At 32.8% G+C, this 70,479-nt stretch overlaps 9 protein-coding genes, 1 long non-coding RNA gene and 2 pseudogenes across 12 annotated transcripts; 7 read left to right on the plus strand and 5 right to left on the minus strand.

Moving 5' to 3' along the window:
* Positions 1-1,169: 1,169 nt before the first annotated feature.
* LOC104701237 (uncharacterized) lies at positions 1,170-4,387 on the plus strand (annotated as a pseudogene). The gene is made up of 5 exons (XR_015560774.1): positions 1,170-1,696; positions 1,867-3,538; positions 3,628-3,675; positions 3,805-3,889; positions 3,985-4,387. The product of XR_015560774.1 is annotated as an uncharacterized LOC104701237 (transcript).
* A 3,965-nt stretch (positions 4,388-8,352) lies between these two features.
* On the plus strand, positions 8,353-10,333 carry LOC104701239 (uncharacterized). 2 transcript variants are annotated; one of them, XR_015562866.1, is made up of 4 exons: positions 8,353-8,594; positions 8,671-8,737; positions 8,850-10,033; positions 10,112-10,333. It is a non-coding gene; the product is annotated as an uncharacterized LOC104701239 (long non-coding RNA). The 2 variants fall into 2 exon arrangements; XR_015562867.1 differs by lacking the exon at positions 8,850-10,033.
* A 261-nt stretch (positions 10,334-10,594) lies between these two features.
* LOC104701240 (putative serine/threonine-protein kinase PBL7) lies at positions 10,595-13,230 on the minus strand. Its single transcript, XM_010416887.3, has 6 exons — positions 12,390-13,230; positions 12,050-12,307; positions 11,766-11,944; positions 11,604-11,683; positions 11,367-11,514; positions 10,595-11,091 (listed from the first exon to the last, which is right to left on the minus strand). The coding sequence occupies exons 1-6, from the start codon at positions 12,871-12,873 to the stop codon at positions 10,747-10,749; spliced, it is 1,494 nt and encodes a 497-aa protein (XP_010415189.1). The 5' UTR covers positions 12,874-13,230; the 3' UTR covers positions 10,595-10,746.
* A 6,329-nt stretch (positions 13,231-19,559) lies between these two features.
* Positions 19,560-21,126, plus strand: LOC104701241 (transcription factor RHD6-like). The gene is made up of 5 exons (XM_010416888.3): positions 19,560-20,186; positions 20,285-20,389; positions 20,477-20,542; positions 20,628-20,693; positions 20,836-21,126. Exons 1-5 carry the CDS (start codon positions 19,665-19,667, stop codon positions 20,965-20,967), a joined length of 891 nt encoding a protein of 296 aa, XP_010415190.1. The 5' UTR covers positions 19,560-19,664; the 3' UTR covers positions 20,968-21,126.
* Positions 21,127-34,426: 13,300 nt separating this feature from the next.
* Positions 34,427-36,326, minus strand: LOC104701242 (uncharacterized protein At1g66480-like). Its single transcript, XM_019227080.2, has 2 exons — positions 35,603-36,326; positions 34,427-34,685 (listed from the first exon to the last, which is right to left on the minus strand). Exons 1-2 carry the CDS (start codon positions 36,185-36,187, stop codon positions 34,617-34,619), a joined length of 654 nt encoding a protein of 217 aa, XP_019082625.2. The 5' UTR covers positions 36,188-36,326; the 3' UTR covers positions 34,427-34,616.
* Positions 36,327-44,210: 7,884 nt separating this feature from the next.
* On the minus strand, positions 44,211-45,782 carry LOC104701243 (polyadenylation and cleavage factor homolog 1). The gene has a single exon (XM_010416890.2). The coding sequence runs from the start codon at positions 45,631-45,633 to the stop codon at positions 44,335-44,337; it is 1,299 nt and encodes a 432-aa protein (XP_010415192.1). The 5' UTR covers positions 45,634-45,782; the 3' UTR covers positions 44,211-44,334.
* A 153-nt stretch (positions 45,783-45,935) lies between these two features.
* LOC104701245 (uncharacterized) lies at positions 45,936-48,828 on the plus strand. Its single transcript, XM_087458819.1, has 11 exons — positions 45,936-46,057; positions 46,336-46,395; positions 46,610-46,739; positions 46,843-47,069; positions 47,176-47,268; positions 47,407-47,478; positions 47,725-47,757; positions 47,982-48,113; positions 48,232-48,288; positions 48,374-48,469; positions 48,566-48,828. Exons 1-11 carry the CDS (start codon positions 45,986-45,988, stop codon positions 48,620-48,622), a joined length of 1,029 nt encoding a protein of 342 aa, XP_087314945.1. The 5' UTR covers positions 45,936-45,985; the 3' UTR covers positions 48,623-48,828.
* LOC104701244 (uncharacterized) lies at positions 48,808-51,431 on the minus strand. Its single transcript, XM_010416891.3, has 11 exons — positions 51,106-51,431; positions 50,956-51,018; positions 50,598-50,732; positions 50,389-50,491; positions 50,232-50,302; positions 50,015-50,119; positions 49,898-49,931; positions 49,707-49,807; positions 49,524-49,583; positions 49,246-49,449; positions 48,808-49,096 (listed from the first exon to the last, which is right to left on the minus strand). The coding sequence occupies exons 1-11, from the start codon at positions 51,205-51,207 to the stop codon at positions 49,007-49,009; spliced, it is 1,068 nt and encodes a 355-aa protein (XP_010415193.2). The 5' UTR covers positions 51,208-51,431; the 3' UTR covers positions 48,808-49,006.
* Positions 51,432-52,334: 903 nt separating this feature from the next.
* Positions 52,335-56,255, minus strand: LOC104701246 (arginine--tRNA ligase, cytoplasmic). Its single transcript, XM_010416894.3, has 18 exons — positions 56,146-56,255; positions 55,852-55,907; positions 55,624-55,754; positions 55,468-55,543; positions 55,267-55,368; positions 54,963-55,178; positions 54,793-54,873; positions 54,594-54,677; positions 54,361-54,465; positions 54,086-54,264; positions 53,890-53,974; positions 53,602-53,788; positions 53,429-53,498; positions 53,251-53,320; positions 53,067-53,156; positions 52,909-52,977; positions 52,719-52,817; positions 52,335-52,619 (listed from the first exon to the last, which is right to left on the minus strand). The coding sequence occupies exons 2-18, from the start codon at positions 55,867-55,869 to the stop codon at positions 52,509-52,511; spliced, it is 1,773 nt and encodes a 590-aa protein (XP_010415196.2). The 5' UTR covers positions 55,870-55,907; positions 56,146-56,255; the 3' UTR covers positions 52,335-52,508.
* Positions 56,256-57,781: 1,526 nt separating this feature from the next.
* Positions 57,782-59,089, plus strand: LOC147941398 (uncharacterized; annotated as a pseudogene).
* Positions 59,090-65,212: 6,123 nt separating this feature from the next.
* Positions 65,213-67,435, plus strand: LOC104701247 (cytochrome P450 81D11). The gene is made up of 3 exons (XM_010416895.3): positions 65,213-65,996; positions 66,201-66,587; positions 66,677-67,435. Exons 1-3 carry the CDS (start codon positions 65,481-65,483, stop codon positions 67,289-67,291), a joined length of 1,518 nt encoding a protein of 505 aa, XP_010415197.1. The 5' UTR covers positions 65,213-65,480; the 3' UTR covers positions 67,292-67,435.
* Positions 67,436-68,735: 1,300 nt separating this feature from the next.
* Positions 68,736-69,282, plus strand: LOC109125623 (defensin-like protein 44). The gene is made up of 2 exons (XM_019227606.2): positions 68,736-68,869; positions 69,015-69,282. The coding sequence occupies exons 1-2, from the start codon at positions 68,785-68,787 to the stop codon at positions 69,170-69,172; spliced, it is 243 nt and encodes an 80-aa protein (XP_019083151.1). The 5' UTR covers positions 68,736-68,784; the 3' UTR covers positions 69,173-69,282.
* Positions 69,283-70,479: the final 1,197 nt, after the last annotated feature.

Genomic DNA, 70,479 nt, shown 5'->3' on the forward strand with positions numbered 1-70,479 from the left:
TTCAATTCGAAATTTGAATTTGTTTGCTCTGTTCAAGTGCCTCACATAACAGTTCCACATAACAGTTGGGAGCTACCAGAAAACGATGACAGCGAATCAAGTGCCTCACATAACAGTTCAAGCACGCACGAAGAAAAGTGGCTAGAGAAAATCGTTGGGTTAGTGTCGGAACTGGGAAGTAGTTTACTTGTTTTGTTGTTCCGATTTATGTTTTGTCTGAATTCTGTGGTCAAATCTTTTTATAGGCTCAAAAAAATCCCATAACACTTGTTTTTCGGGATTACACAAGCTTTGGGTCCGGCTTCTCATTGCCCCGCTTCCCTTCATCTTCAATTCGAATTTCGAATCTGTTGCTCTGTTCTCTCTAAGCTCCAATCCAAGCTACTCCCACTGATCTCGATTTGCTCTTACTCTGAAAATTTTGGGAATTCTCTCAATTCCATAGCATCTGAATTGGGCGTGAATTAAAAAATTGTGGGTTTTTTTCTGCTCTCATTCGGCTTCCTTTTACCCTCTCGTGAAGTTTACCTTCTGATGGATTGGACGATTAGAGAGAGAAGGAAGAAGAAGAGAGAGAAAGAAGTAGATAACCAGTTAATTTCGGTTTGATATGGTTAGTAGAAAACCGAAAGATTTTACATTAAAAATTAAAAATTAATTAGATAACCAAGGTAATTGGAATTTTGATTTTGTTGGAAAATCGTAGGTATGCAACAATTATTATTTTGGATTTTAAATGACACGTTTATATTATTTGGTGTATTTTTATTCCAATCCAAAACAATTGGGTATTAAACGTCCAAATAAAAATAATTATGGGTTTTTTTGTAGCATTTTTTCCTATTTAAAACCACGTCATCATCATTATTTATTACCTTCTCATTTTTACATCAGAATCAGACAAAGAAGCAGTAGGATTCTCGAAAACTGCTTGTGTTATTCTTCGTTGCTGTTTTAATTGTAATGCCAAAACCAATTTTTGATTATCAATTACTTAGTCTAGAGGTAGGTAATAGCTCAGCAAATTCCAAAAAATGGTGGAACCGACATGATAGTTAGGTTTGTGGGTCATATTTATATAAAACTTTATTTCCAGTCAAGAGAGTCAACTCTCTATAGATATGCATGGTCTTTTTGTTGATCCTACTCCCACATAGCTCTCTAAATAGATCTGTGATCTTGAAGCTTTCCTCTCCATCCTAGTAATGGCTTCTTCTTCATCTTTACCTCTTTCGATTGCTTCACCTTGTTTGTCTTGAAACTGGGAACACTCTGTCTTTCCAAGCTTCCACGGGCCAGATGTACGAACAACTTTTCTCAGTCACGTGTTGAGAGAGTTCAAGGAAAAAGGAATCAGCCCGTTCATCGATAATAATATCAAGAGAGGAGAATCAATCGGTCCTGAACTCATACGGGCGATCAGAGGATCTAAGATTTTGATCGTCTTTCTCTCCAGGAGATATGCTTCTTCGTCGTGGTGTCTTGACGAATTAGTGGAGATCATGAACAAAACATTGGGTCAAACGGTGATGACAATTTTCTATAATCTAAATCCAACTGATGTAAAGAAACAGACGGGATATTTTGGGAAGGTTTTCGAAAAAACCTGTGAAGGAAAAACAGAGGAAAAGATTCAGACATGGAAAGAAGTTTTGGAGGGTGTGGCCACAATCGCCGGTTACCATTTCAGAAAGGGGTTCGTCCTCTTGATTTTCACTTGCTTTTAATATTTACAACACATCAAACGATATTATATCTTTGTTGCACTTGATATATATGCTAGGCAAGACAGAGTCATCACTTTTAAATTTGCATACAAGTTCTTAGAGGTTATTTATTAATATGATGTATATCTCTATTGGAAAGGTAACTAATCTCCAAAAGTTAGATCTTACGGAATGCTCACGTCTGGTAAAGTTGTCTATCTCTATTGGAAATGCAACTAATCTCCAAATATTATGTCTCAACGGTTGTTCAAGTCTAGTGGAGTTGTCTTTCTCTATTGGAAATGCAACTAATCTCCAAGAATTAGATCTGAGGCAATGCTCAAGTCTGGTGAAGCTACCTTCTTCTATTAGAAATGCAACTAATCTCCAAAAAATGTATGTCAAGGGTTGTTCTAGTCTGGTGGAGATGCCTTTCTCTATTGGAAATGTCATACTGATTTCTTCTAATTTCCTGACATTAGATCGAGAGGTTTGTTCAAGTCTAGTGGAGATGCCTTTCTCTATTGGGAATGTCATAGTAAATTGTTGTCTAGACAGTTGGGTGGATTTCCCGACGCGTGCTAGAGGTTATTTGGACTTCAAAGGATACTCAAGTTTGTTGCAAATCCCTTCTTTTATTTGGAATGCCATTGAGCTCGAGGGTTTAGATTTTAGTGGATGCTCAAGTTTTGTGGAAGTCTCGGCCTCTATTGGAAACCTTCACAAATTAGATTTCTTGGTTTTCAAAGGATGCTCCAAACTAGAGGTTTTCCCCGTCAACATCAATTTGAAATCTCTCAATAGACTTGATCTTAGTGGTTGTTCGTCGTTAAAAACTTTTCCTGAGATCTCCACAAATATAAGCTATCTCGATCTCAGTGGAACTGCAATAGACGAAGTGCCTTCATCAATCAGGACTTGGTATCGCCTTGAGGAACTCATACTCGAGGAATGCAAAAATCTCTTTTCTCCCACAGCTTCCACAATCCTTATGGTTACTAAATGCGGTAAACTGTGAGTCATTAGAGAGGCTAGATTGCTTCTGTAGAGTTTCATATTTTTCTAACTGCTTCAAACTAAATAAAGATGCGAGAGATCTCATCATCCAGTCATCCACGTCTTACAGCGTCGTCTTACCCGGTAAAGAAATCCCTACATACTTCACTCATCGAGCTAACGGAGGTACTTGCCTAGTATTGAAGTTGAACGAGAGGCCTTTCCCTTCTAAATTGAAATTTAAGGCTTGCATTTTGCTGGTTAGTAAGAATGACATTAAAGAGAGTGATGAGGGAAATGAGGTTGAAGTTGGTGAAGGGGAGGAGAATGACGGTGAAGATGGTGGTGATAGGGAGGATGATGTTGAAGATGCTGATGATGAGGAGAATGACGTCGAAGATGGTGATGATGAGGAGAATGACGTCGAAGATGGTGATGAGGACAATGTCATGGAATATGGTGATGAGGAGAATGACATTGAGGATAGTGATGAGGATAATGGCGTTGAAGATAGTGATGAGGAGGAGCATGACGTTGAAGATAGTGATGCGGACAATGACAGTGAATATAGTGAGGATGACGGGGTGTCTGAAACTGTTCAAATTGTGGACAAACATAATAGAAGCATTGGTATATGCAATTCACCATACCACTATCTACATAACTCTTTCGCTGAGCATTTGTACATCTTCGAATTTGACGCATATGTACATGTGATTTCACACGAGCTTTTCATTAAATTCTCGATCGACGGAGACGAATTGGTTGTAAAAGAATGTGGGGTTAATTATGAAGACTGTGAAGCTGACAGTTTAAATACAGAGAAGAGAAGAATGGTGAGGCAGTTCCTTCTTGAACACTATTCCTACTTGCACTGTATGTCTATGAAATTTATGAATAAATGTGATTCAATAATTTGTTACAGGATGACAATGGAGATTCTTCGGCGATTACTGATATCTCCAAGTACACAGTTGAGTTTCTATTAATACTGTATCTTGATATTTAATGTTGTTTGCAGCTTTCACTTGCTTAATTTTGGATCATATCTTTTAGACATATATTTCTCATCACTCCTCTTTTTTTTTTTTTCTTTGTATAGAATAATTCTGAAACTGGTTGTTCCAAGTCCAAGGTTACTGAGATGAGTTTGGAGAAAAACGTTATCAAAGCCACACATGAACATGGTATTACGAATCTCTCTCTATCTAAGTATGAAGTAAAACGTTGTAACATTTGACTTTCTGAAATTTTGTTTTTGCTTTTTATATATTACTCTCAGGAGAAGAAAATACGGTACATATAGCGAATGCACTCATCTCTTCTGAGATAAGTGTTTTCCCTTCAGTGGTTGGGATCAGTGGAGTCTGTGAAGCTGAAGAAAACGTAAATGGAAATAGTAGTGTAGAGAAAAAGAAGAGAAAAAAACAAATTCCCACCATTGACACGGAAAGAACTTCAGAGGTCGGGAACAATGGAGACTGTGAAGCCAATAAAGAAGTATGTGAAAATGACAGTGCAAAGATAAAGAGGAGAAGAGTATCTTTTTTATTATAGATATTGTTGCTTTGTAATTGGTTTGACAATATCAAACTAAATCATAATCATTGAACAATGGTGGCATCAAAAGAATTTGTTACATTACCAATAACTTTTAGTTAAATTATGGATATGGAGTAGATAAATCTATCTATATATAATTAGATTAGTACCCGCTCCATCCGCAGGTTTTAAAATTGTCTACTAAAATAAAATTTTAAAAGAATATATTTTTTTTTGTAAATAAAATATATTTTCTAGAAATTCATATATAAATATTCTTAGTTAGAGATAAGCTTTTACTTTAATACACTAATTTTTATTTTTATATTTTAAAGTTATTGCGATTATTACAATAATCTAACCACCAAAACTTTTTTCAAATATTAATTATTACGAATAGTATTACGGGAGGTCAAACCCACGACCAAGCAGAGGAGTAGCTAGTCAATCAAGGACCAATATTGTCAAATTCAAAAACGTTCCGCAACTTATTCATGTTTTACATGGAGTTAATCCAACAAAACGTCATCTTATTAGAATCCACATACATTTTTATAATATGTTTTACCACTAAAAATATGTTCTTACATCCAAAAATATTTTATTGTTAAAGTTTGCTCTTTGTCACCACTTATAAATGACGTCGTGAAACAAATTAAACCAATTTTTGTTCATTTACTTTCAATTTGACGTACTTCCTTTTAACCACTTGTTTGTGACAGTTTTTTATAACCATTAAAATATTTCTTTAAAATTGTTTACTCAAAAAATATTGTGGATAAAAATCAAAAAAAATATCTACGCGATTGCATTGAGTTTATGACCAACCCAATAAGATTTGAAAAATTGAAAGATAGTTAATTTGACATAATAAAAATAAAAATTGAAAATTATAAGCACGATGATATAAAAGTCTTATATAATTTAGAGATATAAAATAGAAACTAAAAAAAAATTTAAAAATACTACAACATTAATTTAAATATCCTTAAAAAATCTTATATATCCTTAACTGAAGAAAAAAATTCAAAATAATATAAATAGATATTTTAAAATCATTACGAATTTCTAATAAGAAATCAAATTTAAATAGATAATATAACTAAAAACTAAAAATACTACAACATATTAAATTATAATATTAAAGAAAGAATAAACAAATATTAATAGTGTGTAGATTTACTTTTTACAATAGGTTTAGAACTTTTACTTTTTACTTTTTAGTTTTTTTGTAATGTTTTAGTAAATTTAGAATTGACTCATGTCAACATTTTATCGATAAAAGTAACACGTGTCACAATCTTGTTAATGAGTAACTTTGACATCAAGCTTTATATAATAAGATATCAAACCGACTTTTAAGGGTCAATTCAAATCTAACAGATGAGATTGTTTTTGTTATCTTATCTAACGGTTTAGATTTGTTAATGTCCTCAAAAGTTGCAATGTATTGATCCAACAATTGTATTTCTTCGTCATACCCCTATATTTGATTATTCACACATCTTAATTTTACACACTTTTTTGTTTCGCATCTCTTATTTTTTTGCACATTTTTGTTTCACACCTCTTTGTTTTTATATATAGAGATTTTTATGGACTTTGAAAAAAAAATTTATTTCTCTCAGTATTGTTTCACACCTCCGAATTTCTAAAAATCTAAGTATTGCTTTTTTCAATTTATTAATCGATGTTGATTCACTCATCTTTCTTAAAATCTGAACTGTTTTATTTCTTGATTCAATTATCCAATCTTTCTTTGGTGTCATTTTCCATCTTATACCCACATGGATCATCTCTGCGAAACATTAATCTAGGTAATTTTGTAACTTCTAATTTTTCATAGATCTATCTTTTAAGCTAATGTGGTTGGTTGTAAGTTGTAACTATGAGATCTCTCACCCTGCTTCTCTTATTATTTTTTTGTAAATTTTGACAGAATAATGATTTGAATTTTTCTTTACGTGAATATCTTCCAAAATTGATAATCTGACTAAGATTCGGCAAACCTAAATTGTTAGCATTTTTCTCTTATTATCATTGAATCGATTTTTGTATTTACAACAAAATTATTATTTAATTAATTTGATTTTCTTGGGTTTGAGGATATTGTTGATTCATGTTAGACATTGTTTCTGAATTTCATACTATACAATTAAAGGATTACAATAAAAATTTCACTCGAAACAAGAATTAACAATGTTCATGATTTAAAGTTTGTCGACATCCTAGTATATATAATTGAAGATGGCGATGGTAAACAAAAGTTTTTAAAAATCAATTACTAAAAATTGAAAAGATAATGTATATGAATAAAGTAAAATCTTTGTTCATTGGGTGAACGAATGAGTATTTAGAAAAATACATGACATTATATATGAATGTTTACACTATAGTGTTTATAAACTCGGTAAACTTGCATTCTATATGAAATGGTGTTATGTTCGTATCAACATATAATCATAAAAGATATCAATAATTAGGTCAACCTTGAAATTAACTTCAAAGATTTTAAGAAAATGTTTTCAATATATATGAATAAGAAAGAAGGCCCCTTTATCCTATAAGATACATGCCACCGTCACCATTGTGACAGACATCCAGAAAGACTATCTCCTCCGGTTCCTTAACGTTTCTCGTAAGAGTTAGCAAAAGTTACGAAGACAAATTAATAAGTATCAAATCCCCAAAACATCAAAATAAAAGGATCATATATATTTTTTGTATACTTTTATGTTCTATCTATTATCAAGAAACTTTTTTTTGTGCAAATGTATGTGTTTGAATAATTATTTACAGTTTGATTTGTGGATCTTGGAGTGTGAAAAACTTGTTTTTGTCGGACAAGCTTCATTCTAATACCAATTATATATGTCAAGTTGTGGTTATAAGGTGATACTGACCATTTGACAAATTTTGTTGCGTCTTTTGTTTTAGGGTATGTTGGCATTATAGTACATTTTGGAAACTTAATTAGTGTTTTAGTACATATACTATTTATAATTGGGAAAATATGTGAGAGAATGTTTGTGTATGAGTGTGTGTGTGAGATAGGAGAATTATATAGGACTCCTTTGTGAAATTGAAAAATTGTGATAATTATTTAAATAATTGTTAATATAATCTTTTTTTAGAAAAAATTTCAGATACAAAAAAATCTATATTTTTTTCTTTATAATTTGATATGCATTTTGTTTAATAAGTTTTAAATATATTCTATACATTTTTTTACCCGTACATTTAATAAAGTGTACGGATGTTTGTACACATTATTAAGTGTCTGTACACATTATTAAGTGTACGGATGTTTGTACACCTTATTAAATGTACAAATATCTGCACATCTTGTTAAATGTACTCATGTCTCTACACATTATTAAGTGTATAGATGTAATGTGTACACTTAGTAATGTGTAGAGACATTTGTACACTTAATAAAGTGTGCAGATATTTATACATTTAATAAGGTGTACAGATATATCCGTACACTTAATTATGTGTACGAATACAAAATTTGTAAAAAAATATTTAACATTATCAAATAAAATCATCAAACAAAATACATATCAAATTATAAAGAAAAAATATAGATTTTTATATATCTGAAATTTTTTAAAAAAAAAAATCATATTACCAAAATATTTTAATAAATATCTTATTCCCTATTTCTCTCTCAAGCATACACCATCTCATTTCTCTTTCTCTCTCACAATTTTATCTCACAAACATTATATTTCACAAGTGAAACCCTAACTATTTCTCTAATTATAAATAGTGCATGTACTACATTTCTGATTAAGTTTAAAAAATGTACTAAAATGCCAATAATCTCTTTGTTTTATGATTATGAACCAAACCGGAAGAATAGGATCTTTCAAAAGCCAAACCGGTAAAATAAAAATCTAAACCGGGTTTATCAGTACAACACTACAAGAAACACGTTAAATAACGTCGGTTCTTTTAAGTTAGTTCTTCAACCGACGTTAAATGTTAGAATGGAACGGATATATTAACATCATTTGCTTAACCGACGTTAACATTTATTTTATTTTCTAAAAGTTTTCAATTTGTGAATGGATAAGTTTCCAGAAAATGAAAAGGCCCAAACAAGCCCAACATGAAACAAAAGAAAAAAACCGATAAGGTCTTCAAATTAATCAAGCTTCTTCTCGTTTCTCAACCCAGAAAACACAGAGCAATCAAAATCAAAATCAAAATCATGGGGTTTTTCGTTTTTATGCATTTCTAACTGATTAAAATCACTCATCAGTCTCAAGTCTCAACGAATCCCAAATCCCTCACCGATTTCATCAATTTCGATTTGAAAAGTTTTCTGCAACTCCATAAGAGGTTAGTAAGGTTTGAATTTGTTGTGTTATTGACGAAATATGTCGATTCTAACAATGATTATGAATTTTGGTTGAAGGATTCGTGAAGATATTTAGGATCGATTTTTCAGCTTTGGTGAATCTCTCTGAAATTTGAAATTTAAGGTACCATTCACTTGTCTACATCTAGATTGAGTGTTGAGCTTTGTTTTTATACGATTTAGCTGCTACTTTGTTTCTTATATGTTCCCGTTTAATACTTGTGTTCAATGGAAAGTGAAAAATGTTAGATTAAGGGTGATTTAATCTGTCATGGTTTTCTACCTGCGTATACAAATTGGTATCTCCATGGCGGAGAAATAGATTTGCAAGAGCAAACAGTGAGATTAGAACCTGAATCTGATGGTGGTCACGCTGAAAACCCAATTATGAATCTGCTTGAAGATGTTTTCCCAGATATGAATAATAACTTTGATGAATCTACAAGTGTTCCTGTGGAGGATCATTCAAAGCAAAAGGAGGCATTTGATGATTTGTTTTCAGACTGTAATGAAGCTTTATATGAGGGGTGCCACACATTCAGCAAGTTATCATTTATGATTAAGCTGTATCACATCAAGTGTATGTCTAGGATAAGTGACAAAGGAATTTCACTGCTAATTGATCTCTTGAAGGAAGCTTTTGAGCATGCAAAGCTGCCAGGTTCATTTAATGATATGAAGAAGATAATACATAAGTTAGGATTTAACTATGAGACTATTCATGTGTGTCCCAATGACTGCATGTTGTATTGGGGAGATGATGCGTCTAGAAACACATGCAAAATCTGTGAAAAATCAAGGTGGAAGACATCTACAACAGTTAATGATACAGAGGAGCATATAACATCAATGGCTTCAAGTTTAGAAATATAGAAAGGGAGCAAGACCTAAGAACTCAGAATAGTGGAATTTTTGTCTCAGCTGAAACCATTAGTTATGCTAGTTCACGTGATCTTAATCCTAGAGCCGGAGATGTTTCGTACTATGGGAAATTAACTGAAATTCTGGAATTGAACTACTATGACTCATTTAGAGTTATATTATTCAAATGTAAATGGGTTGATACTCGTTATGCTAGAGGGTATAAGAAAGATGATTTTGGTCATACTATGGTAAATTTCTCTCGTTTAATTCACACTGGAAATGGTGAAGAAGATGAGCCTTATGTCCTGGCTTCTCAGGCAAGATTGGTTTACTATGTGGAAGATCCACAAGAAAAAGAATGGAGTGTTGTTGTACACGTCCAACCAAGAGACTTGTATGATATGGGTGATCCTACTATTTCAGATGAAATTCCTCCTGAAGTTATCATTGAAGAATCTCATCCTCCTGTTCAAAGTTCAATGATTATATCTGATAATATTTCTAATATTAGATTAGTGAGGCAAATAGAAGATCTTGAAAATATAAGAGGTTTCAGGTATGTGGATTACATTATAGCAACTCTATGTGTTGTTTTCTTTACTATGGTCTTTTGTTGATTCATATCTTTTTCCAGTGGCATATCCTCAGGTGGGTGTTGACGTAATGCTAGACTCATGATACGTGCTTATCTCCAATCCGAATGCAGATGTAAATTGGTCACTTCTTTCAAAGACCACAGTTTAAAACCTTGAAGAGCAGATGGGCAGATTGTGATTTCTTTTTGAGGATGTTTATATTTTTCAGAACTAAGTTGTATCATGTAAACAAAGTTTATCAATGAAAGAAAGTTTCTATACACGGCAATTGTCTTTCTTAATTTTAGTTTCCTGTGATTTTTTATTTATATAATAAATAAATATAATAAACTAATAAACTGGTAATAAAACAAAGGCAGATAACGTCGGTTAATTTAGTGACATTAACTATTTCGTATGGTGTCAGTTTATTAACTGACGCTAATAATTAGAGAACTGACGCTAATTTTACGTCGTTAAAGTTTACGTCGTTTAAACAACTGAAGTAAATTACTTTTACGGTAAACGCTAACACGTCAATATAATTAAGTCGGTTAAATACCGACGTTAACCTCTAAACCAACTGACGTTAAATGGCGTCTTTTTTGTAGTGAGTAAACATTTACATGCTACACGTACCATCTTCTTTATAGTTTTATGAAGTTTGTTACCATTTTCGGGACTGTTACCTTCACTACAAAAGATCATCATCTTCAAATTCCGGTACTCCGAGCATCGCCAGAGCAAGATGACTCTTCATCTCAGAATTTGTCCGTTGAAACTGCGGATAACAGTCCATTATACCCGGAAGGTTTGATTTCTTCCGGCTTGAAAACGTCCTTAGCTCTATCCCTTCACAGCCTTTTAGGATTGAAACTATCTCCTTCATCCCCGGTCGTTGCGATTCCTCGTTGATCACACACGCGGCTGCAGCTCGGATCATACGCTCCATCGAAGCTGTGTTTTTTCTTGTACATTTTAGCCTTGGATCAAGCAACTCCTCTATAGCTTCAATCCCTCTATGCAACAACGGTTTTGCCTACACAAAAACATAAAAACCAATCCTTGTTTTGTCATAAACCGTTTACATTTTAACCAGAATTTGTAGCTCAACCAGGCTTGACCAAAACCCCGAGTTACAAAATTGAAAAGAATGTATTGAGAAGCATTTATTTCTTGGTTGGAAATTAGAATCCCCTTTCCATTTTTGGGAAAAAGGGGCTTGTGGAATTTTAGTGCTACAACTAGCTTAAGTCAATGGGTTTGGTTTACTACTAGTTAAAAGAAAGAAACAAAAATAAGATAAAGACTTACCCAAACTACCAAATTTTCTTCACCAGATGGTCTTCTTGCTTCAATTGGTTTTCGACCAGTTATTAGCTCAAGCAACACGACTCCAAATGCGTAAACATCGGTCTTATCAGATATTTTGCCGTGTTGGAAATACTCAGGAGCTAGATAGCTGCAATAAATTTTCCAAATTGTTTAAAACTTTTCGATCCATAAAAATGACTTCATGATCATCAAAAAGTTTTCAAGTTAGTTAGATACCCAAAAGTTCCTTTCACGGTCTTACAGAGGAAAGGAACCGAAGGTGCAGCGGTCCAAGTCGCCAGGCCAAAATCACACAACTGAAAGATGAACTCGAATAATGAATACAGAACACACTTATGCTGATAAAATTACCAAAATGTGGTTCAAAGTCTCTTTTACCTTTGGAATTTTGTTTGAGGAAAGAAGAATATTTGAGGGTTTGATGTCTCTATGCACAACACATTGCTCCGTTCCATTATGTAAATACGCTATGGCATCTGCAATACCTAAGGCAACCTTGTACCTTGTTGACCAAGGCAGACACAAGGGACTCATCCTACCTTTCTTCTTCTTTTTATCTAATTTGGAACCAAGTAATATAAAACGACTCAATATAAAACCCGTCAATCTATACACAACTTTGCAATCCAATGATAAAGAATGAGAGGAGGTATTGTAATTACCATGTAAAAAGCGTTCAAGGCTGCCACCAGAGACAAACTTGTACACCAAGAAAAGCCCTTGATCGGGATCGATACAGAACCCTAGCAAAGGCACAACGTTAGGGCAATGAAGAGAGCTTGCAATCATCAATTCTCTGCAAAACGACTTTGGAGATTCTTTATCTTTCTTATCAAGTCTTTTGATGGCCACGGCTTTACGCCAAATCCCGATTCTTCCCTTAAACACATAGCTACAAGCTCCTCTTCCCAACACCCTCCCTAACCAATTTCAACACAGATTTAACATATCAAATTACTAAAAACACACAAAGGAATTTTTTAGGGTTTAGCTAGGGTTTACGTTTTGAGAAACTGCGCGTGGCGGCGAGGAGTTCACTGTAGCTGAATCTGACCAAAGTATTGGTCACCGGAGAAATACTCTTCTCCAACGAAACAGCTCTAGACCAATTCATATCATCCTTTGATTCTAGTCCTGTCTCATTCTCCAGATTCACAAACAGAACCGTCTCTGATCCTTCAGAAACCGGCAAATCCCGATAAGACGACGAAGGGTGCTCTTTTTTCGTCTTATCCAACTCCACTAGCGAGAAAAGACTAAACCTAAATGAAGACTGCAACGAATGTGGCTCTGAGTCTATAAGCTTCGGAACCGGCTCTGTTTCTTCCAAGAGCCAAGCTTTGTTGTCCTCACGAGAGCTGGTTCGAGGAAGAAGGAAACAACCAAAACCCAAATCAAGAACCATTCTTTTCAAACGAGTTTTGCTTTCTTGATCGTTTTCTTGAGAATTTGTCTCCGGGTCTCTTTGATTAACACAAAAACCCATTCTAAAGAAAATGAAAAAAAAAAAAAAGCAGAGAGAAAGTGACAAGAACAATTCTCTTTTAAATTTGTTGAAATGTGTAAAGTGAGTTCTTTGGATTTTAGAAATCAAAAATATTTTGTTCAAGAAGAAGAAGAATTATATCGTCAATGTATTGTTGGTGTGATGTTTGAGCACGAAAAGACGAGGGGAAAAAATAATAATTGTGAATTAAATTTAAATTCTTTTTTGAATAATTGGTTAGGATCACAGTTGGAGGATATAATTGGGTGTGATTAATTATTTGAAATATTGTTAGAGCGATTAATTCATATTTTAATAGAAGAAGATTAGTTGGTAAAGTTGTTGTTTAAATTGCTCAAAGAAGGGCAAGACCATAGCCGACGACCACAAAATAGGTTTCTTTTGTGTGAAAGAAATTGGAGATGTTGATGTCTGTCTGTTCATTTTCTCTATTGATGTTACGAGTAAATGATCTTTATAGCTATTCTACATCATAATAATAATAATACTTAGAGGAATCGATAGTGAAAGATACCTACAAGCTTGATAGAAAATAGAGTTAAGAAATCTTACTTCTAAAAGTAAAGAACAATTTATCTAAAAATGGAATAGAAAGACCAGCAGCTGCTTTAAACATCTACACTATACAAAAGTAGAGTTTAAATCTTCTAACCTAAACCATACAGGTAGGAAGCAACAACAATTAAAATCCCAATATAGAAAAAAAAAAAAAAAAACTGATGAGTGCCATAATGCCGTAATATTCGATCGTTTGCGTTTAGTAAAATTGTCTGGTTAACATTAACTTATGTTTTTTAAATAGTGCTAGGTTAAGAGGTTAAGGGATGGTCTAGTAACACTTCTGTACCCGAAAATTTATCGAGATCAATGACAGACGACCATCTGTACGTAGTCAGGCTAGCTACTAAAATCAGATTTGGAGAGAGGATTTGAGAAGAAATGGAATAAAGATAGGAACTTAGGAGGCAATGGAAATGAGTCAACACTTAGAGGACAATATATGGAGATCATAAAAGAAAAAATAAAAAAATAGAGATAGAGAATTGAAGGAGCAATTGAGCAAATGACCGAGAAGGACGAAAGAGATCGGACTATTGCCAAGTTCGTCCGCACACAAACGAGGGTATTTCTAGCAATTATATTAGTTTTTAAAAAGTTGTCGTTTTTGAATCTAGCCACTATATAAATTAGCGATTTCAAATTATGATCGCTGGTCGTTGAACCAGCGACAAGTAAACGAACAACTTTTAGATAAAACTTAAATGAACATGGCCTAAGATGATATTCAAAAAACATTTTCTTAGGTTCAAAGAAATCTAGATAAAACTTAAGAAGGTGAGACTATATATATTGGAATTGGAAGGAAAAAAATAGAAGACGAATACGCATAGAAACATATATCTATTTGCGGGTACGTACAAAAAGCAAGATTTGATGCTTGTTTGGTTGCTTACTTAAAGTCTTGTATATGTTCCCTTTATTTTGGATTGACTTTTTTTTTTTTGCATAAAATCCAAAAAAAAAAAATTGATTGCTACATCTATGTGACCCTTTCAAAGATTCAAGTCCATGAGTCATAAGTACAACTAACTAGAGAATAACCATCATGTAAAAATTTTGTAACAATCATTTCCACTTAAGAATTTATAATTTCTTGCAGAATCTATAGATCATCACATTATAAATTCTTAGATGAATCTTCATTTTTTTTATTAGGTAAATTGTAGAATAATGCATATGCATGCCTCTTGGTGACTTTACAGAGTCTCTATATCACAAATCCCAATAATAGTATAAATCCCAATATCAAAACACATCTTATCTTCTGCAACTAATTGAACGGTTTAAATGTGTATTCATGATTTTTGCTCGTTTGCATTATTAATCGAGCTTAATGTAGTAAGTACAGATTTATGGTATTAGACCATGATTTTTTTATTATGTCCAAGTCCCTGTATTTATAGAACACTTCTATGTTATGATACTTGGAGCAACCCCAACTAAATGCAAACAAAACAGGATTTAATTCATAACAGAACATTTTGCCTACTAGGCCTGACGTACCCATCGATGGAATGCCATACGTACAATATTAGACACTTTTCCTTCTTTTTTTTAATTATTAAAAGATTCTGAGTCAAGCTCTACTTTTTCTCGGAGATCAAAGTATTTGATATGGTGCTTTTCTAAGTATGATTCGAACGGACCACCTCGGTTTTGTAGTTTTTACTAATTAAGCTATCTCTGGGTAAAATTTGGGTATTTCAATTATTTTTGGCCAAATTTATGTCAAATTAAGTAAATTTCAGTTTTTTATTTTTTTCAGATAGTTATGTAGATTGTGATTATTGAGATTCAAGATTTTTAGATGAGTAATCAAACTTTCCCGTATCTGTTTTTGCCTTTTTTTCTCCCAGACACGAGAATCGAGAAACCCTCAACACTGCCTTTCTTCCGCGAAGGAAAACTTTGCCGGCATCGGGACATAACCCAACTTCTTCCTCTTATTTCATGTACTATCTGTTTCTTCTTCTTCTTAATTTTAGTTATGCTTTCGTTTCTTTTGAACCCATCTCGAACCCCCACCAACCACATGCACCAAATAGCCGAATCTAAATCCAAAGAGGTCAGTTGTTGGTCGGAGCTTCGCAACTCTTACATGCTACCTACCTCTTTCTCGGAAAAGGTATCCGATGAACCAGCAACCTTCAGATCTAGGTGCTCGACCCACCAAGAAGAGATCTCAGACCAGGTATGGGCGATGGCAGGAGCTGATCTCCTTGGACCATCATTTGTGTCTTGCATGGTGGAGTCGTTGACGGCACACGACGGCCATCTCACCTTGGTTTCTCCCTCGAGTATCAGAGATCTTGAGATCCCTGTGTTCTCTCCCGATGCCTCTAGCCCCGCTATGAACCCTCACCCAACATCCTCCCCTGCGTCGGAGTTGCTTGACCCACTGAATCAGATGTCGTCTCAAACTGGCCGCCGCTTGAACAACCCTCTGCCCCCGTTTGGAAAACTAGGGTTTCCATTGAAAGACCTACCAATTCTCGGCCCATTAAGGCATGTGAGCTCATTAACACAAGGTGTTCCACAAGAGCTTTCTTCGCATTTATCCAGGTTTGATCGGAAATCAAATCTCTCCCATTCTAGTCAACCTTTGTGTAGATTTATGGAACCTTTTGTTCGAAGACTGCATTTGGATAATAAACTACCATTGTTACTAGCTTGGTTAAAAATTTCTCTAGACAACCTATTGTTAGTATCACCTAGGGATTCTGCCTTTGGAGTTAGCAGCTTGAATACAATCAGCATTATGATCCAGTCCATACGTAATTGTGGTTACCGATGTGTCTTCAGGCTCCCTTCATTAACCAGCCTTATCCTTGAGCCCGTTAAACCGTTTCTCATCAACTTTTTGAAGTTTCCTCCTAAGAACCTAAAGACTAGTGGCATTATGACCTCAACTCAATGTAGTGGGGGTTACCACAACACCTTCAAGCGTTTCTCTTATGAACCTAAACCTGCTACCAACCCTTTAACTATCCTCAGTCAGAACACTTTTAACCTTGTTCAAACCTTTGGCAAAGCTCTCCTTCGGGTAGACATCCTCACTCCGATAATGCTCTCAGCTTTAGCTTTCTCAACGCCGCTTGGTCTTCTATCCAAGACAGTGGCTATCTCTTCATCCATCGAAGTATTCATGGAAGAAGCATCGTTATTCCTTGACTTCACAGGCTCCAACTCCCTTGCAAGGAATTGGTTCATAGCTCTCAAGTCTACAATCTCGCTGACCCTTATCTACCTATTTGTCTTTGTTGTATTGGCTGCTTTTCTTTGTTGTATCTTAAACAATGATCCTTATGTTGTATGTTGTGTTCTGTGTTAATGGAATGAAGCATATGTTTGTCCCAAAAAAAAAGAGATTCAAGATTTTTATAGAATTTTTTAAGGTTTACGGTATTTATATTAGTGGATTTGTAAAGTTCTGAGTGACTTTTAGTTTCAAATAATAATTATCTTAAAAACTGATGTTTTAATTAATAGAATACAAAATCCAATTATTAAGTATTTGATCAACACTTTCAATAGTAGATTTAGATTTTTTTTAAAAACTATAGTTGAAAAAGGAGGAGATGTGGAAAAGGGTTTACCCTAGGAATGAACCTAAGTATTTTTTTTAATTAATTTTACTATATTATTTCACTATAAGTTAAGTTAGAACTCCATTAACTTTTACAGATTAGTTTACAAGTTATATAAGTTTGGGCTTCTAAAATATTGGCATAAGAAAATCTCTATCTCTCAGATTTTGAGCCTTTGGGTTTGGGGGCTTTGTTGTCTCTATCTTTTTGGTCGGTCCATAAGGTTTCTAAACTAAAAATGAATTTCTCAAGTACAAACATGCTTAAACAAACTAATTTCAGCTAAAAACTAATTGATTAAATATAATAAATAGATAAGTTTAAATAATCATAATTACAGTACATAATTTACAAAGTTAAATGGGTAAGTGTTAACCGGTTTAGGTGGATGCAAAATGAAATTAATTATTTTCCAATAAAGTGAGATAGTACCAAAATAAACCATTCCAATGTATGACTTGAAATTAATAAATCTATTTAAACCATTGTAAAAATAATGGTTTAGAGATCTAGTTATGGTAACTTTCCGGTTAAATGAAAAACAAAACTTGAGAAAGGATTTTCTGTTAAAAAAACTCTTAATTTTTTTATTGTTGTAAATTTACCCTTAACTTACAAAACAAAATCAGATCAAACCCATAAAGTCTAATTTAACCTGCAATATAACCATTGGCCACCATTTAAAAAAATAAAATAATATAAAAATATATCAAATCGAAAATTTCCACTAATGAGATGGTCTTACGATCTCTACAAAAATACATATAATTTTTTAACGTATATTAAATTCAACTTCATAGATTCAATCTACCATTTTTTTTTTTTTGACAGCAATCTACATTTTTCATACGTTGCAAAATATATATATATATATATATATCATTTGGAAGGTAAACATGACCACGTCTCGTACTAGAGTTCCACTGAAAGCAAAGAAGACTGTTTTACCATGTTTGGGTCGGTCCCTAATCCAAAGAAGGGACGACGATCCGGAACTAGAAAAGTTTGATCCGAAGATATTAACGAAAATAAAGTAAAATACAATTATGTTAGATGGAGTATATTACTCCTAACTCCTAAGTCGACGTGTCGGCTAAAGAAATGAAAGTAAGAAGCAGCTTCATACGGGAAAAAAATGAATCATGGAAACAAAAGATAAACAATAAAAATGAATCATCGAAACAATTGATATATTAAAATTTGATCATCATATTCATATATGTGGGAATCAAAAAGACGTGTAGATTAGCGTAAGATACGGCGATGCTTTTGCTTCTCTCTTAATTAACAAATATTTTTTGGGGTTATAAGTCTCAGTCCATTAATTTCACCTTACTGCCAGCTAACAATCCCGATGAGTTTACTCATAAATATTGTAATACAAAACTTTAATTTACAAATTCATTCATTTTTAATTTTTATTTCACTCAAAAAGATAATGATGTATATATGATATGAGATCCATAATTTTCCCCCGATATTTAGATTTTTTCCTACCCAAATTTTAAATTGAATTTTTAAGTTTTACAGTGCTGTATGTGTATCATGTGCTTTTTTTTACAGCGCCAAAATTAATCACTAAACCTACATACAATGAAAATAACTTAATGATAGCTTTTGGTCACACCAGCTTTAGCGGTTATATTCTACCAAAAAAAAAAGCTTTAGCGGTTATATTCTACCAAAAAAAAGCTTTAGCGGTTATATAAGAACTTGTGTATCAATTATGATTTCAAATGGTAACAATGGAACACACACTCTACGGTGAACAAATAGTAAGATAGATGCAAAGACCCAAGCTAGTGTAGTTAGTATGAAATGGAAGAATATGTAGATATTTCATAAAACATGTAAGAAGGTAAAAAAATTTATAATAACTACAAATTTTAGCTTTTTCTTTTTAGATAATCGAAAATGTATCATAAAACATGTAAAGTGTTTGGTTATATATTAGAATGATTCAACTATTAGCAAAGTGGTTGTGATTATCTACAAGTATCATAACAAAAAAAAAAAAAAAAAATAGCACGCATGATAAGAGTTAAGAATACGCTGTGTAGTGTCATTCGACAAAACTTTGGAGTTTTCTTTATAATCTGAACATTGATCTTGAAAGCACATATAAGTATGAGAGTCCATACACAAAGTAAAACATTACAAGGATTGAGATTTGAGACAATGAATACAAAATTACAAACCTTTTTAGTAACCCCATGAACTTAACGTATTAGGCATGCTAGTCCAATATTGCAAGTTAAGGGAAATGTGCATAGAATATGTCTAGCCTAGAATTCTATGCATTCATGACTTCGAAGGTTAAAGATTGATAAGATTAAAAAATGAGATCAAATATAGAGTTTGATCTTATGCCAGCTTATTTTTCTAATCAGTTTAATTAAACTCAATAAAATTTTTAAAAATTTAAGAAATCTTATAAAGAATACGTCACCAGCTTAAATAAAATATTAGACTTAACCACCTATATAAACCTTTATCATGACATAACTACTCAAAACCATTGTCTCTCTTTGCTTACCAATAGACAACCTTAAAGCCACTTCTCATCAACAAGAAACACACAAACCCTAAACAAAAACCACTCTTCAAACTTATTAATGTCTAATGGCACTCGTTAATGACCATCCCAACGAGACTAATTACATGTCAAAACAAAATTCCTCCTCGTCCGAAGATCTCTCCTCACCGGGATTGGATCAGCCAGACACAACTTATGCCGGTGGAGGAGGAGGAGGCTCGGCTTCGAGTAGTAGCACGATGAATTCAGATCATCAACAACATCAAGGGATTGTGTTTTACCCATCCGGTGAAGAACATCACAACTCTTTGATGGATTTCAACGGATCATCATTTCTTAACTTTGATCATCACGAGAGCTTTCCTCCTCCAGCCATAAGCTGCGGTGGTAGTAGCGGCGGCAGCTGCTTCTCCTTCTTGGAGGGCAATAACATGAGCTACGGCTTCACAAATTGGAATCAAAATCATATGGATATTATTAGCCCTAGATCCACCGAAACTCCTCAAGGCCAGAAAGACTGGTTATATTCTGATTCAACTGTTGTAACCACTGGTTCTAGACACGAGTCTATGTCACCTAAATCCGCTGGAAACAAACGTTCTCACACGGTACTTTCAAATATCAAACACTTTCTTAATATTTTTCATATAAGATATAAGTGAAAGATCTTTGATATGTGTTGTCAATTTGAATTATGGATATATAGGGAGAGAGCACTCAACCATCTAAGAAACCGAATAACGGTGGGAACGGGAAGGCCAAGCCTAAGCCAACATCTTCACCTAAGGATCCACAAAGCCTAGCAGCCAAGGTTTGCTTTCTTGACATTAGCATTCATTAAAATAAAACTCATTCTCTCTTAACTCATACTTTAGTATATATGTTTTATTTTGTTCAGAATCGAAGAGAAAGGATAAGTGAACGTCTCAAGATATTACAAGAACTTGTACCCAATGGTACCAAGGTACGTACACATCCAAAAAAATATTTATAACAAATTTATAAAATTATTATTTCTGATAATTGTATGTGTTATTTCATTTTTCCAGGTTGATTTGGTGACGATGCTAGAGAAAGCTATTAGCTATGTCAAATTTCTTCAAGTACAAGTAAAGGTATATTAATTATGACAAACATCCCTCAAAATATCCCTACAAGATTGATTTATCATATTTATATATAAACATGTTTAGTGAATTGTACGTAGCATGGTATATATTGATATAATCTTCTTCTAACCTAACGTTAATTTATTAGGTACTCGCGACCGATGAGTTTTGGCCGGCCCAAGGAGGAAAAGCTCCAGACATTTCTCAAGTTAAAGACGCCATTGATGCTATCCTCTCCTCATCACAACGAGACAGGACTTCGAATCTGATCACCAATTAATGAAGAGTTTAATCATTACTTTAATTATTCCACATTAATTACGTACTTTGTAATAATATCGGGGGAAAACAATGATTCTCTCGATTAAATCCCAAGTAAATTTTTTAATACTACTATGTTATGTTTTGAATATATATGTGAAAATCAAGAAGTTCTTAATGCATCTATTAAGGAAGAGAAGACAAGAGACATTTAATTCACCGAACACCGATGATCAGTCCAATATGGTCCACACGGGGATGGAATCTTTAAGTCTTTAACTAGTAAATAAGTTTTGTTTTGTATTGTGTGTTTATTCTACGGAATACATATCTTGTAATGGAATTTAAATTCCAAGAAATAAATAAAAAATTCTTCACTTTTGGATTTTTCATGAGCTTTCCAGTTTCAGAGAATCTATCTGTTTTGTCACCATTCTAGACTATTTGAACTTTATTTGGGCTTTAGTAGCAGTGCATTTGAGCGACGGTTTTACAAATAGCTAGTATTTTTTTTGGTAGGATTACAAATAGCTAGTATTGTGTCACATTTTCACATTGTTTGCTTGAAATTTCAAAACATATGTACAATACAAATATCAGTAGATGAATATATTTTAAATCTAAGATCTAAAGGAAAAAAGAATAAAAAATCTTAAGTTAAAAAATATCCACAAAATTTTTACCGGCTTTTAATTTCTATAAAGCATATTCTTACATATTAAAAATATATATATGTACTAAGTTCAGTTTTAGAAAATTGCCCTAAAATAGAAAATACAGCAACATACACAATACAATAGTTTTTTTTTAAGTAGTTTTCCTTTTATAAAACCTTTATATATAGGGAAACTATTATTGTACATGTTTGTAAACTCTTTTGCTACACTGGCTAAGTAACTAAACAAGGACCTCTATTTTTTTTTTACATAAAAAAGTAACTATATAAATATAATAGTGTAAACTAATTTTTGCAAGGATCTTAACTGTGCTTGTTCATATGTATACTTTTAGCTATTTTGAGAACGTACAAGAAATAGAGATAAAAGATATCATAAATTATGTCACTATATATAACTCTAATCCATCACTATAGAAGCATATATGATTTACAAAATAAGTCATAAAACTTTTCATATGGATATAAAAAATTATGGGTAACAACTACTTATCGACGAAATGGCGGTAAAATAATTTTTACATACGTAACTATTATTGGAAAATATCGATTTTATATATTCGTTACATTTTTCCAACATTTCAATACTTTTAAGACAAAAATATCCATCTATAAATTTTCTGTTGGTCGTCAGCATAACATGCATATGTATTCACCACTAAATAACGATTATATATTTAGGCTATTTACAACTTAGTAATGTACTGGAACCAGCCTTTTAAACACCTAGTAACTAATACAATTTGACAGTAAATTATTGGTAAGTCATCGGTAATTTACATGGATAATTGGTGATAAATTATTTATCTATGTAAACAAATCTATAATAATTCAACAATAAGATGAAAAATCCGTAAGATCAGTTTGAATTTAAATTTTATTGGCAAGTTAATTAAGGTGCAGAATAGCATATCTTTAATCAATTATAGGATAACCACACACTGATACACATCAGCACCTTTATGGTAGACGAAGATCATTTTTCTAACTTTTTTTTTTTTTGGACAAACGATCATTTTTCTAATTAACTTAAAAAATATATAAATTGATTGGACGACATACCTAAGATCTCGATTTAGCCACCCATGTCAGCATGTGTCCTTTGGGAAAGATTAGGGATACGTGTTCGATTAAATTATTTACATTATTTTGATATTTTCATTTGAGCTGATATTTATAAATGTAAGTCCAACATTATAAAATTAATTAACTACATGATTAGCCACATGGATAATCCCACTTCAAGCGCTGTACTTGTATTTATGTACTTTACGAGCTTCATTTAAGTCAATAAGACAAACGAAGTTATTGGAAAGTTCAATAACTTATTCTTTTATAATCCGTTACATGATTCCATATTTATCATTTTATCTTACTAATTAAACTGGCATTGTGTAGACAGTTGAATGAATGTAAATGAAAAAAAAGTACTGTTTTTCATGGTATTATATTGCAAATGAGCTCTATATAGAAGCAGACCAATTTATACCACCATTTAAATGTTCTATTCTATAAACAATTTAATTAAATTCAGGTTAACAAAACCAAAATCGATGAACGTTAACTAACAATAATCACATAACAATCCAAAATAAATAATTAAAATATTTTCTCTATTTTATAAAAATATTATTTTGACACATTTTCACACAAACTCAAAAATTATTACATCATACATGTATGTTCTTATTTAATAAGTGGTTAATGATTTAAATTCATAAAAATTACATTTAAGTTAAAGGTAAATTAGAAAAATTAATATAAAGATTATATTAAATTTATAGAATGACATTGTTTGTGAAACAGATGGAGTAGTATATTTACATTATTTAGAGCTATAGAAAGCTTGAAAACGTTTGCTATTTCTTGTCGTTTGCATGTCAATTTTATATTATGTGATTTAGAGGTTATAGAAATTTTACATCCATTTATCTTTAACAAAAACACATATTGATGACCAATATTTGCTTTCTACTTGACAATCCCCAAAAATAACATTCACGTATAACACAAACTTATTTTGAGTGTGCCATCATAATACCATCGCTGAAAACTTTTGAATGTTTTACAAAACATCCGCGTTAGGGATGTTTTGGTATTGCAAATACCAATTCATATTTTTTTTCCTAAATAAATACGTTCACTGATCCATATTTATCTACAAAGACCCCGCAGTTGTTTTTTTCTGGTTCGTACTGGATATTCTAATCAGTCTTTATATTACAATCATTACTATTCACAAACTCAAATTATGGTCATCATTTAGAAGGTGGATACCAAAAAAACTGCTAGACTTTAATGGTAAACTACTTTTGTTCTACTACGGATAGTTGTTTTCTTAGTAATATTTAAAAGAGAAATTTCTAGTTTCTAGAGCTTGAGCTTGTTGACTACGGCCCTAATATCGGACTGATACATAATTAGACAATTTATGCATCCCAACAAAAATAGTTACAACAAATAAAAATAATTATACGATTAGAAAAACCCAATAAGTAATTCTATTAGAATCTAACTACGTCATCAGTTGATCAGTTTTTTAGGATATACCTTTGAAGATTCTCCTTGTATAATGGTTAATAATTCCCTCCTTTATTGTTTGTATGTCTCCATAATTAAGAACATGAAATTTTCATTTGCTATTTTCAAATATCGTCATAAATGCCACTGTTTAATATCCATTGTTTACTCGATAACTATTTGTTGTATTATACTCGATTTTGATGGTTTTATAAAAGTATATATGAAGCTGAACAATATGTGAGAGCTATGTTGTCATGACAGTTGTTCCATGAATGATTTCATTAGCCATTGATTAGGTTGACCAGAGACAAATGTTGCATTTTGTGTGTTCAAAATAAAGACTTTATGATAATTAGGGTCTTAATATTAGTATCACTGATAAATTAATTGTTGCTTCATTACATACTAGTATTTGTTTGGTGTATAGATCGATGAGTATGACAACAAAATTGTCCGAGTCTTTTCCTTTCTTTCTAAGTTAAATTACATGATGAACATTTATCCCCCTTAAAAGTTACTGTGAAAACAGTAGTTCAACCCATTTTAATGCATTTAAGTATTTCGCAAGAAAAATTATCTTGAACCCAAATTTTTTTTTTGGATAATGGAATGGTACCTACTAGCTATATATTCTCTTCTATTTTTGATCAAATACCTATTTTCTTTTTGAAGTATATATTTTTCCATTCTACTCTTTAGAGGTTCTTAATTCAATCATATCTAGTAAAACCTCTATAAATTAATAAGGTCGGGACCACGATATTTTATTAATTTATAGAGGTTTTAATTTATCGATAAATTAATAAAATATTAATTTATGAAGAGATTTTCATTTTCATAGTTTTGAATATTTTCGATAAATAAGATGTTTTTGTTATAATTCACACTTTTATATTTCTTAATTTATAATTTTGGCTATCGTAATATGATTGATGTCAATAGTTTGCTAGATTATCAAAGTGAAAATGATAAATGTTTAAAATTTCATAGTTTAGAAGAAACTATTGTTACTATTTTTCAGGATGAAGTCAAAGAAGATATTACAGTATCTTTATAACCAATTGCACGTAAAGAAGCAACTATCGCATATAAGACGCTCTACAATTTTTGGATACAATTTGAGAAAACAACACAAAAAGTTTTTGATGCAATGAGAAATATCATAGAAGAACTCCAACAAGAATGCAAATTCAAGAATAGACAAACAACAATAGAGCCATATTTCATTAAATTTTCTTAGATTTATACATATATATATATTTAGTTTATATTATTATTAATTTATGATATTGATGGGACTATATTTTTACATAGGATTTCAAAAAAAATATTATTTTATTATTTTATCGAATTGTGTCATTTTTTACACCGGCCCAATTCAGGACTGGAAAAACTTATTAATTTATAATGAGTATTAATTTAAAGAATATTAATTTATAGAGGTTCTATTCTACTATGAACACTAAATAATTACTAAAGTACAAATAACCTATATTGTTAATCATGGAAATAAATTAAATAAAGATGAAAGTGCACATGCTCGAATTTAAAAACCGAAAATTATTAACATTATATGAAATAAAGAGTAGAAAATTCTGTACTTCCTCCAAGTCGTATCCTACATATCGAATCACATACAATGTGTCATTAAGAGAATGGCAGGCTGGATTTTGTTATCTTAAAGTATGTTTATTTGATGAATAAGTATGATTAATAAAAATACAGGAGGGATCCACGTGCACATAGATTTTATTAATACAACGTGAGGTTCTTTATATATATAAAAGGTTCTTCTTGTTTTGGCATTCTTATCTTTGTTTTGGCTTCCTAGCTAATTCGTTTATTTTAGTGATATGAACAAAAAACACATAAATTTATCCAAAGCTTTCTTTTTGTGAGGTTAGTAGGTTATACCATATTACCATAGAGACTAATATTCATGCAATACACACATTTAATTGTCCACTCTTTTACGTTAATCGAGAAGTTACATATACATTTCAATGAATACACTCTAGATCAACCAAGCATATATAAGTCATTAGGCCAGTAATGCTTTCTCTGAATAAAACCAATGAGGGGACCATTATGTATATAATTAGTATCGTTTCAAGTTTATAAAATTTGATTCACATGGCTAATCATATAACAATCATAGTGTATATATGTAAATACTTATATAATTAATGCGAATGGTCCAAATATTTTTTTTTCTTTCTGTAGTTATTGTCATTAAGATCATTTATAGTTTCCCGATTCCATTTATGAAGACTTCTCGCCTTCTCTACTTATACATGTTTCCGCATAATTAATCCCATTTTTTTTAAATGAGATTTTTTTTGAATGACTTATTAGTTTCTATAATTCTAGAAATTACTAGCTGTTCAACAGATTCGATTTAGTGATCCAAAATAGATACTCCGATTTACTGCAATTATGTTTTTTCTAAAACATTAATTAATTACTAAATTAAATAAAATTGTTCAAGTTGCATTTATCATTTTAGACAACCCGCATTGGTTACTCAAGTTGACATTTCTACGTCATTCTTTCGAGTTTCGACCAATAGAATATGTTGGGAAATCTACTAGTACTTGGTTAATCACATTAATGTTCAAGTACAGGTTTCTAGAATTAGTCCCTCAATGATGGGAATCTCTATCCTTACACTTGCAATCTCTATCCTTGGTTTACTATTGTCCTACATAATAACACTAGAAACTACTACATAATGTAGATGTTCACTAAGTAGGCTCATTCTATATATTTTCTTAAAGTTTATGTTGTAATTGTACACAAATACTCTATCTGCTTCATAAAGAGCGTCATTTTAGATATATTTTTTTGTATCACAAAAAGTGTCACTTTACAATTTAAGTTTTTTTTTTTTACAATGTATTTTCTAATTTACCTCTTAACTGCAAAGCTCATTTCATTTAATTTAAATTATTAGTCATTAAACAAGGGAAAACATGTATAATCTTATATTTTTTTAATTTGTGACGTCAAAATGACACTCTTTGTAAAATATTATATGTATATATACATATTCACGATTATATTTGTATGTATTCATTTTTTCGGAAAAAAATGATTTTTATGTTTTTCAGAAACTGGCGTATACACGAGATGAAAAGAGAAATAGCTAACAGAAAACTGTTAGAATATCTTGTTTTTTTTTTTTTTTTTTTTTACATTCTATTGATCTTAATTAGTTTGGGTTGAGGGTCGACTAAATTAAAAACATGAACTGAACAAGATAGCCGAAATTTCGGTATAGGTATAAGAGAACGTGGCTAGCAAAAACTCTTATGGAAAGAATGAGAGGAGACATGTGGTTTGTCCTTTTCTGGCTTGACACTTGCGCGTGGACCAACAAAATCTCTCCTCAACCTTCTCTTTTTTACTAGTTCGACTCAGGGCGGCTCAACACTTAGCCAAAAAAACCAATGATGGGCCCTGTTCAATAGTTGAATTATGACTTCCAATATATTACATGTTAATTTTTTAAAAGAAATATATTATGCCCCTAAAAATATAATAATATGTTTTTGTTGGTTCGCAAAATATATTGTAAACAAGTGTCCTGATTTTTGCGTATAGCGGGTATTTAAGTATTTATTGAACATCCACGACAGATTAGTCTAAATTGCAATCAAAACCCTTTTAGACTACATATATTAAAAGTTTAAGCATTCGAATGTTGCAGAACTATTTGGACCCTAAATTTACAATAGTGCATATAGTTAAATTTACGAATAGGGAGAAAATAAGATATTTATCTATGGAAATAGAAAAATTAAACAAAACTAAAATCATATATATATATATTAAAGAAAAATTAAATTAAATAGAATAAAGAAAATACAAAATGTATCTTGTAAGCAAAAAAGGAATTAAAAAAAATGACTAACAAAGGCATAACAAGTATAAAATTGTAACCCAAAAAAAAAAAAAAAAATAGAATAAAGAGACAAATAGGATTTGAACTCAAAATCCACATAATTCTCATGAGAGTCTATTTGCCAAATGAGCTGAAGGATATAATTACACATAATCACTGGCTAATTTTTTAAAAAGTAGTATGGGGCATGTGCCCCACCTGCTTACTGCCTAGATCCGCCCCTGAATTTATAGCATAAGTGAACTTTTTTCGTTCAAAAAAAAAAAAAAAGCATAAGTGAACTTTTACATATATTATAGGCAACTTTTTTCCCCGACAGTCATTACAAGCTTAAACAACCTCATGATCGACATGAATTAATGATGTGTAGTTGTTTTTTTTTTTGGCAAACAATGATGTGTAGTTTAATTATGTTTTTTTTTTTTCGATTGCTTTGGTAGAGAGACTATAGTGCATATATTCTACAAATGCGACGTTGGTAGAGATCGAATAGGACAAATAAATACTTTTCTATAGACTATATGGACTCTAGCTAGCTAGATTTTAGTTTATACATTCCGTTCAATGTATTTATTACAAGAACTACGTGATTCCCATGCATATATATATATATATATATATATATATATATATATATCCATGTACATGATTTAAATATCATTTGAGAAATCAATGCCAAAGGAAGACAGATAAACACGTACAAGTTCGTATGAATGTGTTAGTAAAAGAGGGCTTTATACGTGCACATGGACGATCCCTTATAAACCGGACTTCATACTTTCTCCAACTCACTTCACTTTAAATGCATCTTCGGATCTTCCCATTATACACATCATTACTTTGATTGTATAAATAAATTTGAAAGTAACACACTAATAATTTAGCTTATAATTAAACTTTAAGATGTTAATATATTTAGTTATCAACGGGATTGTATTACAAGGAAAATAAATCATATATGAGACATGATAGGATGGAGTTCAAGGAGAGTTTAATATATCTTTAATAAGAAAATTTAATATATTCGCTCTTATTACTTATTGTTTCTATATATCCTAGTGTAATTCAACCTAAACAAGCATAATGTTATTTGTTAAGGATTCAACACTTGGCTATATATACGAACACAAGCCATCGTTTATATCATCATTATACGGAAATGCGAAACATCATTTATGTCATCATCATTATTTTTTTGTATACTCATTTAGATAGAACCATCTCTACAAAGATTCAATTAGTTTATACATTTTCATATTAAAAATAAATTAAATATCAAACTAGATTGAGATTACCTTGATTGATGGAGCTAACTAATAATTTATGAGAAAAAAAAAAGAAAAAAGACTAAACATTACAAAAACATAACGGTGTGAAACATGCATGCACAATATCTTTAGAAGAGATGGCCTTAATTTGAAATCTATGCATGTGTCTCTTGACTCTTAAGAATTTGAAGTACTTTCGGGTGCGTACTTCCCCTGCATTAGTTATATATTTTACTACGAAGTTTCAGTACTTGTCTAATCCTTTCTTTTTATATAATACGTCTAACCTCTAGATAAGGGATTTGTAGTTTGAAAGCATCTGATCGCTAATTTTTTTATATAAAAATTACTACTATTATATCTAAAATAGATATGAGAATTAATATTGAGAGGTTTATAGAACTCAACTCATATATAAATCAGAATTATTTTTATTTTTACATAATCTAGATGCTTATTTCTTTGGTGTATATACAAAATCACGGAAGAAAGATTATGTAAATAAATAAGTTCAGTATATCTTTGGGGCTTTTATCTTACGTACTTTCACTTTCAGTCTATGCTCTAGGGAAAACAACAAAACATCAAGCCCAATAATTCCTAAAGCCTGTGTGTGTATATAGGCCAACAAATCTGTTGAGATATAAAAAAATCGTATGCTTTCTTTAGTCATTGGTCGACAAGCTTTTTAAATCAATCATGAAGTGACCTCAGGCTCTCTCAAGTACTCCCAGCGATCATTGATACATTAAAGTAAGTATTTGCCGAACTAGACTTGTCACAGGTCTAAAACGCAACATAACATGCTCACAAACCCATTAATTGGTGATTGTTTTATTAGATCGTTGTGAATTTGTGATGTTTAACATTAACAATTGAAACGGTATTCAAAACTTGGGTAACTAACTATTGATGATTAACATTAACAATTTAATACTGACAAAACAAAAGCTGGGGTGTTTCAGTAACGCTAGAAATTCTTCGGGGGTCCCGGCCATGCATGTCGAAATTCATTGGTACACAAAAATCTCGAGAGGGTTGACAAGAAGAAACACAAAGAACCACAAAAATCGTGAAAGTCTCTAAAAGCCAACCTAAAAATAATGTTTTCAAGTTTGTTTGATTCACGTCATTGAATTTATAACCGAGGGATCCTTATACGGAGTAAATGTCAAGAGAATATTTGGAATATTACTACCGAACAAGTTAAAAAAAGGTTATACTAATATGAGATTATGATTGGATGACCTATGAGATGGTACACAAAACATTGTATCGAAAGAGAAATTTCTCATTTGTGAATATCCCAGTTATACTAATATGCTGAAACTTGAAAACGCTTTTACCATGTATATCCCAGTTTTTTATGTGAATTAACTGAGAACCTCTTCTTCGGAGTATATAGTAATATGATCAATCCATTTAAGAAGCATGTTGAAATTTTATTGCGTGGCCCGTCATCATCACACCTTATACTTTTTCTCTAACAATGTCTTATGCTTAACATGTGATACATAAAAACACAGTTATGCCCGTAAATCGTAACGCAATTTTGGATACCAAATTTAAAACCTTGGTCAGAGATTTGGTTATCAAAGTTCAAAGGTCCTTGATGGTTCTCAGCTTCTCATATTAAATCCATCAATTCATTAGCCCAAGTTAAAGAATTAAAGTATTCTCCCATTTAAAGATTATAGAAACTCGGAAAATACCACTTTTTCTTTGTTCGGTCCCAATCATGGAGTCATGGTATCATATGGTTCGAAAGTTGTCTAATATGGACCCAATCACCAAAAGAAAATCCAGCCCATCCACCAAAGACTTGATCTTGACAAAGAGGATAATTATAAACCAAGCCACCACGTGATAGGCCCCAACCATGATCTTCATCACTAGATACATCGTGACATAATCTTTTTTTTTTTTTTTCTTTTTTTTTTTTTTTGATAAAGGGCTTTCTATCGTGACATAATCTTGTTTTCTATTTTTCACATTAGTCGTTTGTCTATCAATTAAGTCAATCTATGTTAACATTTATGGAGTATATTTTTGTGCCATCTTTTTTTATTTTTGTATCCAAACAAGTATCAATTATATTCTCTACAATCTTTATAACCAAACACAATCATTTCCTTATTTAATAATATTAATTTCAAATTTCCTAAAATCTATCTACCTAATTTAAAGCAATATGTTAGATTAGAATATAATTCTCCTTTTACTTTTATTTAATCTTATCTTTAATTATTTGAATTACTATTTAATACATAAAGTTTAAAAAATATTAGATTTTTTTAGCATATGACGTGATTTGAATTTTTATAAACGGATATATATTTTAAAAATATATCTTAACATTTTTGAAGTATATTTTTGTGCAATAATCTTTTTTGAAATGATTTTCCAAAAAACCATGGTCTGAAACACTATTAATCACCGTAAGTTTGATTTTAATCATATTTCATTTATTTTTGACCATGGTTTAAGACCATGCACAAAACGATGGTCTTAATTTTTTTTGATTTTAATCATAGTTCATTTTATTTTTGAAAGTACACATAATTATTGTTTTTTCAAAATTAATCCATATAATTTTATTAACAAGTACTGTTAGTATGAGTGTCAAAATGATTAACTCAACTCAAATCAACTCATTACCTAATGAGTTTAGATTAAATAAGTTCATGGATTAACTCAGCTCATTTAAACAAATGAGCTGGGTTAATCCATGAACTCATTTAATTTGATGAGTTAAATGGTTAAATGAGTTCTAATTGAATTTGTTTAGATGATGAAAAGACAATCTAAAAGACAATGGTTAAATGGAAGCAGTTTCGCTAATGAGTAGTAAATGGTTAGTTTGTTTAGTTGTAAAGTCTCTGCACGTGTATAGAAATTCTGAAACCTGTTTGTAAATTCTAAACCTGTTTCTTCACGTGTATAGAGTCTACCCATATGGCAAGAGATGAATGTGGCAAGAGGTGATACATAAAACACCCAAATTTGATGATACAAAAGATGATTGCAGAACTATGAACAAACAAAAACCCAATTTTCTAAACAAAACCCACTAGACCAACGCTTCCACCTCCCTGAACCAAATTAAACAAAAATAATTGATACACGACAACCCATAAACTAAGAAAACAACACAAAACCATCGAAATAATGAACACATACACAATCGAGATAACGGGAACAATCATGAACCCAGAAAAAATCAACCAATATGAACATGAAAACAATCATGAACAATAATAAAAACAATCATGAACCCAGATACTTAAAAAAGAAAACCCAGAAAAAAATCAACTTAAACCCAGCAAAATAATGAAAAGCTTAAGGGCCAATTATAACATGGGTTGAAGAAGAAGCGAACGTGAAAGGGTTGGAGAAGAAAGAAGCTCAATTATAACATGGGTTGAAGCGACCTTAAGCTGAAAAATTGAAAATTCTGAGATTTTTACTCAAATGCTTCTGAATCGAATTTGATTTTTCTAGAATCAAAATCACGATGAAGGTGTTGTTTTGGGGAAAAATCAAAACTTTGATGGTTTACACATTTTGACCGGTTTAGTGGTTTTGGTAATTTTGACTGGTTTAAGCATTTGATGGATTAAATGGTTAAACCATTACCTATTATAACATAACTCAATTGATCCATTAAACCATTTAATCCACTAACTCAATTTATTCATGAAGTCATTAGGATACATTGTTTTAACTCATTAGGGTCTATGGATTGAGTTGATGAGTTGCGGTGATCCATGAAACTTGATCCATTTTGACATCTCTAACTGTTAGTTATTGTAAAAACACCATCCCTAACTGTTAGTTATTGTAAAAACACCAAAATAATATATATATATATATATATATATATAAGTGCATTGATATTACAAAACAAAGAAATTTACTATGGAGTAAATTTTGCAAATACAACATATTATATATAATATTCTAATATTTATATTAACTAAATAAAACCTGATTATATTAGTATACTAACTTATTTAAATGATTTATGAAAACGAATAAACCCGTGGTGTATCACGGTAAACCTAGTTAATATTATGTATTAATATACCCTATGGCGCTTGAGTAGGATATAGGCTTGCTTAGCAAATCTAGTGGCCTTTATTAACTTATAGCCGGCTCTGTCTAGTGGGAGGGTGGTGCACCTAAAGCACTCTCTATATACCATTACCATATCTTTCTTTCTTCCTTTTTAGTGGCAAAAGAGAAGATTGACTTTCCCACCCATAAAAAAGGCTAAGAGAGTTGATATGTTAATGATACATACAAACAAAATAGCTAGTTTTCATCTACCCCGAAAATAATATCAGAAGATTTACAATTTTGGAATGTTTTAGTAGATGGCTATGTATTATGAACATTGCTCTAATTGAGAAACTAGGGTATTTTGGTCCGCATCTCTCCTACCTAATTTTACAAACTCACTAAAAGTCATACTGGGAAGAAAAAAGTGTACTAGTTAAATTCAGCAGTTGTGTGGTACGTAGTGTTGTTTTAGCCAAGTTATTGGCTTAAAGAGTTACGAATTTCTACGTCATGCATGATGATTAAATTATTGAATTTGCGTCTTCTTCATAGATTCTATGATGATGCAGTTTGAATAGTTAGTTATGGTTCTTTACTGTACAAGTCGAGTTGTCATTTTAGATATGTATGTATTTTTTATCATAGAGTGTAGACTACAAAAATATGTATGTATTATTGTATTATAATTTCAATTTTAAGTTTATAGTAAATGTATGTAATTTTTTTTATGTCAGTCAGTGAATAGTTTGTAACTATAATAAGTTCTTTTTTCTTTTTGTTAAATTAAGTTTCTGTTATTGTTATTTCAGGAATCGTGAGATAACTACTAATGAGACCGAGTTACGTTTACTGGACTGCCCAAAACTTTTTTACTAATTTTTAAAAGTTGGTACCAAAGGCAATATCATTTTAGATTTATCTCCAGATTCTTTTAAAATCCAATCGTTTTTAGAATACTTTTTACTCTAAAAAAAATTGATTGCATAATATAATGATCGTTGATTATGGTTACTGGTAGGGTAGGCACCCCAACCATGCATGTCCATTAGCACCTATAAATTTACTTTAACATATCTTAAAGTTAAAGTGTGAAAGGACTAGTTAACGAAAAAGAAAACAAACAGTTCTAAATAATCTCTAGTTGCTATATAAAAAGATTTATATACACACAGAAGATATAATCTTAAAAGGCTTTTTTTTTCAAGAGAGAATATGTCGTCGAATTGAATTGATGACTATTTCTCATTTCTGCTCCATAGAACAGGAAGCTCCCGTCCACCTTCTCCGGCGAAACTCACCTGCTTCTGCACATGTTTAATTTAATACAGTTACTTCTTTGAGTCTTGATTTATTATTAATTTATATATAATATATGATATGCAAAACAAACAGCCAAATCATTTGATGATCGAGAGGATCTTGATCATTGGTATAATATAACATTTCATCAAATCTTTTTTTTTCTCCAAGATATTAGTATATTACATTAACTGATTAACCATGTGTTTCTAACCATATCTTTTGACTATGTAATAGCTAGGTACTATTAAGACTAAGACATACACAATTTCTAGAACATGTGAATCCATTTACGAGTTCCTTTGTCAATCCATGCATAAGTTAACTCCTGCCCCGATAAAATGTTTGACTATATTAACATGAACATATGTGAATGTGTGTGGATGCTTTTTTTTTTTTTTGCATATATTAGTTACGTCATACCCTAGTGGACTTAGTGGGTTACAATAATAATAATAATATAACTCTAAGCAAATGCCAAAGCATTGCCGAACAGATTTAATTCTGTTTCTTGTCTTCTACATCAATTTAGGAACTCTACTCCAATAAACACATTAAACTATTTGCGTAATTTCCGGATATAATACTTAACTCCAAAAATGATAGTTGACGTAAGTTTCGGGTCGAGACTAGCTCATACATCTCTTCAATCAAAACTAGTTACGGAATCGGAATTCGAACTCAGAACTTGACCCATACTTCTCAAAAACATGGTTCTAAGTTCAACTGGTTGAGTTACCAACTCCAAATTAGTTGAGAGTATATATAATTATTGCTCTCTGTTTATATATCACTCTTAAATAGATTCTTATAAGTTGAATTTGTATTTTGTATGCTTAAATATTTTCATGTCAAAGAACAAAATTAACGCGGTAAAAACGTTTGACCAAAATAGGAATTAAAGTAAAAAAAGAAGAATTACCTCACGCGCTTTAATCTCCCCACTTCCAAATTTCCGGCGGTTATCACCACCAACTCTTCCGCCGCCAATCTCACCAGACCTCTCCATATATATACCTAAAATTTTGTCAGCTATCTCCGAGTCATCATTACTCTCCTCCATAAGCTTCGTTATCTGAGAACGAGGCAACCTCAACCTCACACTCGTATGCCCCGGTCCAAACCCGTCTCCTCCGCCGTCAGATCTTCCGATGGTGACGTCAGAAACCGTTCTCCGAGACAACATCAACATTTCTAACCTCTCCTTAGCGCCGACGTGGATCCCAGACATAACTCTCCGGTACGGAAGCTTATTATTATCAGTCTCCGGTGGAAGCTTAGGAAGCTCGACGAGAAAATACGTTTTCTTAGGCTTCAAGACTTGGTTCGGTTCAAGCGGTTTAGCTCGAACTCCGAAGTGTTTCACGGCTTGAGAATCTAAAAGAACGTAACCAGGATACTCCGCCGTGACTTCTCTCGCCGTCACTGGAGTTTTAATTCGGAAAGTTTCGCCGTCGATCTTCATCACTTTAGCTTTCTTTCTCTTCACAGTTATGCTATTTCCCATTTCTTGATCTCTCTTCTTTTTGTCTTGTTTTGTTTATTTGATTGGATAATGTGAAAATGTGTTATGAAAGTGGCTATGTTACTATTTATATATAGTTGAGATGGTTTGGTTGAAAATAGTACTTCTGAAATTTAGTGTGTGTGAAGCTGTGAAAATTTATTTAGATTCCTTCTAATTATAATTAAAGTCGTTAACGTTGACAAAAACAATTGTTCATTAGGTTTGAAAAGAATAAAACGTGAATACGTCGGTTCATATCAAATTTGCATTACATTTATTATAATTTTATTACAACTTTTTTTGTTTTCTTATGGGCTATTGAAAACTGAAAAGAAACTTAATTTTTCAACGACTGTAACTACTGCGCGTGCTTTATGGTTGTCGTAATTTTCCACAAAACAATTATGTTGTTATATTCACGTAGCCATATTATAATGCAAAAAATATAATTAAGACAACAAATATTAAACGTAATTGAAGAAAATTTAAACTCATACAAATATGGTTAACCGTGAGTTGTAAATCAGCTTCAAACTAATCATTGTCTCACATTATTAAATCTCGATTACCGGTCACAAAATCTGTTAGATATAAATATGACTAATCACAAATATAAATATAACTAGGTAATAACTCGTGCACGGACAAAATATTTTTTTATATAAAATTTAAATTCATAAAAGTAAATTAGAATTTTCTTATTTTAAATTCATAAATTAAATATTTGTATAATATTGATATTAAATTCAAATATCAGATTTCAGTTTGGTTTTAGTTCTGATTATTATGCGTATATAATCTAGATATATCTATTTTAGAACGAGAAATACGTCATCTCCCATCCCCTCTTATCACATTCGTATCATTCCATTCCGTCTTGTTCCATGTACCGTCCCATTCCATCTTTTAAATAATTCGTTAAATGATGTTTACTAATATAGATTATGTAAAAAGTTTAGACAGGATACCTGAATTCTCTGTTAAATACTTACTTTATTTAGTTAGTTGAAATTATCCAAAAAATTATTTAACTGTTTTCAAAAATATCCAAATTTTTCAAAGTACCGTTCCAAAGTAACTGATTACATGTCGCATAGTCAACCTTTTAAAAATATATCTTTGTACAAATAACACAATAAACAATGACACATTAACCACTAAGACTCTTAATGTCTTCTATGTACTATCTCGGCATACAACATGTTCCTGTATCGTATCTATTTTTATATTTGAGAGTTTAAATTAAATTTAATTATCTAAATTTTACGATGTCATCTTGTTTCTTGATTAAAAATAGTTTAGATAATTACTTTTATTGTTTGAATTATCTGTTTCCATTTGTTACACGTTTTTTTCTATAAGATCATATTTTCTTTTATATAAATGAAATCATTTACATGTTATTTAAAAAAATGTTTCCTAAAATTTTCAAATAATTATTCCAAAGTAGAGATTTTGTTCTAGAAATATAGAGATGGTATAAGATAGGACATTGTTTCATGTACTTTTACTATTGCATAAAATGACTTCTCTGATAATCATAACTACTAAGGTAGCGAATATTCTTTACTTTTATCATCTCTTTCACCACAAATATCCTCTTGAATAATTAATTTTATTTAATTAGTTGAAATTATCTACAAAAATCTATTTAATTGTTCAAAAATATCCAAAAACTACCTGTTCCAAAATAACTGATTACATGTCACAAAGTCAATTTTTTGAAAATTTATATCTTTGTATAGACAACACAATACACAACGACCCATTAACCAGTAAGACTCTTAATGTCTTATAATTACTATCTCGCATACAACATTTCATGTATCATATCCATTTTTTATATTTAAAAATTTAAATTAAATTTAATTATCTAAATTTTATGATTTCATCTTGTTTTATTTACTAGAAATAGTTTAGATAATTATTTTTATTGTTTGAATTACCCGTTCCCGTTTATTACACGTTCTTTTCTATAAAATCATTTTTGTATATATAAATGACATCATTTACATGTTATTAAAAAAAATGTTTCCAAAATCTTTTAAATAATTATTCCAAAGTAGAGATTTTGTTCTATAAATATAGAGATGATATAAGATAGAGCAATATTTCATGCACTTTTACTATTGCATAAAATGATTTCTCTGATAATCATAACTACTTAAGTAGCAAATATTTCTTACTTGTACCATTTCTTTCAACACAAATATCTCGTTGAATACTTACTTTTTATTTGCTTAGTTGAAATTATCCAAAAAAATACTTAATTATTTTCAAAAATATTCAAAATATTCAAAATTTTCAAAATACTCGTTCCAAAGTAACTGATTACATGTCGCATAGTCAACCTTTTTAAAATATATATCTTTGTATAGACAACACAATACACAACGATACATTAACCACCGAAACTCTTTGGATAATTAAGTACTTTTTCGACATACAATATATATTGTATCCATTTTTTTATATTTGAAAGTTGAAATTAAATTTAATTATCCAAATTTTATGATCTCATCTTGTTTTTTTTATTATTAATAGTTTAGATAATTATTTTATTGTTTGAATTACAGGTTCCCGTTTGTTACAAGTTCTTTTTTATACAATCATTTTTTATATAAATGACATCATTTATATGTTATTAAAAAATATTGTTTCCTAAATAAGTGAAATTGATCGTGTGAGATCCAAACTCTACCTAACCTTCATCTTCATCTGAAATCAACACCACCATCTTCTTGATGATTTTTCCTGCTCCGGTTTGCTTCATCTCGATGAACTTTAGAAAAACCTAACACCATTGATCTTATCGGGAAGATCCATGCAATTTTGTCAAATCTCACATTTTGGTGTGATTCAGCTTCTGGTTGGTTAATTTCTTACCAAAATCTAAAAGCCAATACATAAGTGGAATTAGGAGCTTATATAAAAGGCATATTTAATCTTGTACGCTCCCCTGATAATGTTGAATAAAATCAATATGGTCGGAGACTTGCTTTTGACCCAACTCCAGTAGAGATCATGGCTCGACAAACTCATATTAGTTAATTATTAGATTGTAGAAACATAGCCTAAATGAGAGTATAATTTTCTATTTTGTAATTATCATAACAAAATATTTTTAAAAATGTAACCAAAGAGTCAAAACTATAAAGAAAAAACAAAATTTATTTACATTTGGAATGGTGGCGACAATAAACAATAGTGAGAGGACAAATAATGTGAATTTTGACCATCTTTTCCTTTGTATTGGATGATTTTTGATTATATCTTTCTTCAGCCAAAGACGACATTGTTCCCTGCTTCAAACACTAAAATTAAGTATCAAAAACTCAATTTTTTTTTTTTTAACAATTAGTAAAAGAAACAAAAAGATTGGTGCTATAAAATAAATTCTGAGTTCAGAATGTGTATTTGATTCTTATATTTATATGAGAAGCATGTCAGTTTCAGAATATGTTTCGAAAATCTTAATATATGCTTAATTGTTTTAAATGCAAATGATACCAACTTATTTTTCGAATAAAAATTTTCCATAAAGATTTGGTTAAGTATCTATATTTTTGATGGTTTGACCGTTTGAGTAATTAGTTAGTAAAAACATAAAAGATTTTTAATTTTGAAATTAAGTAGATTGTAGATATAAGGTTAACGTAATAGTAGAAGCAATCTAGGTAATATTGAAAATCAATTTTAAATATGGTTACTTTCAAAATTGTATTATTCTCACAAATATTTAGGTGATTGAATATATTTTAGTTGCTAGCAAAATTATGTTCATTACTAAATATGCGAAAATTAGTCGGCTAGAAAAATTCTTAAGTTGGTAAGTTATATAATAAGAAATTTAGGAATAGATTATTTATTTTCCAAAATTAGTCATTGATATATTCAAAACTCATGAAATTAAATCTAAAAAAATCTGAGATAATTGCGGGATCTATATCTCGAATATTTGGTTATCAAGACAAACATTAATGTAGATGATTAAATCAATTAAATCATATATTCAAGATTTATGGAAACTGTAATATTCATAATTTTAACAAACTTTGGCACCAAATTTTTAAAAATTTATCTTATTATCACAATTGATGTTTTCATTGAGGTTTACGAAAACTATTAAAGTGGTTATTTTGATTTAACTCGTATTTAACTAATTTATTTACTTTTAAATAAAAAACAAGTAAAGAAAAAAGAATAAGTAGGTCAATAATGGGGTAACCAAATAAAATAAAATAAAATTCTGTTGAGCTTGTTAATTTAGAAAGACTAAACGAATGGGGAACCAAATAAAACAAAAAAAAAAATCTACTAATTTGATACCAAGTGGAATCAATCTTGGTACCTTTGACAAAAGTCCCCACTATATTTAACAACTAGACCATTTGTATTTCTCACAAAACAGATCCCAGAACTAAATTATCTTAAAGGTTTTGAGAGATAAGTAAAAAATGAGAAAATGTAACATCAGACGGGGTAACCTGTGCGTTTATCCAAATAAAATATGGATAATTAATGTTTTTACCCCTTTCAAGAATCAATTAATTTGTCTTGTTTCCATTGACATTGTGATGTAATTTTTTTTACAAGTAATGTTTTTTTTATAAACGATTTTCAGTTAATAGTAGGGATGCGTAACTATGTGTATCTCAAATTGATATATTATATTTAGCTATCATATTCATAAAATAAGCCAGTGACAGATTTATACATTTCTTTTTATTGAGGATAAAACACAGACGACTATGCACAATAAATTATTTATGATATATATTTTTAATTTTATTACATTATTTTTAATATTTTCAAATAATAAAAGATAATAATATTTATCTACACTTCAGAATAGCTAACTATATTTTATTTTCACCTATTACGTCATTAAAAATGGTATAAATTGTAATGTTTCATATTTTAAAAAATGCAAGAATCGTGGGAAAATATAGTTAGAGAAGAATATATATAATTTTTTGAATAACAGGGGAAAACTATGAGCCAAATTTGGGGCTTATCAGGAGGATATAGTCGTGAGTCCGTGACTAAGTAAAGAAAGCAAAAACATATACGGTTCCGTGTTGGGATGTATGTTGATTAGATAAGTGGTCAAACAAAGCATCCGACATCTACTAACCAAACCTTGGTGCAGCATGCACAAACTCAAATGACGAAACAAACCCTCTCTTCGAATACATAAAATATGTAGTTCTAGACGTGTAAGGGGTGTTAATCGGACTGGTCCGGCCTGGTCTGGCCCGAAATTCATAAAGTTTGTATATGTTTGAATCCGGTTTGGTCCGGCCCAAAATATTTTCGAGCCTATATTTCAAAGCCCGAGTTCGGCCCTAAGACGGCTATAAGACTTTTCAGACTTTTTCGGGCTTATCTTACGGATCAAAAATTCAAACTTATAAGTCTTGAAAAGCAATGTTTAAAGGTGCAATATAAAACAAATCAATTAAAACTTTTATAGTTCATTTATATTCACTAAAACCAACAAAATTTAAAAGAAAAAGTTGAAAACTAAATGAGATTTTTATACTTTAACCAAATAAATTAATATATAATTCATATAAAATATCACAGATTAAAATTTTAAAAGTATTAAGTAAGGTTATTAAGTAAATATGAAAACTAGAATTAGAGTTTTAAACTTTATTTACAATAAATCATTAATCAAATATTGCAATCAAATAAATATATTAAAAAACAGTACAAATATATTTGTTTAAGTGCTTTTCGGGCTGGTTCGAGACCGGTGGGCTAAGCCCGAAAAACCCTATAGCCCGAACGGGCTGAGCCCGAAAAACCTGATTTTTTTCTGGACATATATATTTAACCCCGGATCCGGTATTTTTCAGGGCTGGGTCGGACCAGCCCGCGGACTTTGGCCCTAATTGATATGCCTAGTCTTCGTATATATATTTTAGCAAGGTTTTGCTTGTAAAACAATTGCAATTTTGACCAACTCGGCTTAGAAAACTATCAACAAAACAAAAGTCAATTAATAATTAACTGTTTTGGTGCCTAGGCAACGAATTCATAATTTCAGAATTCTATTATATATATAAGATTTTAAACAAAATTTGACCAACGAATTTTTAACATTGGTGAGTGCTAAAGTTGTGATAAACAAATAATGCCGTTAGTTTTTTGCTCACTTTTGGGGTGTTAGTTACTCTCGCAGTCTTACTTTAGACGCCTGAAGAAAATGTAACATCATTAATTAGGTTTCTCTGTTCTTTGCTAACGATAAAGGGTCGTTGAGACAACTATTATATGTGGTGTTTGATTGATTGATTATATATGAAATATTTGCTTTTAGTGTGATACCAAATACACAAGACCACATATGATAGTTGGGCTATGATGTAGTGGATTATATTGGGCCAATTTCTTTCTTCTTCTAGGTTTCTCCTAAATATTGTTTAGCAGCTTCAACTGTGAACTGTCCCTCCTCCAATTTTTGCACTGAGACATAGCGACAAGCTCACAAACCAACCTCGCGATTTCTGGCATAGTCTTGTAGTGCGTTTGAGGCTTTGAGCCATTCGTTTCTTCTTTAATGCTTACATGCCAATCCATGTGTTTAACTTGACATTTGAGTTTTTGTTCAAAAAAAAAAAAAACTTGACATTTGAGTTTAAACCCATAGAAAATGTTAAATTTGGGCTTCCAACTAAAAACTAACTGACAATTAGTGGATTAACCATAACTTTTTCTTCAAACCACTTCCTCAAGAGGATAATTCCATCTCCAACCGATCTCACTTGAACTGATAATAAACCTCTTATTGGACCCCATTTACTTGTGTTAACAAGAGGGCATGTTCATATCCACTCTTCTATGTGGACCAGAACTTGAATCTTGGACTCTGATACCATTTTAAATTTGGGCTCTAATATGTCACACATACTAACAAAACTTTTGGTCCAAGAGGAATGTTACCTCTTCCAAAGTTTCCTTTTCTTTGTTAAGAACGCAAGTAAATCTGATAAATCTTTTCCCACAACAATTGGTTGAGGCATAACTTGTGACATATGTTCGAATGATTCCAACTCATCGAACTGAAAAAATCCGTAAATGCAGGTACCTGAACGTTTGTGTTGGGTACAACTACAAAATTCGAGGATCTACCGTCTCCAATGATGTAAGATGTTTGGTAAAATTAAACATGCAAAAGCGACTTCTTTATATATTAGATAATTAGCATAACACATTTTTTTTTCTTTTTTTTGAACAAACTCAAAACACACGTTAATAACTGCCTAGAAGTCATCTTGAATCAAAATGAGAAGCTACAACAACTTTCTTCTCCTCGTCAATGAAGAACCTCCTAGCATAAATTCTCTCCGGAAAAGTAGTGAGATCCACTTTCAAGAAATTGCTACATGATACCTTATTGGGCTCAGTCTTAGTTGTAATAAATAAAACCATACTGAACCATAGCTAGCGTTGATATAAGAGGGCGAGGTGCTCATCTCTTACACAAGATTAAGTCACATGTTCTAAAGGCCAAACATAAGAGTAAAAACGGCAGAGGAAGGCGCGGTCCAAATCTCTCAACAGTTGGATTGGTACGATTTTTTATTTTCTTCCGAGCAAAAGAGTAAGACAGGAAGGTCTGAGTACTCAAGAGAATCCAAGAACCTCAAGATTTTGTGGTTACGGTTCTTGTTGTTGTTGTCATCGTATCCGAAAGCAAACATGTCCCATTTTTTGTATCTGTGGAATTTGTTTATAGGTTGTACCCACTTTCTTAAGTTCTAATCTAAGAATTGTTGGTTTAAACTTTAATCTCTAGTTTTTGTTATATAGAAAAAATTATATGTTATGTATGTGTGTCTTTGTTAGACTTCGGTGCTTAAATTCGTGCAAACAAATTTTCTTATGTCTCTGTTATCAAGTGTACAACAAATATGCAACCATCATCTTTCTCTGTTTTGAGTAACGATTAAAACAGAGATATAAAAAAGCTTATGTATATCCAAATGACACATAGAAGTAAATAGAGATGATATAGTAAAAAAAAAGAAGTTTTCATTGATTTGAATTTGTTTTACAACTTGAAACTTTGTATGTACAATACTTAAAAAAAACGAATGACTTAAAACAGAGATAAAAAAGAGTACTGCAAATCTCAATCAACAGACTATTGCACTCGCAACCGGTGGAACTGTAACAGACGCTACCCTCGGCAGCTCTCTCGATTCCTTTGCAGGTCGGGTTTCAGGCATACATTTTGCATGAACTATACGACCATCCTTGTTGTAGTACACTGCATCTTTGTACATCCAATCATCATCTTCATGGCTAAAGAACTCTTCAAACGGCTCTTCACACAACGCGCAATTCTTCTGGTTTTCATCCGCAGGCACTACGAGTTGCTTTTGCTCTTCCTTCTTCTTCTGCGTTTCTCCTCCAAAAGATGGTTTCGCCGCTTGTTCCATCCCTCCTCCAGTTGCTGCACTAAGCCACAAGGAAGCACTCGCTAGCCATCCCCGCGACTTCTTCGGCTGTTGACCCTGTCTCCCAACGGTTTTAGCCGTCCTGTTCTTCCTCACATGCCAATCCATATGCTTGCTATGCTCTTCTTGACACTTGAATCTAACCACGCACGATGAACATTGCCTCGGCATATCAGAGTACAAAGACTTAATCACAGATTCGTGTCGCACATTGAGTGATGATGGGTTATCAAAGCTTAACCCAAGAGGCAATTCACCGGGTTTACTTGCTTCTGAAGTTGGCTTCTCTTTCTCTTTCTCATTGTTAAGAACACTAAGCAACGCTATCAATTGTTTGCTCAAAACAATTGGTTGAGACATAGATTGTGACACAACCGAAGCCATGTTCGAATAATTCGTTAAAACAGGTGCTTGAACAGTTGTGTTTGGCACAAAATTCGTTGTTGGAACAGGATAATTTGGAGTTAGGGTTCTTGAGACAGATTGATGAGTCGGAACCCATTCGGGCAACGAATCTAAAGCGACATCATCGTAAAGCTTACGACACGGTAACGGAACCGGAACAATTTGGGGGTTAGGGTTATTACCAAAACCAACAAAGGGTTTCTGATAATTGTTGGTGTTAGAAGAAACATTGTTACGTAATGGGAAACTTGAATTAGAAGCAATCACATCAACACCGTAATTGTTATATGATTGAGAAGAAACCCTAGACATGTTATTATTACTACTACCATGAGGATGATGATACAGAGGAATCTTGCCAGATCGGAACTGCGTCTGTTGTTGTTGTGGTTGTGGTTGCGGTTGCGATCTGAAACGTTTCTGAGGCGGCGCGTAACGGTTCCGCTCCTCTTGATAATGTCCGCCTCCGTAACCGCGATTGTCGTTGATTCCTCTCTTCAGCGTCGCTCCAGCGTTTGCGTTTTGGAATGGTGCGTTTCTTTGATTAGAGAAGGAACCGGTTGATGCCATCTTCGTGATTTCAACAGCGTTTACAGAGATCAATAGAAGAATGAGAAAAAAGAAAAAACCCTAAATTTGGATTTTGGTGTTTGCGTTGAGAGAGAGGAGAGAATTTTTAGAAATCGAAACGATTGGAAAAGTAATGAGAAGAGGCAAAGAAAACTGACAGAATTCTTATAAATAAACGTTTTATGTCGGTTGAAAAAGTAAAACGCGTGAATAACGCGTTACCACGTGTTGAGGCCTAATTAATTAATGGGCTTATTACTGGGCCTTTCTGGAATCTACTCGTTTGTTGTTCAGCTCTTTCTCTTTAGGCTTCTCTGCTGCAAAAGTAGCGAAGGAGGAGGAGGAGGAAGTGATGGATTCAGAGAAGGCACTAGAGCTTGTGAAGCATGGAGCTACGCTTCTCTTTCTCGACGTTCCTTCTCAGGTTTGAAATCTGTCTAGCCTCGTTTGTTTATCTTTTGGTATCAAAATTCATGTTTACCTGAGATGGAGATTGCAAGATGCTATTTTTTTCTTTTCTTTTCCCTTTTTGCCTACTCTGACTTGAAGAGCATTCACGTTCTTTATGGGGTTAAGGTTTTTTTGGTTCATGGGGTTTAGGTTTTTTCACTTGTGATTGTAGTTATCTGTATGTAGCAGCACTATGGAACTGTATAAACGGATCATGGATATATTTTCACGATCTGTTGTTGACTATACAAGGTTATTGTGCGTAAATGGAATCAGCAAGACGAGTGGTTAGCCAAAGTATCTGAAGAAGAGGTAAGTTCTTTTGATAACTTAGTGCTGTAATGTTGCTTATATGTTGGTCAGCGATTTGCATCGTCGTGCGGAATTTAGTAGTATCGAGGAATATAATCAAATCTATACTGTGAAACTTGTAACAGAAAAAATCATGTTGTAGTAGCACTAGTAGTAGTAGGGTTGATAATGAGTGCTGTGTTATTTATTTTCGTTCCTCTCCCGATGTTTCCAGGAAGATAGATATTCTCAAGCAGTCAGGTCTTTGGAGTTTGACAAACATCTTGGCCCATACAATTTAAGTAGATATGGGGAATGGAAGCACTTGTCTAATTACATTACGAAGGATGTTACTGAAAAATTTGGTATGTGAACCTTATTTTTTTGGTGGAATCCTTAACTACAATGTTAATATGTTCGCACTCGGAGTAGTTAACAGTGTAAAACTATATGTGTGCAATTTTGCAGAGCCAGTTGGAGGAGAAATAACAGTCATCTATGAATCTGCTATTCTAAAAGGCGGACCTAAAACGGAAATGGAAAAAGCACTTGATGCACAGATGAAGAAAAGCAAGTTTAAGGCATCATCTAATGAGGAACCAAAAGAGAATAGGTTTTACTACACCTTTATTCCTCGGATTCTAAAGAACAAGGTAATGTCTGGGCAGGAGCTCACCTCTATGAATCATGACAAGGTACTCCCCTTAACATATTCTTCCTCTTTAACGTTTTCGGTATATATTTAAATCTCAGAATCCTGTAAAACCTAATTTATGTCACTTTCTCTTTTTCTTTGTATAGACCCAACTACTTGAAAGCGTATTGTCAAAGGAGTACAAAGACTCGGAAGACTTACTTCTTGGAGAGCTACAATTTTCATTTGTAGCATTTTTGGTATGTACTGCCTACCGTAACATATACTTAAAAGAAGCTCATACACATCGTGCATAAATAAAATATGTGTATGATTGCAAAATAGGAATCCTTCAGATTTGTTCCATTCTCAGATCAGTTTTTACTGTTAATGTGCAGATGGGACAGTCTCTTGAATCCTTCATGCAGTGGAAGTCCATAGTTAGTCTTTTACTGGGCTGCATCCATGCGGTATGTGATTTGAAGCTCTATATTGTTATTATAATTTCCGTACCAAAATTGCTTATTCCCTTTAATATGGTTGACATGATGTGACATGAAAGTACATGCGCCTTAATTATTTGATATGTTTTGTTTGTGACTTTTCACTTAATCCATAACTCTCCCATGTGAAGACGTGTCTGTTTCTTTCCGTTCTCATCCTTTCTCTGTTTTCTTTGGCTTTTGACATTTACATTTCTTTGTGACCTTTGGCAGCCCTTTCATACAAGGAGTCAACTGTTTACAAAGGTGAGTTTCGTAAATTTTCAAGTACTAATGTATATTTGAGGATTCTTCTAGATGATATATAAATCGATACTTTCTTGTCATTCTCTATCCTTATGCCTCCTAAATAGTATATGCACTAAGCAGGCTTTACTATTTAATATTCTACCGTTTTAGTTTGTCTTTTACCTCAGCTATGTACTTTGAAAAACTAAATTTTTTCCCTCTCCCGGATGCTTATATTACAGTTCATTAAAGTCATCTACCATCAACTAAAATATGGACTACAGAAAGAGAGTAGTGGTCCTGAGATGGGGGTACATGCGCTTCTTGATGATTCTTGGCTAGCTTCCGATAGCTTTCTGCATTTGCTTAGCAAGGTAAACCTCTGACTAACGACATAATTCTCTGAGTGAGCATATGTTCAGCATATTAAATAATTCGTCTTTGGGAGGATATAGAAAAATTGAGTCGAACTTCCATTTTGCTTGATAACAGGACTTTTTCGCACTAGTGGAAGAGGCATCTGTAGTTGATGGAGATTTATTGTCGTGGGTATGTACAACTTCTACGTATACAGATCAGATCAGTATTTCACAGCCCTGTCTATAAATTCATTTTCGCACCTGTCTTTTTGCAGACAAGGAAGTTCAAAGAGTTGCTTGAAAACAGATTAGGTTGGGAGTTTCAGAAGAATAGCCCTATTGACGGGAATTACTTTGACGAAGATGATGAGGTACATGTACCCACCTTCAGCTTTGTCTGAAGCATCCTATTGCTTTCCGTTCTTTCTTTTTAGCTCATGGACTCTTATTAATTTGACATGATGCAGTATGCTCCTGTGGTTGAGATGTTGGATGAAAGTCATGAAGAATATATGGTCACTTAGACATTGGTCGATGCAGGTATGTTTTTGATTTTATCCAACATTTGTGGGAGTTACACGTGCACGATGTTTGCCAATAATGACAATGCTGATATAGTGCAATCGAAAGAATTGAGGCTTTTCTCATTGCCAGTAGCATGGGACAGTGAATTATAGTACAATATGCACAGGTCATTTTACACAGTTAATAGGCATAAGTTTTGGACTGAGCAGTTATCTTGATTAAAATACATGGAAATAGGCTCCTTGTATCAGATTGATCAAAATCTCGGAAGAAAATGAGAAAAATCATATTGTACCAAAGAATGTGGAAACCATAAATCACTATTTTGTTTGGACAACCTGTTACAAATTGGTTTTGCTTAATTCTAACTTCCTGACCAAAGCTTATCTCTGTTTCAGCCTTTGACCTCTCAAGCCATTCCAAAAAGCGGCCGCGTTGATAGCTTTTTTACCAGGAAGCTGGACTTCTAGTACCTGAATCAGCAACACCAAAATATTAGCTTTTTAAATGCTAGATTAGTCTCTGACTACCACATCATAACATCTGCCTTTTGTATCAACAGTGAGTAGTCCGTAACTGAGTTGATTTAGAGAACATGCAATGATATGTCTATAGCGTTTACCTCTAAAGCAGTACCTCCTCCACAAGGAAACACCAATGAACCTTTCTTGAAAGTTACATAATCTTGTTCACCATCCCGGTTTTCTGAAGCTTGACATACACGAGTGGTAATTATTTTAAGCTCTAGCTCATTTTCCTGACCGCTTTTGTCATCGAGGACTACAACTTTAGCTCGTGTTCCTGGCCATCCTGCGAATGCACGAACCTAAAAAGCAGTTTTACTCGTTATAAATATAGATATGATTTATAGACTAATGAGCTGAATGAAGAGTTCTCTACCTTGTTATGTAGAACAAAAGCTTCCTGGTCAAAAGAGAGCCAAGCCTCATCTTGAGCTAACTGAGCATCAATTGAATAATTTCAGTCCCATTAGAACCAAATTTGGAATCAGATTATGTTATCTCATTCAGGAAGCAATATAGCAGCATTGCCTTATTTTGAATGATAACAGACACCAGATACCTTTGGAGCTAAGGTAGCTTTAGAATCATCTTGGGGAACTGCTTTTGATGTTGCAGACCCATCAAATATCGAGGGAAGTTCACGGATAAGAAGCTTAGAACCTGCAAGGTTTTTTTCACTTAGACCCTAATCATAGAATCCAATTATGTTCATTTTACTGAAAATCGCAAGTACAAGAATTAACATATCACCTTCAGAAAATAGGAAGGAGAGCAGTTCTGGTGCCTGCAAATGATTCAAACAGAGATCATTAAGATCCAGAAAATATAATAAGGTGATGAGCTACGTCACTGGATAAAGTGAATTACCTTTATTATATCATCCACTTGGATACTCTTAGAGGCAATCACTGGCCCTGCATCTAACTTCCTCACCGTAAACGCTAATGATACTCCTGTTTCCGTGACACCATCCTAGTGCAGCCACCAAGTGTTTATAGTGCACACTTGAGTCAAGAGTCTCACCATTTCGTAAGCAATAACAGGAAGAGTGGAATGAGTTACAATTGAAAACAAAAAATTGAACCTGCAATGCTCTTTGAACTGGAGCTGCACCACGGTACAGCGGCAGCAAACTTGGGTGTATGTTCACTGTCCCTAAAACGTTAAAAATAGGCTTCAAAACAACATTCTCTCCCATGCAACCATATAGAATGTTCCATTAAGTAGCAACTTTTACTAACCATGTACTGGAATATTAAGGAACTTGGTAGGCAATATATTCCCATAAGCAGCTGTAACACAAAGCTCAGGTTGCAAATCTCTTAAAGTCGATAAGAATGCTTCCTGTAACAGAACAAATGCTAATGTCATCTTCACAAGAAAGAACTAAAGATCACATCTTTCCAAAAGCAAGAACGTTATTATACATATATCAGACAAGAGTCCTTACATCTCCTGCCTTTTCAGGGGAGAAAATGAGATCAGAAGGTAAGCCTTTATCGAGAGCGTATTGAGCTACGGGTGAAGGCAAAACTCTTCTACCTCTATCTCTTCTTGATGGTGGCTGTGTAACAATCCCTGCAACCTAGTACAACCAGTTTAAAAGTAAACAACAAGATCTTCACCACAATTCTCATTATCTTGTTTCAGAATCAAGAAAAGATTAACAAAATCCAATTCACAATGTCCATAAGCAATTCAAATTTCTCATTTAGCAAGAATCAAAGAACCAGAAAACATTCAAAATCTGAGTTTCGAATATTCAAAGTTAATCCAGTTTCACACCAAATAAGTATATCAGATTATACCTTAAAGGAAGAGTTTGGTGAAGCAGATGCATCGAAGAGAGCTTCAAGGACAGTCACGGAAACCTAAATGTATAGCAGAAAGGGATAAGATTAGGCTAAAACCCTAAACCCATGAGAACAAGTTTAAATCTTTTCTTTTCTTTTTTGTACCTGAGGAGAGCCTAAGAAGATGAGAGGCTTCTTCTTCGGAGACGGAGCTATAGAAGGAACAGTTGAAGAAGCGTTGTAGCAGATGAAACGACGTAGTATCATTGTTTCCTCCTTCAATGGTTTCGAAGCTTCCTTTTGATTTTTGTTGATACAGCAGACAACACAAGGAGATGATAATGGTATGTGATTGCATTTGGATTCAACTGTTCGAAACCGAATTAAACCGGAAAAAATTAAACTTAAAAACCAAATCGAAGTGAATTTTAAATTCGGCTATTTTCCTTGTTATTTTTTCTTGTGGTTTGTGAGAAGTAGAAATGACCAATGATTGTTATTACATATGTGGGTCGTCTAATTTAATAGATGAGATTAGTGTTTTTTTTTTTTTTGGCAAACAGATGAGATTAGTGTTTAAGAAACCATTGAAATTTGAAAATCCTACTACTAAATATTATGAGAGTACATTTTAGGAGTAATCTTAATCCTTGTTAAAATTACACATGAATGCCACTACAAAGGATATATTTTAGAATGCCACTACAAAGGATATATTTTAAGGAACAAATGAATAACAATTATTGATTTTAAAAAAATAATTTAAATTGTGATAAAAAAATGTAAATTGCATTTTAAAAACCTTTAATCGCGTTTTGTATTTTTGATTAGAGAACCTGAATTTGACCCATTAACTCGATCAATTTAGTTTGTTGTTCCACATGCTTCTCCTTGCTCTAGAGATGTCGTAAGGGTGATAATAGTGAGCTTGCTGAAGTTCAATCAGAAAACTCTGTTATACATGACTACGCTGTTGAACTGGGAGCAATCAATTTAGTTTGTTGTTTCACATGCTTCTCCATGCTTCATTGCTTTGTGATAGAGAAGAAACAATTGATTTTTTTTTGTTTAAATTACTAATAAGTAAAATGAAGAACTATGTACATATGTTTAAGACAACTGATCATGCAAAAGAAAACGTAAACAAAGCAGCAATGAACATATTGTCACATGAACATAGTATCCATGATGCAAACCACCCAATTTTGTATTAAAGTCAATTATAAACCCTTTAGTTTTTTAACAATTAAAAGGTTTGGTTATCGGGTCACCTTTGGTTCTCTAATCGCAAATACAAAACAAGATTACAGGTTCTAAAATGGGATTTGCACTTAGTTACCAGATGTGATTAGTTTTGATGAGGTTTTATAAAATTTGTGGGGCATAGAGAAGAATAGTATGATGTCATTGTCTCACTTTTAGATTTAAACGGATCATTAAGAATTCAAGACTTGGTCACACTACTCTCTAGCTGTGCATAAATAATTAATTATTTTTGTCAAAGCAGGAAAGACCCTTTTTGCCTTTTGGCTTTTTTGGTAGTTTCATTGTAATGTGAATGTGATGTATCAGAGCTTGTAAACAGGGGTGATGCCAAGAAGATGGAAGCATTTCCGCATGACTATGGCCGTTGCTTCACAAAGTAGGAGACGGCTTGTCTCCTCTGCTGAACCATTCACCTGTAAAATAAATAGTTCAAAAGAAAGATGAAAACACAATGTATACAGTCTACATTAGGCTTAAATAGGAAAAAAATATAACTTTGGGAATGCGCTCACCTGACAACTGGAGTAGAATTTGCTGAACTCTTCGGATAAGTAGTAAAGGTACTTACACAGCACGTTCGGTAACAATGTGGTACACGCTTCCTCAACCGTCTACAAATCATTTACACAACTTTTCATCTTCTTACCAAGAAAAAAGAAGTCTGAATATGAAAGCTACAATCTAAATGAGCATGTGTTTTACCTCAGCAAATTGAAGCAGGTGAAGCCCCAGTGCCCTCTCGGCTGCATGATCCAATGATATCTTTCCAGTCTGGAATTGAACAAGTGTTGAAACATAAGAAGAATTGTGCATTACACAGACTTTGTAGGTAGGTGTTTGAGTTCATGCTGCTAAAATACCTTTTTGAGCTCATCTATGTCTTTGCCTGATTTTTTGATGATTGAGCAGATCCGAGCATGGGCGTAAAGAAGGTAAACGGCTGTATCTCCCTGTTCATGAAATATGATACAAAATATTTAATAAGCATTTGTAGATGACTCCATAATTCAAATATGTAGACTAGCTCCAAAAAATTTACAGCACCTTGTCATTAAGCATTTGATCAAAGCTGAAAGTATAACCTGTCGTTCTGTTGGTCTTCAGGTCAGCATACCTTGAAAGAAAATTAAACAAAAGGATAAGTCACTTATCACATCTGTGCAGCCTTGTTTACAACTGTCATCGAGAACCAGAAGATTACTAAATAGATATAAATACTTACTTTAGTGCACCGTAACCAACTGCCTCGGCTATTTGGTCCAGCTCCTCGGGTGTCCACTCTTTGTCCTTACCTAACAGAGAAACAAGATATAAGGGATGAATAAGACCACAAATAATTACTGATTAAATGAATAGTTGAGCAATTTAGAGAGTGCTGTCACAAAAGTTAGATACCGCGCTCAGTAAGGGCTTTTTTACTGCGAGTCTTGGCCTCATCTAGCAAATCAGCTAGACGGACTACCGCTGTTGACCGAGTTCTAAATCGCTTGTTATCGTCTCCAAGGACAAGACCAAAACCAACATGGTTAACTCTAGGGTAAGATTTATCATCGTCAGGAAGCCACCCTGCGTTTCTGGCAGCCTGATTCAAAGTTAGAAGACAACCAAAAGTTACGACTGACAGTTTCAATCAAGATCACATTTCACAAGACGTGAAAACAGTAAAATATTCATCAAACCCACTTTGAAGAACATATTAAAGTGCTGCTGCTGGCCAACATCGGTCACATATATAATCCATTCAGCTTTCTCTTCATTAAGTCGATACCTGTGCCAGACAGATTTTAGCACCAGCAGAGAACGATATGGAAGTTCAAAACAAGCCACACAGAAACAGAAAGTCATAATATAAGAGATGCCTTTTCCAAAGATAACCCACCAAAGAGCAGTCAGATCTGTTGAGGCATAGTTAAAACCACCGTCACTCTTTACAACAATGAGTGGGATTTCAAAGCCTTCGATGAATATCACACGAGCACCTTCATTTTCTTCAACTAACCCCTTGCTGCTCAATTCCTCAATTATGTTAGCGATACGAGAGTTGTAAAAGCTTTCTCCCTGTCATTAATAATTGTATTTTCCATTATCCATTCATGCATTTCTTTCACATTCTGCCTTAAATAACTTAGTATAAGTCCCAACTATTCGTTTTACCTTTTCTTCAAGCTCGACTCGAAGGCTTTGGTAAACCTTGGCAAACTCGTTTCGGCTGATTTCACAAATCTTAGTCCACGCCTTGTGGTAAACAGGATCTCCACTCTATACCGAAGAAACAAAGAAAACAAAATAGACAAGTGAGTTATATATATTGCAACTAAAGGTAGCTGCATATTAAGACACTGTAAAACAGAAGAATGCACCAGTGAGAATTGAAAGTTGTTATCTACCTGTAGACGGACCACAGCCTTCTGTGCTTTTTCCTTAAACTCTGGCTCCAAATCAAATTTAAGTTTTGATTCTTTGTAAAACACCTATCAGAAGACATCTAATGTTAAAACTAAATTGCTTTGGTTGTTCTTCACATAAAACAATTTAAGTCAATATTGGTACATCAGAAAAACTGTAAAGCTTGAGGGAAGAGCTGACCTGAAGATCTCCAATTGCTGTCTCAGTCACACTATCTGTATCAGGAAATTTCTCAAAGAGGTACTCAATAAGCATGCCAAACTGCAGAATAAAAGCGGCTTTTATTTCTTTAAAATCTTTTTGGAATACTCAATGTCAAGAAATCATTTGTAGGGCAGAAACGTAGCTACCTGTGTTCCCCAGTCACCAACATGGTTTCTGCGAAGAACTTCAACCTTTGAGAACTCGAGCATACGAGCTAGCGTGTCACCAATGATAGTTGATCTAAGATGACCAACATGCATTTCTTTCGCAATGTTGGGAGATGAAAAATCAACTACAGCTCTCTTAACCGAAAGAGTAGGCGCCCATGTGCCAATCCCATCGATAAGCATGTTTTCAATACACTGCGGTTAGATTAGAAAAACAAATTACAACAAACATAAAATTATTTATACGAGAACTAGAAAACGACTAATAAAACAACAGGAGCACCTTAGCCATCCACTTAGATGATAGAACAACATTAACAAATCCAGGTCCAGCTATAGAGCATGATTCCACAATCTCAGAAGCAGGGAGACTCTTAATAAGGGCCTAAGTGAAAATGAAAACAGAATAAGAGTTGGTTAAGAATCTGCGGAAATAGATCACACAAAAAAAGCCACAAAATTGTAAAAGACCAAACCAACCAACCTGTCCAATAGCTGGAGGACTCTTGAACTGTGTACCCTTTCCTTTAATTATAGACCATAGTCCCATTGCATTGTTACTGCATACAACAACGAGCATAAACTTAAAAAATTGGTACTTTAAAATATTCATAGAGTTAAAGTGGAAAGAAGGAGAAACCATTGGTAATCTCCAAATTTGCCAGGCTCAACCAATGGCTCAACACCAGGTTCATCAGGGACTGTTAATTTAAGAGACACGCTAAAGAGCTTTGCAAGCTGGCGTCTTGGATTTCCAGTAAATGCTTCATTCTGTTACATCAATTTCAAGAAATCAGTCATGAAATAGGTAAAGAAGAATATTCAATTTTACACAATGTCTTTGGATTTTTAGGAAACTGTGACTTACAGCTACCATGGTTGCCATCTACAGTGTCTTTTGGGTTGCCAAAGGAAATGGGAGGTCTAACAAAAACCAATACAAAGCATTAACGATACAAATCAATCAACTTCATGACTTAGTCAGAGTCTTAAGAACAGAGGTTTAACAATTGATTCATAATTCTAGCAAAAATCTAAGAACAGAGTTGAGGAGACTTTAAATAAAAAAAAAAAAAAAGTAGATGGAAAACTGAAGCATAAGAAAGTTGAATTGTCTCCAGAGTGTGGTTTCCTTAATATTTCTAAGCTAACCAGAACGTACCTGAACAACTCTGCAGGAGAATGCTGCGGGGAAGAGGAAACAAAAACGGAGCTGACGAGAAATTGTTAGGGCTTCGGGACTCTTTTAACACTGTTGTTATAGTCAATTTCGAATACACTTAATTTAATCGGGCTTTTAAGATGAAGCCCATTATTTTATTTGTGGCTTAGTTTTTATTTTTATTTTTACCAAGTCTAAATTTCTTTTATTATAAAATATATTATTCAATTTTTTTACTATATGAAGACTGGTTTCAAAATTAGTAATTAATATGAACAAGCGTTAAAATGATTACACATGTCGACAAATAAAACATTTTTTTAATTTAACGAAGTAGAAAAACTGATTTCAAAAAGACATATTTACATATGTCGTTTACAAGTCTATATCTAAATACTTTTTTTTTTTAAAAAATTCTGCTAATAAAACAAATATATTTATAATGAAATAAGTAGTTATGCTACTTCACCGTTGGTGGTATATATGAACTATGAAAGTGAGGAATGATATGATGTATCAGAGTCTTAGCTATTTCCGATTCTTGGCTTTTGTTTAACCTTTGTTGAGCAATAAATTTCACATTTCAACAAAAAAAAATATATATATATATATTTAAATTCCATTGCAAAAATTAATTGTCTAAGGTTGAAATCTTTTTAAAATTAAAAAATCACAAGATTTTGATATGTTATTTTTATTTTTATTATAGATTTTAAACAATATACGATAAATTTTGGTGTTCAAAATAACAATATATAAATATTTAACTGTAATTTAATTAGTTAAAATTGTAATTATCATTGCAATATAGTATATTTTAATAAAACTCATAAGTAAAAACATTTATAAAAAAAAATGAAAAGAGTAAAGAGTTTATAGGAGGAAAATTTTGATCACTTGATGAAAATATTAGTATAGTTTAATTTATGTTTTATTTTATAAATTTTACTCATTTTAAATTAGTTGAACTACTTATGAGGTTACGTATAGAAAATCTTACATTAATTTTATAACATGCATATTTATTTACATGGACCTTCTAACATGCATATTCAAATGTGACATCTCTACTCGAGGCATCTCTTACCTGAGGAGAGGCTTCTTCTTTAGAGATTTTGGATATGGGCATATTAGATATAGAAGAAATAGTTGAAGAAGCTTCGTTTCAGTAAATATATCACATGAAAGACGAAGAGTCATTGTTTCTTCTGTTTTGCTGCTTTGAATGGTATACGAAGCTGCCTTTGGATATTGGAAGAGAGAGATGAGACGGAGATGCTAATGGCATTATTTGATTTTAATTTAGGTTTCGAACCGTTCATAACCGAATTGAACGGAAAAAGTAAACATAACCAATTCGAAGTGGATTCTTAATTCGGTATTGCAATTTTCATAACTCTGATATTAATTAGTGGAGGAGACTGTTTCGCTCTTTTGGTTTTACAATGGTCAAAGAGAATTTTGAAAGACAGAAAGAGAGATTCAATAGACTTTGGAACTTGGTGAATTTTATTTTTTTCTTAATCTAAGAATTTGAAATATATCAGTGTAAATTACTTACTAATGAAAACAGAGTTCAACGTATTGAGTGTCTCATATTTTTTTGGGTTGTGTTTTTTTTTTTTAATATCACAAAATGTCTGAAAGTTCAAAAAAACCAAAGATTAGTCTGAAAATGCTGGTTGATAAAGAGAAGAACAAGATTGTTTTCGTGGAAGCAGGTAAAGATTTTGTAGATGTTCTCTTTTGTTTGCTTAAACTCCAGGTGGGGACAATCGTAAGATTGGTCAAGAAACAATCTCAGCAAACTGAAGTCGGCTGTTTCAGCAACATTTATCATAGTGTTTTTAGATTTGGAGATTGATAACTTTCTCACTAAAGCATGTAAACATATGCTTTTGTATCCGAGAGGTTTGAATGATGATATATTCCGGAAGCTTAAGTTAAACATCAACAACGATTCCAACGAGGCTAGCAAGTTCTATATATATACTTAAAGTGTAAAGAAGCCACTTTTCGCAGTTCGAAAATATAATTATAGGTACTCACCTTGTTGAACTGTTTATTCTCGTCTGATACTCCTTTGCCGGATGCTTTCCTAAGGAAAGAAAGCTCGCGCAATATGATCAGGTTGCATAAGACAATGACTACTTCTCCAGTTTTGCAAGAAAATAAAAATGAGACAGAATCAGGCTTGTTAACTTTCAATGTAGTTGTTCGAAAGCAGGACAAGGAGGTTTTATATTTTGAAGGCTGTGAAGATTTTGTGAATCTTCTTTTTCAATTTCTTGTTGTTTCTTTGGAGTTTGTGTGGGAAAATTCTGGTGATGATGCGGTTCATGGATGCATCGGAAACCTTTTTACAAGCTTGAAGGAGTTAAGCTGTGTTAGAAACACAAAGATAATGTCCATGTCAAAGCTTCCATGGTATTATCGCTGCCATAACCAGCTGCGAGATATCAAGACAAGACTTGTCATAACAAGTATAGGCTCCACGATCATGTTTTAAATATAATGGACTTTCATAATAGCTTGGATTCTACGTGTCCGCGATGTGCTAAATTTAATCACTACTAGGCATGTGACTATGTGAGGGGTTTGTGAAAGGAAACGTCAAGTTTAGAGTATCAGCTGATCTGATAATAACACCTCTGAGCTCAAGCTTGACCATTGGCTATCTAAAGAAGCTTCAACTGAGTTTAGATGATGTCGACGTGCAAGAGATCAGTATCGGCAAAGCAGAGGTAAAAGGCTATTTACCACCAGCTTCGGTTTATCTCCTGATTTTTTTCATATGAACATATAGTTATGGTCTTCTTGGAACCCATTTGTTCTCTCTTATCTGCAGGTTAGCAATACTTTAAGATCCTCTCTTAAGACATCAACGGTTTTAAACACTGCTTTATGGAAGTTACTCGTGAAGAAGCCAAAAGAGGAGACCTAAATTACAGAAATTAAGACAGAAATTTTGTATCATTTTTTAAAGTGATCTCGTTTATATATGTTGGATTTGGAGTCATTGATTAAGAAGCTTAGAGGACTATAATAAATAAAAAAAATCAAATCTTAATGTTAGCTTTGGTATTTTATCTTTATCTTGAAACTAAAACCTTGTGTGTTAAGAGCAGAAACTGAGTTTTGTAGTAAGCGATAGTGACTCTAGGTTTCAGTGGTTATAAATTAGTAAGGGAAAAAAGCTTAAAAATACTCCATTTATTTTTTATTTAGAAGTTTAATACCTCATATTATTTTATTGGAATAAAAATACTTCATTTAATTATTATTGGACGAAAAATACTTGATCTTTGTATTATTGGTGGATTCATACCTCTGACTTGACATCCGTTAACAGGTGTGACGGAATCATTTGACGGAGGTAAAAGTTTTAATTAAAGTCTGACAAGATATATATATTATATATTTAGATATAATATGAGTTATATTGGCGTGGTCTGGTGGTGATGGTTTGGTTATACCTCACATCCTATGCGGATTCGATCCACATCAAAAGTAGATTTTTTTTTTTTTGGGGTTTAACCCTTGTGTCTTGTCGGTGATGATGAATCAAAAAATAATGTATGAACAACATTATCTTCGTTCACCGAATTTTTTTGTCCACCTTAATCCGCTCTGCACTGGACTGTCCTTTAAACTACGCTAGAAGCTACTTTGCCGATCTCCTCCCTCCATGCGTCCGCCGCATCATATACTTGGACTCCGATCCGCCGCGTCGTATACCTAGACTTCGGTCTGATCCTCGTCGACGACATGGCTAAATTCGCCGCCACAGATCTCGACCGCGACTCAGTCCTCGCCGCGCCGGAGTATTGCAGTTACTCATCACCGGCGAGACACGAGAGAGGTAAAACCAAAAAAAAAAAGAAAAAAAATCTGCTTTCGTGGGGGATCGAACCCGCATGTGGTGTGAGGTATAACCCAACCATTACCACCAGACCACACTAAAATAATTCATATTATTGCTAAATATATAATATATATCTAGTAAGACTTTAATTAAAACTTTTAACTCCGTCGAACGATTCCGTCACACCCGTTAACGGATGTTAAGTGAGAGGTATGAATCTACTAATAATACAAAGATTAAGTATTTTTTGTCCAATAATAATTAAATGAAGTATTTTTATTCCAATAAAATAATATGAGGTATTAAACTTCCAAATAAAAAATAAATAAGGTATTTTTAAGCTTTTTTTCCCAAACCGGAAATATGACACCAACACAAGAATGTGCATTAAGGTGTGATGATATTCAAGCATCTCCTCAAGATAGGTATGTAACAATCCTAGAGTGGGGAGTGATAGATATTTGAAGTCTTGCTTCTTGTTGATTCATACATGTTTTTTAAAAAGGTGAGTAGAGTTATAATTTACAATATTTTCGTCATGACTGACCTAATTTCCAAGTTCTTTCTCTTGAATCATATAAACCTGTCAATGGTAATGAATTATTTGTCATTGTGTTTACTTTGATGTATTTAAATACTCACTTCATTTTCTTTTAGTTTTGTTTATTTATTTATTTTTACTTATATTAATAAACCTTATTAAAATTCTTACTATACTCTTTATGAAGACAATATACAATATTATATATCTAATTAATATATTAAAATAATAAATTTAAAAACTTAAACACACCATTTTTGTTGTTGTTAAACACACCATACTCTATTTTAAATACTATCGATAATACGTTACCGGTTACAAAAACGCTATTTTATCCCCAATTTTTTTTTAAATCTTTAATAAAGTATTAATTGGCTATATTTATGTTGTAATAATTTGTTATTTTGATTCACTTTGATGTTCAACAACAAAAAATAAATAATAATAATAATATTAGATGACTGTGGCGTTTAGAAGATAGTCAAGAACGACAATCTCATAACTTTGGGATTGATTCTAGAGAGGGAAAGAAACAGATTTATTAATCTGTTGGCGATTAAGGCTTCGATTTCCAAAGCATCGTGAAAATTCACTTCTCTATCATTCTTTTTATTGATTGGTTATGTATTTTGATTTACCGAGTGTTGGTGTATCTCTAATGTATCAACTCTTGTACAAGATTCTGAATGTGTTTTAAAAAAAATAATAATAATATTTTTTTTTGTTTGTTCTTAAGTGCTTTTATGGGAATTTTGAACTTTCGGTTTGCTTAGTGATGTTAAAACGGGATGGCCCTACACATTAAGACCCTGCCCATTAAATAATATACCCGTTTAGATCCATTTAATATTATACCCATTTAGGCTCTGCCCATTTATTTTTGATATTGTTATTGAGGCCCGTTTAGAATTTTTTTCTACACAACAAAGATTGTATCAAACTCACATAACTTATAACTTATATGATATAAGCAAGTCCAACAAAACGAACGAGTTACAGAACGAGTACTTGGTACTTGGTTAATGTAAATGAACCACAAAACGAGTTACATCAAACACATTCACAAAGCTAAACCCAAACACAACGAGGAAGTAGTAGCAAACCCTGAAACATTCTTCTTCATCATTCTTTAAGATTCGATCCGTTATCCATATCAGCTGAAACACACACAAACAAACAGACATGAATACATGATCATCCAACAGAACAATTGCTTTAGCTTCATCATTAATGGTATTAGCAAAGAACGATGTTAACAAACCTATCTTGAGGAGATGCTTGAACAGCTTCATCACTAATCCTGATTACTCCCTGTGTTTTGAGCATCTCTTTCATCTTCTTCGTCTTCTATGTTACCTATTAAAACTGTGAATTAGTTGCTAAGTCACTAAATTAGATACATAAGTTTTGTGGTAAGTCTTAATCGTAAGTTACCTTTGTATTCTGCAAATCCTTTTAACCAGTTACGAGTACACAATAGAGCTTGAACATTCTTTGGAAGCAAACGGTTTCTGTATGGAGTTAACACTCTAGATCCGATGCTGAACGCCGACTCTGAGGAAACTGTGGTGATGGGTATACTTAGTAAATCACGTGCCATACATGCTAGATCACCAAGTCGATGTTGGTTGTTTTTCCAATAAGACAAAACATCCAAATTCGGGAAAGACTTCCTCTCTAATCTTGGCTCATCTAAACAGATATCCAAAAGTGTCTTTGTATTGTCCACCCCACCTCCAATGTTTCTTTCAAGCTCAAAAAGATCCTGCAGAAAGATTCTCATCATCATTATCCTTAGTCAAGCTACAAAATTATGATACAAAATTATGATACAAAATTATGGCAAAATTATGGCAAAATTAGTATTGTAAAGAAAGTACACTTACGTAATCGAAATCATCATCAAGTGGAGACTCGGAAACTAACTCATGTGGAGTTGGAGCTACTGAAACACCTGAAGCATTTGCCATAGACTTAGCTTGATAATCTTTGTAGAGCCTAACCAAATTTGCTCTAATCTCATTTCTATCATCTGCAGTTTCATTCTTGGATCTAAAACAGATACCATGGCCAAAATTATGTTGTAAGTTTTCCATTACTAGGAGAACTTTTTTGCATTTTCTGAGCCATCTGTTCAACAGCTTCATCATCACAAGTTGCAAATTTCCTCAACAACAGCTCAATTCTCCACACTTGTGTGAAATAGACATTGGCAGTGGGATACTTTGATCCTGAAAAATGTGTAGTGATGACACTGAACGGTTTCAACAACTCACATATTTTTTCTCCTCGATTCCATTCATTTTCTGACGGCAATGTCTTGTAATTTGTGTCATACCATTGCAAGCTAACAAATTCTTTCCTAAACTTTAAAGCCCTTGCACGCATCTCATATGTAGAGTTCCAACGATGAGGAACATCAAGTGACAGACCAGCTCCACTTTTAATACCAACTCTCTCGACACAAGTTGCAAAAGCTTCTTTCCTTGAAGGAGATGCTTTAACATATCTAACACTCTCTCTAATATTGTGCAAGATATCATTCGCTAGATCTAAACCAGCTTTTACTATGAGATTCAAAACATGAGCACAATATCTAATATGCAAATAATCACCATCACATAAGAGGCCACTTCCACTAATCATATGAAGTTGACCCTTAAGTATCTTCTGCATACTATCATTATTTGTTGCATTATCTAAATTTATTGAAAAAACCTTCTTCTCCAGACCCCATTCTTTCAAACACACCAATATCTTGATGGAAATTTCTTCACCTGTGTGAAGAGACTTCAGTTCACAAAATGCTAGAATCATACATTTTAAGTTCCAATCATCATCGATGAAATGAGTCGTCAAACAAATATAACTCATAACTGTGGCACGAGCAGACCATAAATCTGAAGTGAAACAGACACGACCTCGATGTCTTGCAAGTATCTCTTTTACTTTAACCTTTTTGATCTCATACCTTCTATAGACATCTGCTTTAGCAGTTTGTCTACATATCGGTTGGCAGTCCGGATTAAGATACTTGTCTCTTGCTCTCACTTTTTCATATTCCACATAGCGAAACGGCAGATCATGATAGATAATGATCTCGCTAGTCATCTCTCAATCTTTCTTCGGATCATATGGAGGCATGTCTTCCTTTCTAGGCTTCTTTGGACACGTCAACAAATGGCGATGGAAACTCTTTGTTCTGTGTGTTTTTGTATTAATCACCAACTTCTTACCACAATGGATGCATCTGCCTCTCTCCTTTTTATTTTCTTCTATCCCAACTGATACAAATTCCTTCCAAACCTTTGAAGTTAAACGTCTCTTTCGTGTAGCTTGAGCTGTTGCTTGAGACATTGTGTCACTTTGCTCTGGTTCTTCAATTTTTGAATCTCCCTCATCCATCTCAATGTCTTCATCTTGTGCATCTTCCTCATTCATATCGATATAGTCATTTTGAGCATTGAGCAATGCCATTGTATATTGAGACTCTAAGTCCATTCTGTAAAAACAGAGTGGACATATATAAACCTCTATCATTTATACTTTATAGCTATATAAGAGTATCCAAACCGAAGACTTGAAACAAAGACTATATAAACTCAACAAAGACTATATAAACTCAACAAAGACTTGTTGAGTTTACTCAACAAAGACTATATAAACTCAACAAAGACTTGTAATTTACTATCCTCTTAAGAGTTAAGACTCGACATCATCATTTATTTTTGTTTGTATTTATGAAAAATGAAAATAACATAGAAAAGATTTTTGAGATTTTTAGTACCACAATCAACAAATTCACACGCTAACTTTACCTTTTCTAACTTTGCTAGTAGCACAACAAGTAAATTCTTAAAATACAATAAGTAAACCGAGTCTAATAAAGCTAAACCAACAATCTTTATACTATTGTCAAACTAAAGTGATTACACACATTATGAGAAAACGATTGTTCTTAAAGATTATGAGAAAACATATTCAAGTACTTCTCTGGCTCAACACACACATCACATATCTTTGAAAACTTCTTTGAAAACACGCATCAAATTAAAAAGCAGCAAACAGGTTTATAACAAATACGCAAACAAACAAGTTTATAACATTCGTAATTTAACAAGCAAACAAACAAGTTTATAAAAGCATCAACCACTACCTCATGGATAAACAGAAATTGGAATGTGTAGAAAAGTACCTCAATGCTCTAGCTTTGCGTTTATCTTCTTCAGCAGCAGTAGAAGTGTAGAACTTAAACTTTAGTCCCTTTCAAATCTGATTGAAATACAAAGCATAAGCAATAAACAAACTATCAAGCACAAAGAGTTGTGACGGTGGAGCCTCCGATTCGGATGTGGTGGCGAAAGGTTGTGGCGGTGGAGCCTCCGAGTCGGATTAGAGAGCAAAAGGATCAGCTTCGCGAGTCGTGAGTTCGACTTCTCTGACATTAGCCCTAAGTTCGACTAAACGCTGTCGTTAACATCAAGAATTCAAAAAAAAAAAAGTTATTGGGCTGCTCATTTAAAATGAAATAAGACCCGTTAATAAAAGGGCTTAAACGGATGTCACCCAATTAAAATTATTGGTTTTCTAAACGGATTCGGATCTAAAAACATCACTTTTGGTTTTAACATCACTTTTGGTTTGCAGAAAACCGTTTGCTTATGCGATGATAATACGATTGTCTAAATTCATCATTTTAATTGACCCGTGCGGTGTGTTTATTCCTTAATCGGGAAAAGTCCCATAAAATTTACACATGTGAGATGTGTGACCTCTTCTTTTCATTTTTGGGTCTCACAAAAGGCCTTTCTCGAGATATGTTCAATAATCATTTCCAAGAATTCTCAACCATATCTTCCTCTGCTCTTCCTCTGCTATAATCAATCTTTCACGCAGAAGGACAAAAAAAAAAATATATATATACAAACAATGGAAGAAGAATCTCAAATGATCCTAATCCTCACCTCCATCATCCTAACCATCTCCTCTCTCACACTCTTCATCAAAAACCTCAAACAAAACCAAAACCTTCCTCCATCACCACCGTCCTCACTTCCAATCATCGGCCACCTCCGTCTCCTCAAACCGCCCCTCCACCGCGTCCTCCTCTCCGTCTCCAAATCGCTAAACGATTCCCCGATCTTCTCCCTCCGTCTCGGTAACAAACTCGTGTTCGTCGTCTCTTCTCTCCCGATCGTCGAAGAATGTTTCACCAAAAACGACGTCGTTCTCGCGAACCGACCTAAATCGATGGCTTCCAAACACATCTCTTACAATTACTCGTCGATGGTCTCGGCTCCGTATAGTGAACAGTGGAGAAACCTCCGACGTATCGGCGCCGTCGAGATCTTTTCCAATCACCGTCTTAATAGCTTTACCTCTATTCGCCGTGACGAGATCCGCCGACTCATCGCTCGTCTCTCTCGCTCTCAGAACTCTTCACTCGTAAGTGATTAGTGAAGCGTACTTACTAATTTAGTATTTAAACTTCGGCCTTAATCCCTAATTTTAGATAAATTTAGGCCTTAATCATTAACTAATGCTAAAGTTAGGCCTTAATCACTAATTTAATATAAATTCAGGCTTAGGTATGATTTGTGTGATTAATTTAACATTAAGGTCTTATATAATAAATTTGGATTTTGGCAGGAATTTGGGAAGGTTGAGATGAACTCAATGTTATCCAACTTATCATTCAACAACATCATTAGAATGGTGGCTGGAAAATGTTACTACGGAGATGGTGCAGAGGATGATTTAGAGGCTAAACGTGTGAGGCAGCTTATCGGAGAGGCGATGACTTGTTTTGGTGCTGGACATGCGGCTGATCATTTACCGGTCTTGAGATGGTTTACAGATTTCGAGAGACGGGTAAAGAAGATTGCTGGTAGGCTTGATGAGTTTTTCCAAGGATTGGTTGATGAGAAACGAGCGGCAAAGGAGAAGAAGGAGAATACAATGATTGATCACTTGCTTTCTTTGCAAGAATCACAACCTGAGTATTACACAGACCACACCATCAAAGGAACCATGCTCGTAAGTAATCACAACAAGTTCATAAGTTGATTTACGTCAATGGTCGTCACATTTTTTGGTTTTATTTCGTGTATGTGTGTGATGTGCAGTCTCTTATACTTGCGGGGACTGATACATCAGCGGTAACTTTGGAATGGGCATTGTCGAACCTATTGAACCATCCTGAAGTATTAAAGAAGGCGAGAGATGAAATCGACAATAATATTGGCTTAGATAGGCTTGTGGAGGAATCAGACATCTCAAACCTTCCGTATCTTCAGAACATCGTCTTTGAAACGTTGCGGTTATACCCTGCAGGGCCAATGTCAGTCCCGCACGTCGCATCAGAAGACTGTAAAGTACGGGAATACGATATGCCGCGTGGTACTATGTTATTAGTGAACGTGTGGGCTATACACAGAGATCCTAACCTATGGGATGATCCCGCGAGTTTCAAGCCAGAGAGGTTCGAGAGAGAAGGAGTGAGTCGTAAACTAATAACGTTCGGGTTAGGAAGAAGGGCGTGTCCCGGGGCCGGACTAGCTCAACGGTTGGTAAACTTAACTCTTGGGTGTCTGATTCAATGTTTTGAGTGGGAGAGGATTGGAGAAGAAGAGGTGGATATGACTGAATGTGGAGGACTCACAATGCCTAGAGCTAAACCTTTGGTAGCCATGTGCAGAGCACGGGACTTTGTTGGTAAAATCCTACATGAGTCTGCTTAATTGTATAGTAGACTTTTGTAAATGCTAATACATGTTTTAAGGCGACGGTTTATTGTCTGTATGTTGCTGTTATTATTTCATTTGTATTTGTACTACGTTACGTAAAACGTAATATTCAATCAAAACGATGGATACAAGACAAAATCGATTATGACAACACAACATTTGTTACTAATCTAATTAGTATTAAAAATCCATTCGTATTTAAACTCGTACAATTCATATTTTGGATCAAATATATTAAAGTAAAGAGTATTCCAAAAACTTTCAACTAGGGAGTAACATAAGTCGCTTGAGAACTTGACATAGGTCTAAAATTAACAAAATTCATTAAAACTATTTAGTAATACACTAATATATGTTTCTTTTTTCTCAAATTTAAATACACTAATATGTATTTTAATTAAACTTATGTATATCATTATCTTAAAAATAACTAATATATAACAATAAATAAATAATACAAAAAGAAAATAAAATAACACCATAACACACTTTATACTAATTAACCTAATATATTTAAATGTGAATTACCTACATAAATAACATATATGTAATTTGTTAGCAACAAGCAAACACATCTAAATATTTTACATGATATTATATTATAAAACTATAAGTTATCATTTTAGTAACTTAATAATTCTCCTATGTTGAGTTTCGTCTCTCACCCTATTGATGCATTAGAAATTTATTTTTAATTCTAATTCATATATATATATATATATATATATATTAACCTTTTTAATTTTAATCATCTTAATTGTAAAATCAACACATTTGACCAATTAACCTTTAAGATTTATTTTTGATTAAAACAAAAACTAAATGCATAAAAAACAAAGTTAATTCAAATTAGTTTTGTGACTTACACTCAATTGTGAATGAGGAATATCTTTAGGAGGTTGGTTTAAAAAGTAAAAACCGATCTTAAAACTTGGTGAATTTTACCAAATAAATTCATCAACTGTATGCGGTGGAAATTTCTACTTTCCAATGCCAAGGCTCAAAATGGAGTTTCATTTTTTTTTTTGAACAAACTATGGAGTTCCATTCTCTAAACCTCTATATTATTCTCAGATAACTCATAAAGTTAGTATAGGATTTTATTCTAGGGTCCGGTCAATCTTATTTTTTTTGTTAAAGGTCAACCTTGGTTTTTAAACAAATTAAAAAAAAAAAGAATAAGTTTTGTATGTAAAAATAGTCATAAAAATAAAAATATCTTCTAGTCAGAAAAAATATTGTTTAGTATATGTGGAAGAGCCACCAATGTTAATAAAAATATATTTTAGTCAAAAAAATATTATTAGTATATATGAAAGATGCATCAATGGTAAGAAATACAATTGTAAACATTTTGTTTGAACCACAAAACCTTAATGCTCTATAAGTAGAGCTTGTACTTCCAATCTACAAAATCACAAAACAGATTTGTCTAATATATATACTATTTTATAGTTGATAACTTGATATATACTACAAGCAAGAAAATGAGCATCACAAAGACTTCAATGACCTTTTTACTTTTGATAGTACTGACAGTTTCTTTGTCGAACTACAACGTCTTGGCTTCAGGTAACATTTTTATTTCTATGTTGTTGTTTGTTAATATAGGTTTCATCATTTCAAAGCAATAACATTGATATATATATATATATATATATGATTGTATATTTGTATATTATATTATTACATGTGTGGTGATTTTGTGGACTTGCAGAGATCAAACCTACAGGGAGAATTGATAATATGTGCAAGACTACTTGTTCGGCAACGTATGGGAATGGTAAATGTGGGGTAGACTGTAGAAACGCTGGGTTCTCATCCGGACAATGTGTTACTTTTGGTCGTTTCGTAAACAAATGTTGTTGCACCTAATGATAAACCCGATCTTTTGTATTTGCGGTTAGCATTGATATATGTTTTTTTTGCCATGAACCACACAAATGCAATAAAAATATAATATACTTATGCCTTTCTAAACAAAAGTACCAAGTATACACTATATCAGTTTATTTGACTATCACCATGCTAAATTGCTAATCGAGTCGCATTAATATAGATGTGTGTTACAGGTGCGGATCCACGTGCATTAGAGGGGGTGCAAGTGCACCAGATAAAAATATAAAAAGTTTAGTTTATGCCTACTTATTAGTGTTGTAAGTAGTCTAGCGGTCAATGATGCACCATACTAGTTGAGTTCAAGTGTTCAAATCCCCAATTGAACACCTTTGGGTTTTTTTTGGACCCCCTCAAAACATTTGCTGGATCCGCCACTGTGTAACAATTTCTCTAAACTAGTACTAGAATATATTTCAATGTTATCTTCTCCCGTATAAAGTGAGGGTAATTAAATCACCTAGTCATCGTTATTAAAAATGATCTAACTTATAAATTATGTTTATTATTAATGATCAGGCTGACACAGATAATATAATTTATTATAGGAAGACCGAATCTACAAACTTTTATTTTGTTAAGAATGACACCAAACTACAAAAATTATTTTAGTAAGAAAGATTACAAATTATTTTTATTAGTCATACTTAGCCCGGAGACGGATTCAGATATCCGGGATTTTTGGAGGTATCCAGATCCAAATTCGAGTCTGGCGGATTCATACTATCACAATCCGTATCCAGATTCGTAAATTCGGATATCTGGATCTCGGGTATCCATGAACAAAACTTGATATCCGCGGATATCCGGATCCGTTCCGAATTTTTTTTCCACTTATCGGACCCTGTCATCTATTCTTCTCTTTGATGCTTTTCGCCTCCTTAAATCCAAATCCACTCTTGCTCTTTTGGCATCTTCTTTTTCTTCACCCTCCTCTTCTCTCCCTCTCTCTCTTTCATCGGATTTCAAGGTCAGAGAACAGGGGTTTTGTTCTACACAGATGATTCGGCAAAACACACATGCATTCTCAGATCTATTAGATCGGTGAGTCGGAGTTTCGTTTCAATTTCTAAAAAACCAATGAAAGAAAATCTAAAAAAGAGGAAGAAAAAACAAAATAAAGAACCTTTACCCTAAAGATTCGTAACAAAGGGAAAAAGAAAGATTCACAAGATAGGTTTAATGGTGAAAACTGAAAAAAGTGGGAGAGAAAGAGACTAAAAAGCTAATACATGATCTCATTTATTAATATATCATAGTCCACTAAAATTCATTGCCCACTAATA

Source organism: Camelina sativa, chromosome 7 (assembly GCF_030686135.1).
Source record: "Camelina sativa cultivar CO46 ecotype springtype chromosome 7, ASM3068613v1".
Classification (NCBI taxonomy): Eukaryota; Viridiplantae; Streptophyta; class Magnoliopsida; order Brassicales; family Brassicaceae; genus Camelina; species Camelina sativa.

Bases quoted from the DNA above. Each gene is read 5' to 3' on its own strand.
- LOC104701240 (XM_010416887.3), bottom strand. From the start codon at position 12,873: ATGGGTTTTTGTGTTAATCAAAGAGACCCGGAGACAAATTCTCAAGAA. The intron at 12,308-12,389 runs GTAAACCCTAGC...GAAATTGGTTAG, and splicing joins CACGCGCAGTTTCTCAAAAC to GGAGGGTGTTGGGAAGAGGA. The intron at 11,092-11,366 runs GTAAGTCTTTAT...GTTTTTGTGTAG, and splicing joins AAGAAAATTTGGTAGTTTGG to GCAAAACCGTTGTTGCATAG.
- LOC104701241 (XM_010416888.3), top strand. From the start codon at position 19,665: ATGGCACTCGTTAATGACCATCCCAACGAGACTAATTACATGTCAAAA. The intron at 20,187-20,284 runs GTACTTTCAAAT...ATGGATATATAG, and splicing joins GAAACAAACGTTCTCACACG to GGAGAGAGCACTCAACCATC. The intron at 20,390-20,476 runs GTTTGCTTTCTT...TATTTTGTTCAG, and splicing joins CACAAAGCCTAGCAGCCAAG to AATCGAAGAGAAAGGATAAG.
- LOC104701242 (XM_019227080.2), bottom strand. From the start codon at position 36,187: ATGGGAAATAGCATAACTGTGAAGAGAAAGAAAGCTAAAGTGATGAAG. The intron at 34,686-35,602 runs GTAATTCTTCTT...AAACATGTGCAG, and splicing joins GGGAGATTAAAGCGCGTGAG to AAGCAGGTGAGTTTCGCCGG.
- LOC104701243 (XM_010416890.2), bottom strand. From the start codon at position 45,633: ATGGCATCAACCGGTTCCTTCTCTAATCAAAGAAACGCACCATTCCAA.
- LOC104701245 (XM_087458819.1), top strand. From the start codon at position 45,986: ATGGATTCAGAGAAGGCACTAGAGCTTGTGAAGCATGGAGCTACGCTT. The intron at 47,070-47,175 runs GTACTCCCCTTA...TTCTTTGTATAG, and splicing joins CCTCTATGAATCATGACAAG to ACCCAACTACTTGAAAGCGT. The intron at 47,269-47,406 runs GTATGTACTGCC...GTTAATGTGCAG, and splicing joins TTTCATTTGTAGCATTTTTG to ATGGGACAGTCTCTTGAATC.
- LOC104701244 (XM_010416891.3), bottom strand. From the start codon at position 51,207: ATGATACTACGTCGTTTCATCTGCTACAACGCTTCTTCAACTGTTCCT. The intron at 50,120-50,231 runs GTTCAATTTTTT...TGGCTGCACTAG, and splicing joins CAGTTCAAAGAGCATTGCAG to GATGGTGTCACGGAAACAGG. The intron at 49,808-49,897 runs GTGATATGTTAA...AAAACCTTGCAG, and splicing joins CTCCTTCCTATTTTCTGAAG to GTTCTAAGCTTCTTATCCGT.
- LOC104701246 (XM_010416894.3), bottom strand. The intron at 53,157-53,250 runs GTGCTGTAAATT...TTTCATGAACAG, and splicing joins ATCAAATGCTTAATGACAAG to GGAGATACAGCCGTTTACCT. The intron at 52,978-53,066 runs GTATTTTAGCAG...GTTCAATTCCAG, and splicing joins ACATAGATGAGCTCAAAAAG to ACTGGAAAGATATCATTGGA.
- LOC104701247 (XM_010416895.3), top strand. From the start codon at position 65,481: ATGGAAGAAGAATCTCAAATGATCCTAATCCTCACCTCCATCATCCTA. The intron at 65,997-66,200 runs GTAAGTGATTAG...GGATTTTGGCAG, and splicing joins GCTCTCAGAACTCTTCACTC to GAATTTGGGAAGGTTGAGAT. The intron at 66,588-66,676 runs GTAAGTAATCAC...TGTGATGTGCAG, and splicing joins CCATCAAAGGAACCATGCTC to TCTCTTATACTTGCGGGGAC.
- LOC109125623 (XM_019227606.2), top strand. From the start codon at position 68,785: ATGAGCATCACAAAGACTTCAATGACCTTTTTACTTTTGATAGTACTG. The intron at 68,870-69,014 runs GTAACATTTTTA...GTGGACTTGCAG, and splicing joins CTACAACGTCTTGGCTTCAG to AGATCAAACCTACAGGGAGA.